Source organism: Ochlerotatus camptorhynchus, unplaced genomic scaffold (assembly GCF_037179485.1).
Source record: "Ochlerotatus camptorhynchus isolate MF236.1 unplaced genomic scaffold, CSIRO-AGI_Acam_v1.1 ptg000263l, whole genome shotgun sequence".
Lineage (NCBI taxonomy): Eukaryota > Metazoa > Arthropoda > Insecta > Diptera > Culicidae > Ochlerotatus > Ochlerotatus camptorhynchus.
The window spans coordinates 7,316-79,404 of record NW_027040753.1 but is presented as its reverse complement, the minus strand read 5'-3'; the positions used below and the strand labels follow the sequence as shown (position 1 = coordinate 79,404).

The window sequence follows — 72,089 nt, the reverse complement described above, 5'->3', positions numbered from 1 at the left end:
TTGAAACAGTATGTTTTGTGGGGTAAGCATTTGAAAAATATACCCGTCTCATCCATATTAAGCACATCTTATGGACTGTAGTCAGCCATCAACAGTGGCAACGTATCGGATGTGAATCGCCCAGCGTCATCAACATTTACAGCTCCACTTTCTCCACTAGCAATTTTGAACGACAACAACCTCTTAACAAATTTTTGAAGCCATCCGTCGCTCGTTTAAAAATAATCGTGCTTCATTTTCTTAGCCAGTTCATTTCAAGAGCCACATGTGAAAAGGGCATCAAGCTTTTTGCAAACAAACCTTTGTAGGCCCTCTTCTCGCCAACCGAGGATCCCCCACGCAAACTAATAACATTATCGAATAGGGGAAGCTTTCCCCTTTCCGATAATGATATTAGTTTGCGTGGAGGATCCTCGGTTGGCGAGAAGAGGGCCTACAAAGGTTTGTTTGCAAAAAGCTTGATGCTTATAAAGGGTGATACGGTCAAAATTTGGTCAAGGGAAAACGCGTGTAAATCGGTGAAATCGTTTATTTAAAAAATCAAATTAAATTTCTTTTTCAAGTTCAATTAGTATACAATTCAGGAAAAATATTCAGTTAGGCTTCCGCTTTTCCAAATCCGAATTGCCGGGCCTTACGCTTGACCCCTGCCATCAGATTTTGTACAGCCACCTTGTCCACCTTCTTCGCCGCAGAAAGCCAGTTTGCCTTGAACTGCTGCTCGCCCTTAGCAGTTTTTTGGTCTTCTTTAGGTTCCGCTTGACAATAGCCCAGTATTTCTCAATTGGGCGGAGCTCTGGCGTGTTGGGAGGGTTCTTGTCCTTGGGAACCACCTGCACGTTGTTGGCGGCGTACCACTCCATGGCCTTTTTACCGTAATGGCAAGATGCCAAATCCGGCCAAAACAGTACGGAACAACCGTGTTTCTTCAGGAAAGGCAGCAGACGTTTATTCAAACACTATTTCACGTACATTTCTTGGTTGACAGTCCCGGAAGCTATGAAAATGCTGCTTTTCAAGCCACAGGTACAGATGGCTTGCCAAACCAGATATTTCTTTGCGAACTTTGACAGTTTCATGTGCTTGAAAACATCTGCTACCTTCCCCTTCCTTTTGCCGTATAAAACTCATGTCCCGGAAGCTGCTTGTAGTCGGCTTTGACGTAGGTTTCGTCGTCCATTACCACGCAGTCAAACTTCGTCAGCATCGTCGTGTACAGCCTCCGGGATCGCGCTTTGGCCGTCGTATTTTGTTTATCATCGCGATTTGGAGTCACTACCTTCTTGTAAGTCGATAGTCCGGCTCGTTTTTTGGCTCGATGCACGGTTGTAGACGATACACCCAGTTTATTTGCGGCATCTCGGAGAGAGAGGTTAGGGTTTCGCTTGAAACTACCGGCAACTCTCTTTGTCGTCTCAGCGGCTTCCGGTTTTCGATTTCCCCCCGATCCAGACTTCCTGGCTGTCGACAAACGTTCCCCAAACACTTTAATTACATTTGTAACGGTTGATTTGGCAACTTTTAGCGTTTTTGCCAACTTTGCGTGCGAGTAGCTCGGATTTTCGCGATGCGCGAGCAAAATTTTGATACGCTGCTCTTCTTGCTTGGACGGCATTTTGACAACTGAAGAGTGAATTCCAAAATCAAAATAGGAGCAACATTCTACACACACACACCTTCAAAATGAGGGGTGTTCAGGTTTTTTAAATGCAAAATTGAAAGAAATACGTCAAGTTGATATTGACCAACTTTTGACCGTATCACCCTTTAATCACTATATCTGGAATTTTGAACGAAATTTTTTGCTGGCAAAATAACATCAGAGCTTTTCCTAATAGAACACACTGAACAGAGAGTTTTTTTTTGTGTTGCAGTGAAAACAAGATAGACTTTGTAGAACTTCCAATCAACATCCTTACCTTTTGCCGAATCTGTTCTTTATTTTTTATGATGGATGACAAAGTATTGTGTGGCAGTTTGAATTTTTCGGATAGTGTTTTATTTTTAACACCATTTTCGAATTTTTCGATTATGTCCAGTTTATTCTGTAATTTTAATGCTTTTTATAGTTTTTGAACTCAGTTTTGACCGTGAACTGAAAGCGAAAGCCATGCACTTTTACTTGACACGAACTTTAATAATACTGAAGAATGTCGCAATAGAGAATGGCAAATACGGATGGTGTGTCGTTATGAAGAAAGGTCGTTATAGCGAATTGTCGCAATACAGAAGAGGATTTGTATGATAATTTGAAGGGACCTATGGCAATGTCGTTATAGAGAGATTTGTCACTATACAGATGGTCGTTATAAGGAGTTTATTAGCTAATTGCATGCTCTCAACATAGTGTCCTAGATGCACTTCCACAGTTATTAATTGAGAGCTTTCGATCCATACACCATTTTCGCATTAAAGATAGCACTCGAAAAAAAAATGCAACATATATATAACCATAGAGATAACTCTAAGACTAGAAGGTCCCGAAGAAACGTGCTCAACTTTTTGGCTCAGCTCTGGTAGTCTCTTCGGTCCCAAGCTAATCGATTCACCCCTCGAAACATAGGAAAATCCACTAACCCCTCATTTTATGTGTCAAACTATCATAGCGAATCAAAACAAACATTGCTTAGTACTAGAATTTCGACTAGAATGGGGTACGTTAATCGTTTGCTTGGGGTCAATAGGCTAGTCAAGTAGTGAGCCAATTTAAAATCGTTAGTTTCGTATTGATTGTTGGTATAACTTTGTATTGCATAGGTGAAAATTGTATTGCATGTGCAAAATCTCGTCACAATCGTTTTTTTTTTCGAGTACAGTCTTTGAAATTGGCTCACTACTTGACTTGCCTATTGGTCCCAAGTACATCTATAAGCGTACCAAATTCTAGTCGAAATTCTAGTACTACACTATGTTTGTTTTGATTCGCTTTGAAAGTTTGACAGATACAATGAGGGGTTCGTGGATTTTCCTATGTTTCGAGGGGTGCATCGATTAGCTTGGGACCGAAGAGAGTACCAGAGCTGAGCCAAAAAGTTGAGCACATTTCTTCGTGGCCTTCTGGTCTTAGAGTTACCTCTATGGTATAATTGTGTGGCAAGTACAAGTCGAGAAATGTTCTATTCCGAAAAATTCCATGGGGTGCATCCCCCCCCCCCATTTGTTGTTGTTTCTGCCAAATAATAAACTTATGAGAAGTTTACGATTGATTTGAACGAGTGTTTGTGTTTCGAAGACTGCTATTGATTTGCACAAACATTGTATTGCTAGACTGGTTCAGTGATCTGAAAAAACTATTGTTTACATTTAATTATTTGATTTTTATCTTATAATCGTTTTTTTTTTCTGTAGAAAGTAGAATAAAAGACAATTTACACCGTCTTCAACCAGAGGTTGTACAGACTGAATACTTAACACTAGACAACGGACAACACACAACACCCAGTATACCAGTAGGGAAATTTCCGGGTTGCGAAAAGTTCCACCGGCTGGAGCGGAAATCGAACACTTACTTCGTGGCACTCACAATACGCCTCAACGACGGGTGCCGCCGCTAAAGGAACACATTATTGTCTCGTGAGCTGAGAGCACATTTTTATAACGTATTTAATGCAAAATGCCTTTCTTTTTTGACGATCTCGCTACGCGTAAAATGTTTAATTATACCTTACGTAACTGAAAGGGACATTTTTTCTTTTTTAATAACATCGTTTTCAAAAATCTAATCTATCTAACACCAACACAGCCAGTTCTTGAAAGCATCCTGGAAAATGATATATATATACCTACATCATTTTTCTTGTCTATATCAATTCACATCGAAGATGCGTCACACATATCAAAACGGCCAGGCCTATTGTGCAACATTTAAGGGGCAAGATGATTCAGAAAACATCGGGCCTGTTTAAATCGAAGATTTAAACACGATGCTTCAGAATCCAATAAATGGATGAAACGTGGACATCTCGTACCGTACGTTCCGATTTTGTTAATTATATGATTGGTTGGTCGTTTGAAGCATCAAAGCAAGAAAGGTTAAGTGATGCTCCATTTTCTTCTGACAGTTGGGACATGAGCACTAACTCTTGTCCTAGCCTTTTATGACTTATGGCTATAGCGCCATTACTCGCTTTCTGAAAAGAGAAGAGGGAAAGGAAATGGAGAAGGACAAAGGGAAAAGGATTATGTGAAATCTATGAACATAAACAATATTTTTGATTTGAATTAAACAATATAGAAATGCATAACAGCGGTGGTCCCTACCCGAGTCTTGTCAGTATTATCAAGTCATAAAAAGTGACAAGGAATAAAATGTTATCCTTTTATAATTGGAAAATCCTGATTCCCTAGTTTGAATTTGTCACGGCTAGGGTTCGGTGGTAGATCTTATACTAGTAACGCACCACAAAAAGGTGATCTCCCAACGTTACTGGTTTGAAAAGATAAAAATTTACCAAATGGAACGAACTCACCAAGTCTAGCTGCTTGACATGTGTTGATGTAGAAGTCCAAATTGTAGATGAAGCTTGACGAAGATCAACATGAATTTATTAAATTTCATATATAAAAATGAAATTTATGCATTGATATTAAAGGGATCATAGAGTTATGGAGAGTTGACTGTAGCAGAGCAACCGAAAGAAGTTTAATATCATCATCATCAATAGAGTTTAGATCCTGCTTCATGACAAAGACCGATCAAACGGATGACGGAGTTTAACGTCAAAGTCCATCTTCCATCCAAACAACGGGGGAACAAAAGGGACCTCTCATACCACGGCGCATTGCGAAGAGCCTTTCTATCACTACCGCGAATCATCATTTCGGTGCTCACACTCTAATTCAATTGGCGTTGACGGCACCTTCGAAAAACCGTGTCTTCCAACAATTTTAAATAGAGCGATTACATTCGCAATAACATCGTTTTCAAAAATGGGTAGAAATAGGATTTTGGTCTAATTTCCGTGCTTCAAGTGCCTCAAGACACTCAAACGGCTTCAAATCAGGTTCAGCCTCCCAAAATTTGAACTCAATTGGTAAGAAACTGACTTGGCACAAACCATTTGATGTTTATGTGGAAATTACTATGGGAAAATAAAACGTTTTGTTCAAAGTCTTCTAGCCTTTTCCATATTATTCTGATGAAAAGTTCAATAGCTATTAATATTGGAAATTTTCTTAGGTACAACTTTGCCGAACATCGTTTTTCAGCCAAACGTAAAATAAAATAGTTAATAATTATTTAAGAGATTGATAATTTTATGGCATGATCAAGCAGCTGTTTTGTGGGCATTGTGCCCAATTGTATTGGGCATTGTGACATATTAACCATGATTTTTGTGCTCTATTCCACGTGCCAGAAACATCACTTGCTGAGCAGTTGATAAAGCATTATCATGAGGCACCAGCGACTTGAATAAATAATAAGTTTTGTTACTTACATTTTCTCGAATCTGTGGTCTTCAGTAAAGTTGAACTTGAGAAAATTTTCTACACGCAAAGCTTAGGTGAGTGCACCAGTTATGGCCATACGTTCCTATTATGGTGTGTTATAATTATGGCCTATGGAATTCCCATAGGCCATAATTGGAACACACCATAATAGGAACGTATAACCATAACTGGTACATCTACCCTATCATTTTTTAAAGCAGAGCGATATGGCGAATTGTTGGATAGATATGAACAAAACCTATAGTAATTTCCATACAACCTTCAAATGGTTTGTGCCAAGTTAGTTTCTTAGCAAATGTGTTCAAATTTTTGGAGGGTAATCAGGACCCGATTGGCAATCGTTTATGCACTGTAGAGCGAAAATTTAAAATTCTGCATCAGTCTAATGAGAAATCTGAAATCAATTTCATAGTGAACGGTTTTTAGCAAAATATGCGGCATATAAATGATCTTTGCTATGGATATAATAACTTAAACTACACTAACATATCGCAAACATACGATTAACCAGCAGTTCTCAGAAATCGATCCATCTAAAGTGTGCTCGTAATTTAAAAATAGCTGCACGGGTGATTTACTGATACACTGTATAATGTATATGGATTTTATTTTCAAATTGGAATAAACTCACCAGATCAATTCATGATCGATGTCCAATGGTGTGGATTTATACATTTTGATTTCAAATTGCAAACCCTTCGAATTCATTTGATCCAGAAATGGTTAAAATAATCACAATCAATACTTACTGTTTCCAGCTTCCCGGAACTGAACGGCTCTAAGCACAGCCTCATGGATGACGGGCGCGTTCCCTTGCATTATCACACTTTTTAATAAGTGAAAAGGCACTGGACGAATAACAGTTTGTTGAGAAATACCCAATAATTAATCCCAAATTTTTACCTGTTCCCTAACGGATTGTTGTGGTGTGTAATGAATTGGTTTTTAGGATAGATCTTTGAGGTGTTTCGCAGTGAGATCCTTATTCTAGTAATCACTTCGAAACTTCAAGTGCACAAATATCTGCTTCCAGAACACGTACCACAATGAAACTGTTACTCCACGTTTGCTGCACTGCAGCATACATAAAGTAGCAATCTCAGGTGAAATGAGGCACTAATTTCTGAGATTGGTATAATTGTACAGTCGAAGTGGTAGTTAGTTATGTATAGCCATCGTGACGGTCATTTGTGGACTCTACAAGGAATTGCCTTAAGGATCTGTGAAATGTTTTTTTGTCATTACATACATACACTTAGTGTATCTAAAAGATGGTACACATACCTACATATACAAACAATCAATAGCAGTACAGTTATATCATAGAGGTAACTCTAAGACTAGAAGGTCCCGAAGAAACGTGCTCAACTTTTTGGCTCAGCTCTGGTACTCTGTTCGGTCTTAAGCTAATCGATATACCCCTCGAAACATAGGAAAATCCACGAACCCCTCATTTTATCTGTCATACTTTCATAGCGAATCAAAACAAACATACTGTAGTACTAGAATTTCGACTAGAATGAGGTACGTTAATCGATTTGCTTGGGACCAATAGGCTAGTCAAGTAGTGAGCCAATTTAAAATCGTTAGTTTCGAATTGATTGTTGGTTATATCTTGATTTTGGCAACATGTAATTTGTATAAAGAAAGAGAGAAGGTTTAATATTTTCCATTTAAATCTACTACTTTAATTGCTTATATTTGACAGATACGCTTATTTCGTCTACAATGTGCATACTTTTTTAGTGTCTTGTACTAATACTCGAATATTACTACAAGACACTGAAGAAGTTTACACATAGTTAAACAAATACGCGTATCTGTCGAGGGTAAGCAATCAACGTAGTGGAAGTGAATGGAAATTACTAATCCTTCTCTCTTTGCTTATACAGGTATTCCACCACTATTTCATAGTGTTTATTATAAGCAAATCTTTAATGTTTTTTTTCCTGCTAGTCTTCCTTCGATATTCCAAATACTTACAAAAATAAGTATATGTGAATTAACTTTTTTTCCTTATGAACCTACCCGGAAGCTTGACAAACAAGGATTGTTAATAAAAAAAATATCTGTGGGACGAAAGTGTACCTCTAGTCTAGCTTATGGCTACCATCCATTGTTGAAAATAAATTTTCAACCAATTGCTGTTGATGAATTGATGCAGTGATGAAATCGATCCGTTTTGCCATATTGATAATACTGATGCTAATTTTGACAATTCTTTGTGCTAGTTTCTGCTTCTCTCGGGCCCATTAGCCCCTAACTACGGCCTTGTCAGCGAGACCTTTTGACCTCTCAAATCTCAAAGAAATCCTTTGATAGGGAATGCTAATAGAGTGCGAACATGGGCGGCAGCACCTTCTGCACCCAAATGGCTTAAATTAATTGACCGATAAACACATGTTGTACAAAATGCCAGGGCTCAGCCGGTATTTATTCTTTGTTTTGTCCGAGCTAAAATTCGTTTCAATCGTGAGATTGTCAGATACCTATCTTGTCTGAAATGTTCGGGTTTTATGCCACTACCACCCAAAACGAGAGTACCTCGATGCGATGATGACGACCAAAACAATCAAGACAATGACGATGGACGGGATCATGATTATAGCCCTTTGCAGCATCCATATCCTATGGGCACATGGAATGTGGAAGGCGGGCGTATGCATTTGTTCAGTTTCATGGCTATGAACAGGCGTCGCGACGACAATGCGTGAAGTTAAGTAGAGGTATGTCCGTCCGTGGCGAGCAGTATGGAAAAATATTAGTGTGTAAAAAATGTATGTCGAAATACATGTAGGTCTACTGCTGAAGCGAACTGTTCCGGCTGCACAGCACATCATTGACCGAAATCAGGAGAGAAGGCGTGCTGCAAATGATTAATCAAAAATTACATGCATTTATAATACCAATCTCTATTTTTCGATCGGGTGCTGATTGATTATTCGCTGTGTTAGCATTGAATTACAGTGTGTAATGTGGTCGTGAAAAACGTAAATAACATGATTTAGATGGAAGTTAACGCCATGCGGAGACCATGTCTCCTGTGTTCGTGGGAGGTGTGAAGTATATGCGAGTGGAAAGCAAGTTGTCTCTCGCTCGATTAGTTATGATCGTTTTAAGTTTCTGTGAGTTAAGATCCATAAATGACACAATAAAAGTAGAGCAAGAGTTGGTGCACTTAGGCTAATGCCTAGTTGAACGTTTTGTTTAATTGTTGTTATTTATAAATGCCAGCGATCCAAAAGATCACGGTCAATCTAAGTGGATATTAAATAAAACCAAAGATGGCTCTCATAGATATGCTAGCGTCGCTGAAAATGTTTGAACCTCGAAATAAAAGCCTTGATGCCATATGGATTGTCTTCAGAACACATTCAAGAATAAAAAGCCGTTTGACTGTTATCTACGCCCACGACCACGACATGCAATCCTTAAAAGGGCAATCGATTCTAGGATCTCTTCGAACAGTTTGGCTTGCCACGGCGATGTTCCTTACTGAGACAAAAAAAAAAGAAGACACCACAATGCGACATGCTCCACTTCTTGGTTGGAAATTTGTTTATCATAAAAAAAATTCTCTCGCATAAACTTTTCGATTGCTTTATGCTACAGTGTCACGCAACCGTAGCTATGTGATTAATTATTTTATCTGAGAACGCGACTGTGAATGGTGAAAGCTCCCGACTCCTGACTGACATGGACGTAACTGAGACGAACCCATGTGTTTGCAGTTTATGCATGTTCTCAGGTTGTCTATCGCTACTCAGGAAGAAAAGCTCAAATTCCGACACATTAGACGAGTGAAATGGCCAAGCTCGGTCGTTCCGGTTGCCAAGGAGTTGTTGGTTCCGACGATTGTCGAACTCATGAATAGTTGTTCGTCTTCTAGTCGGAGATGGTTCCATCGGGATGGTATAAAAGGAACCATAGATCCTCGGATGGGCCTTCAGTCGTCGGGAATCGCGCGGAACGTTCTAGTCGAGACAAACCGGAAGTCGAAAAGTGTTACAAAGTGGAGTGTAAGAAGAAAAGGAAATCAAAAAGCAGCATGAAAACTGGATATGGATTACCTACTGGGGATTCACTAGGATATCTTGGATACACTGCTAAGCCGTATTCATCATTACCATACAGTGGATATAGCAGCAAAGGATACTCTTCGCTAATAAGTGGATTGAAGCCATCGAAATATGGTGCCGAGAAGGATACTACGTCCGGGAGAATGAAGAAAATAAAACCAAGGCAAGAAATATGGGCAATGAAATTTCTTTAAATGGGAAACATGTGATCCGCGACAGAGTTCCTTCCTATAAGAGATATAAATCAATAGTACTTCAAGCTACAATACTTCTTAAAAGAGTGAGTCTGTTGTGGATTATTCGATTGCTGGCTAGCTTTGGTGTAAACGATGGGAAATGTAGCAATTAAAGTGCCCTTAATGATATCGTAAAAGTTAAAAATCTTCGTAAAGCTAAAACAATTATTATATTTTTAACTTCTAGTTACAATACATATGGTGTATGGCATCAGATAGCGTAGTCAGTAAAGGCATGGTGTTACCAACCGGGGGTGGTGTTTAAGATTCATAGGGTGGTCTAGAAAAAAAATCAGGTTGGAAATTTCCCGACTTCCGTTGGCATAGAGTGCAAATTCATGCATTAGTTAGCATTGAAAGCTCGCAATTAATTAATGTTGAAGTGTTTTAAAGAGCACTCAGTTGAGAGCAGACAGTATGAGCTCGCGTAACAGCGTCCACGTCAGGGAGAAGATGTCTGCGTAATCAAGGATTATGGAAATGAAATAATTATTTTCAATTTAGATAATGGACATACAGGAACAATATTTGAGGGAATGTTTTTGGTATGTCTGTTTGAGTGTAAAAATATCTATCTTGCAGTTTGTAACGCTTCAAAATTATTTGTTATCAGAGCAAGTAAATCTTTTTTCAAACTTATAATTCCAGTGATGTTTCAATAATTCAATGAAAGTTAGCATAGCTTAGACTGGCTGCTACAACGGGATTAATCCAAACCAGTGAAATTACACAATGAATCAACTGAATTACTGAATGGGAGTGGTCGTCCATTCTCACGTACGATTTTCAGTGATTTCATATACATATAAAAAATCTGGATCCCTGGTAATCCGACCGTTCTAAATCTGAACACTTTTTAATTTGAACCCCGCTAATCTACACGCCGTGCAAACTAAAAATTGCTCAAACGTCATTCAGCATATGGAATGGAGAAAAGCGAAAATGGATTATTGTAAAATGGAACGCACAATCATAACAAAACGGCAAGTAGGGCTACTAGAAACATGCATTTCTGATGTTGATAAGGTTACCCCGTTAATATACATGAAGTGTCGTTTATATCACGGTACTCTTAGAAACATATTTAAGAGACACCCAATCAAACCCTGAAATAAAAGTATCCCTTCACTATTGAGTGAGTTTTTCTTACCCTGCCAATTGATCGTTAAAAATTGAATTTAGTTTTTTCTCCGATACAACAATTTAACAACAAAATTTTAATGTACCGTAAAACGGGGTATCTTTGATAATGCAGGTAACTTTGATAGTATAATGTAAAGATTAAATTTACTCGTTGCGCTTTTTCCAAATTAGAAACATTGGTTCCATATTGTAGCTTAGGGTATTTCCGTTGATATTGTACATAGTTTTTTATATAGTATTTGTTACATATTTTACAAACATATTAAAAAACAATTTTCGTATTTTTCGCCTTTTTGAAAAAGCAGTCAAACCATCACTTATGAAATGTATTTCCGATATAGCCATGACAAATTCAATGTGGTATTCTTATTGCTTATGATGTTTTCCGATTACATACTCATTAAAAGTTTCATATTCATAAAGAACTAAATTGTTTGAGTTTCAATCATTTTTTTCTACATTCATCGAGCATTATCAAAGTAACCCCAAATAAAAAAAACTGAAGTTTGGTCACAAAACTAAAAAATAGTACAAATGCTTTAATTTCCTTTAAACATATTACTGACGAACTGACTCTTGGATCCTCAGTACTTGTTTTGAAAATATAAAATTTGAAAAACATTCATTGCTGTAAATATTATTTAGAATATACTTTAAAAAACTATCAATGTTACCCCGTTTTACGGTACTTAAAATTCACCAGTAAAAATCATTGTAATTTTGTTGGTTTATTATGGTTATTTTCATTCGGGCGGTGTTTTCGAAGAAGTAGCTACTACAAGAGGGGCGACTCTACCTAAGATGCAGGAAATATTGTGTTTTGCTGTGGCAAGCTGCGCACACGTTGAGTAGATAGAAAGAAGATTGATGACGATTCTGAAGATTTCCTGCAAAAAGATGATGCGCAATACAAGTTTAGATGCGAGAAATGAAAAAAGATTTTTCGAAGATTGTTTCGCTTGTGTGAGATTTTTTGGGCATCTAGAATTGAGATTTATATGTGTCGCCTCCTCGATCTACTTACTTCTTTTGCAAGTGTCTCTTTTGTGATTAATCCCTCTAGAAGTGAGATGCAAATTTAGTTTTTTCACATAAGTGAAGATAGAATAATAGTTTCTATAGCAAAGTTCGCATTTTCGCATTCGCAAGTTGCACAAATTCGTAGGTGGTACAAGTCTTAGAACATTGTTTGAGAGTATTACCACCTCCCCCCGTTGCCGTATTGACTGAGGCCTCTTAGATGGAGGTATGTAGCACTATATCCAACAATCGAGAACTATCCTGGCCACGTGCTTGTAACTGCTGGGGATGGGAAGGATTATTAGTTGGACACTTACTTAAGAGAGGTACAGAAGGTCCCGAAGAAACGTCCTCAACTTTTTGACTCAGCTCTGGTACTATCTTCGGTCCCAAGGTAATCGATGCACCCCTCGAAACATAGGAAAATCCACGAACCCCTCATTTTATCTCTCAAACTTTCAAATCGAATCAAATCAAACATGGTGTAGTTCAACTATAATGGGGTACGGAGTGGTTACATCGTTTTTTTTTAAGCTTTATTAGCGAGAGTTTTAGCTCGTTGGCTAGTTCAGCTCGTAAATAGTTTTGGTTTCCTTTGCGCACTTATTCCTTGATTCATAAAAAAATAAGTAAGCAGAAGACTCCAAGACGATACAATGTCACAGCCATCTGCGTAGCTAAGGGATGTGTCAAAGGGGCCAGGCCCCCTTCAGAAATGTCTAGCTCCCCCTCCCCGGAAATTTTGGTTGTTTTTTATACGGTATTTTTTCAAGCAGTTTAGAGGTTACTTTATTATTATTTTTTTGTTTTTTTTTATGAATGTCTACTTTTCTTAATGTTCTAGACTTGAAGAAACGATGTCGAGAATTTACACACTTAAACAGAGACCCTGAGTCTTAGATGGGTATTGCTAAAAATTACTGATTGCTGAAAACTGTTAATGAAATGACCGAATTTAGGTAATTTCATTTTAATTTAACGAAAACGGTAAACATTTTTACCAGCAGGTCTGTAAATCGGCTTCATCACTGACTTCGGTGAAATATTTTACTGAAGTTTCGGTAAACAAAGCGTTCCATTACTGAGTTCGGTAACGGTCTTGGTAAACGTCAAATCCACCATATTGTGATTTTCGATCGACTTTGAAAACGTTTGTGTTTGTGAAAAATAAAAAGGTGAAATTGTGGAGGCTGTTATGCAACACCAAGATGAGTAATTAATTTTCATTACCTAAATAAATACCGATTACAGATGGACGATGTTGTTGCTTGTTCTTTTCTGTCGGTTCAAGTTCTATTCCCGTTGGCGACGATCTGAAAACGGCATTTGGAATCTTCAGCCAATGCTTCCCTGTTTCAGTGTTGTTTTTGTTCATTGGTGGAGCAATTTGCAACACTAACACATTGATCACGACTGCAGCCAAATTTTTGCATGGGTTGCAGTGACCGCCACCTTGAAACAATATAAAAGCAAATTACAGTTGAGTCGGTGACCTTTTTAAAAAATTACAGATCTCTCGGTAATTTTCGATTTGCGAATGGTTCTCAAAATTACAATTCTCCGGTAGAGTCGACTACAAATCAAGCAATGCACATCGGTAAACGTTACCGATCGTTCGGTAATAAATTTGACAGCTGATTTGACTGATCCAGTTTACAGATTTTTCGGTAATGTTCTCCATTACCGAAAACATTACAGACCGTTCAGCTGTTGAGAATTCGGTGAATGAATTACCGAAGTCGGTGATTTTTTCTAAGTGTGTATGTTATATCGACATTTAATCGATATTATAATAAGACGTCTTCGGGCTCTACCAATTGGCCAAAAGTCCAGGAATTTTCTTTGACCATCGTAAAATTTGAAGAACTTCTAAGAAGAAATCGTAAAAATTAACGAAACTTATTAGAAATTCTGGGAACTCCATAGAGCTGTAGAAAAATACGTAGAAACTCAGGGAGCTTCGGAAAAGTTTAGAAAACTGCGGAGAAGTGGGAACTCTATTTATGTTTTGGGATCTTCGTAGAAGTTAAGTATTATATAATTTCAGGGAACCTTATTATTGTTCGGGCATCTTCACATAATTTCAGGATATTTTTTTGATGCCTCAGCTTAATATATATAGCAGAAAACAAACGAAAACGTAGAAGTACACCAAACTTTATAGAAGAATTTCGTAGCATTTTGTGAAGCTGCATAAAACTTCAAATAAGTGCAGGGGATTTTGTAGAAGATCTAAAAAAAAATCAGCAAACTTCTAAGATCTCTAGGGATCTTCGCTTCATTCTAGGGAACTTCGTTGCAGTTTGTCTGATGTCTTACTTCAAAAGAGCTTAATGAACTTCTTTGAAGTTTTGGGAAATTCGTTAAATTTCAAGGAACTTTCCAGATGTTCACGAATATTTCTAGATGATGGAGTCTTCCCAGAAGTAATCGTAGAATTAAGAGAATTGGAAAAAATATGGAATTTGGAATAAATTCAGGGAACTTCGTAGAAATTGTGTAAATTTTGTAAAACTTGAGAGTTTTGTAGATGTGTTCCTTCTACATATGTTACAGGATATTCTTTTAGACATCCTTCCTAAACATCAAGTAATATTCAAAAGATCTCCAGATACACGAAGATATTAGTAAAGTTCTTTGGATATATTTTCGAGACTTTGGTTGATCAAGTTCTGAAGATTTCCAACTGTAAAGTATTCAAAAGTACTCCAGCTAATAGCTGCAGCTAATTAAGTTATTTTGTCGGAAGGGAAGTAAAAGCGTTCGTCCCCGGTTCATGAGTTGATGGGTTAATTGGTAGGGTGGGAGATGTCTCCCTGGCGTCGGTAGCATTGGTACCAAGTAAAAAACTAAATAATAAATTGGCTCCGAATGGGTGCAACCAAAACTAACTCCATTTCAAATAAAAAATTAAAATAACCCAATAAGCTTTTGTAGAAAAAATATCTAGTTTCAAACAGGGGTACAATCATTAAAGTTTGGAGTTCAATCATTTCCTCTCGAAAAATGGTGTCTCAGATTCTAGGTAAGTTTCCCAAGATCTTTAATTACGATTTTATTTTGAAGTCCGGGAGATTCAAAGCTGGTCCATGAGCTGCTAAATATTGGAAAAAAAAATGGTCGACTATTTTTCAGGCATACTTATAGTAAAGTTATTGGAATTCTTAATTATTTTTTTTAAATATTCGTGCACTAGGAAGAATTTGCAATTTTATCTTAGTCTCAAAACTCAATTATGATAATTGATCAAATTTTGCGATCTGTTGTTTACTTTTGAATTCGAAGAATTTATACTTACAATCTGTGTAAGAGATATCTAATTTTAAAGTTACAAAATCTTGAAAATATATGTGTTTGGGATTTCAAAACTATTTTTATTTAAACTTTCAGAAGTTTAAGAATTGGACATTGTTCATATTTTATACTTTTTCCTATGTCTCAAACATAATTATCAAAGCCAGAAAATTTGAAAATTATAAATTAGAAGATCTAGAATTTAGTGTTGTTAACTATGTCTAAGATTTAATTGATGTTTAAATATAGATGCTCTAAAAAACCTAGTTACAAAATTCATGGAATTATCTAAACCTGAGAATTATCTTACATGAGACTTATTAAAACAGCAAAAAGGTTATCTTCCATTTGATTCCACTTAATTAATGTTGGTATCTATGACAGATACGTATTTCGACTACAATGTGCAGTTTGAGATCCATATGATATCCGGGCAGTATTAAATTTAATTTAAAAAAGCTTAAACAAACGATCATGGCCCGTTCAAAATCAGTATGCTAATAAGACTCTCCGAAGCGTTGTTAGGAAATGAATACAATAAAATTGAATTTTTCACCATTAAAATACTACGGACGCCACAATTTTTGTTTTATTAAAGTTTTAAAGCAGTTGATATAACCAAATTATAAAACCTTCTTGACGACCATATTGCTTTAACAACCTCTTGTAAACCGGTATACAGCCATGTAACGGCCAATTGGGCCAGTTTTAATGCAATCACTAAAACTCAATATGCGAACTACCTTAGGAGCATAGGTTTTATGTCAATTTTATCACACTCTATACGTGGTTAAAAAAAAAGAAAGCATAAAACCTCCTCCTGGTCAGAAAGTTATGACTACCATAAAACTATATTACAACCGCATAAATCGCTCCTGAAGAAATTGATACATGATGCGCAAAATATGTTGACAACCTTGAAGGTTTTAAAATTGGGTTCATTTGGATGATAGTTAATATTGAGAAATATTTTATTGTGGTTTTATTCTTTCGATGTTTGATGTGAAATCATGATCAATGTCAGTTTGTAAAAATAGCTGATTTTGTTGTATATTGAAAACAACCCAAGTAACCATAGGCACGTTATTTCGCCTTTTTGGCTATATACGTGCCTCATCAGAACTTGCAAATTTGGAACCAATATATAAAAGCTATGCTTCAAAGCCGTGCATATATTTATGGTGATTATTATTCCAAATTGGAGCATAAATTCAGTGCGCCATATGAATATTAAAATATAGGGATATTTTTAATTTGTCTACATTAGAACCATACATTAAAGAATCATTAAAAGTTTATCTATTTAGTACAAAAAATGTTATTACTGTTGAACAATAACCAGTCATATATTATTTAATTTTACATAGATATATGTAAGTGTTTTATCGCCTATCAATTAACGCGTAATTATTCATATTGTGTGAAATTTTCTCATACTGCGACATTTTTTCGTTATAACTTGCTGCTCCAAAAAATGCCTCAATGTAACATATCCTGCTATATTGATATTCTAAAGCATAACATAAACATAATGGTTGTATCTTAGCATTTCCAAGTCCAACTTGAGAGTGTTAAGTTATATGTTAGCTCTATAGCAAGCTTACTGGTTTTATTAGGTACAGCGAATCAAAACAAAACAAAAGCCTTGGCAACCTGTCAAAAAGTCAACATTCCAAGCGATCCTTCTATTTTCTCTTGTAATAAAGATGTAATAAATGCTCATTGGCTCCACTAAAAGCTTCTACAATACACTGAGGGGAACCAGCCCCAGGCTGAAAGCCTCCCTAATAAAGAAAATTAACTTAACTTTTACAATACAAGGTGTTCAGCCAACTGGTGAACACTCGTGTTTATTTCAGTTACCTTGGGGACGTTATTTGTGATTAGCCCCAGCCCCTTTCAAATTGTATCATTATTTATGAACGGTCCTTATATTTGAAATAACGTTTCACATTCATCTAGTGTAAAGAGACTGAATTGGGTAAAGAGGCGACACCTTATCCATTTGACAGGTCTTCTGCTCGATTGAAATAACTTTTTCTATGACTTTGACAGATAATCGATTGTTCTAATTTCGACATGTCGTCTCTTTATAAATTCAGGCTCTTTAATATGGTGATGGCCAATTTTCATTCGAATAATCGATTAATCGATTAACGAACCGAAAAGTAAAATATTTGTAATCGGTTATATCATGCCGATATAAGCATTAACTTCTCCAGAGGATCATCACCGATCGTTTCAAACATGTGCTGCACTCTCATTGGTGGAAAAATGGCAGCACAGCGAACAAAAAAATAATCGATTAGTTGTTAATCGAGTAATTAAAAAATGGGACATCTCTGATTTTGGTGTGATTGTTTTGATAAAAATGAGCGCAAAATTTCATCTCTACCGAGGGGGCAACAAAACCACAAAATTACCTTGAATACGGTGGGTATTTTTTGGATGAAAGGGACCGTGAAAGAGGACACTAAAATAGGAAGTTTTTCTTCCGACAGTTTCATCAACCGGTGAACACTCGTGTATATTTCAGTTACCGTGGGGACGTAATTTGTGATTAGCACCGGTCCCTTTCAAATTGTATCATTATTTATGTACGGTTCTTATATTTGAAATGACGTTTCACATTCATCTAGTGATGGCCGATTTTTTTTACGAATAATTGATTAATCGATTAACGAGCCGAAAAGTAAAATATTTGTAATCGGTTATATCGTGCCGATATAAGGATTAACATCTCCAGAGGATCCTCACCGATCGTTTCAAACATGTGCTGCACTCTCATTGGTGGAAAAATGGCAGCACAGAGAACAAAAAATAATCGATTAGTTGTTAATCGAGTAATTAAAAATGGGACATCTCTGATTTTGGTGTGTTTGTTTTGATAAAAATGAGCGCAAAATTTCATCTCTACCGAGGGGGCAGCAAAACCACAAAATTACCTTGCATACGGGGGGTATTCATTGGATGAAAGGGACCGTGAAAGAGGACACTAAAATAGAAAGTTTTTCTTCCGACAGTTTCATCTTAGTATTTATCTTTGGTTTCATCTTAGTATTCATCTTTGGTAAAGCCGTGATGCCAATACTGGCCATCTCCAACCGGATTTAGTGAAACTGACTATGTAGTTTTAAGAAGAGTTCGTGGATCTTTCGGAAGTGTATCGGAAAGCCGCTTGTTCAATATTTTTAAGAGCTCCTTCACCGCACTGTGCCTTATGTTAAATGAGGGAGTCCATAACTGTAGATGCTCCAAGAGTTCACAGCAAAAAAATAATTTTGATATCACATCAAAGTGAATGCACTACAATCATGTCGAAAATTTCATGTAATTTTTATGACCACATAAATAAACAAATGCAGTAAAAGCAGCGTAATGTCAGTTCATGCATTGTATTAATGATAATTTTGTCCTTTTTAGCAAGTAATATTACACCATATTTTCGACATGATTGTAGTGCATCCACTTTGACGTGATATCAAAATTATTTTTTTGCTGTGTTTCATATTGGCGATCGTCTCATCTTCATCGTGTTCAAAAGCACTGAAGGCACTCGATTTATTCAATTTCCACGCACTCATTTTCGCCATTTTTTATTTTCATATTTGTAACAATTTTCAAAGTATGTTTTGTTATTGTTGTAGTATTTTTATTAACAGTGAATCTCAGGCCTCTGATAAAGATGAAAGCTGTAATTAGACTTTAATGAAGGAATAATATAGCTTCAAGTTTTACATCGGTCATGAAAAGTATGCCATGAAACATAATTGCATGTTTTGTTCTGGTTTTATTTTTGAGTTATAAGTAGTGATACAGAACCACCTTACAGCTACCGTTAAAACTATGAACTCTGAGTTTTAATTTAGTAGTCATAAGACAGTTTTATAGACGACTTGATGACCTGATTTTATGACAACCACACAAAACCGTAATACAACCACAGGCTACAATGGATGCTATGATAAAACAATGATAAAATAAGAATTCATCTTCCAAGCATTTGGATTGTTACTTGGGTAGTAAGCTTCGCCATAATAGGTCGTATTATTGGGTGAAGTGAAAATGTATCCAACAGGAAAATAAAATAACAAATAGGCTAGACGCCTTTTGATTGAGTTGCAGTTCCAGAGTTTCTATTTAACCGTAGTTTAACAAAACAAAAAACTACAAGGGACAGCCCTATTGGGTTGTACGCAAAGGTGACGTAGTACTACGTGGTCTTATATAATAAATGTTATTTGTTAACTTCAGCAGGAGCTTCGGTCAGCTACTGTGTGGACGAAAGCACCAATAAGGGCATATCACGCGCTCAAATAATTGAAAATGCGATAAATATATAATCGAATAGCTGGAAAAATCTTTACGATTAATGGTTAATCGAATAATTGGACTTTTAGGCATCCCTAGAAAATAGTGTAATTGGAAAATGTCGAACAGCAAGTGTAACCCAAGAACCAAAAGCGGTGCGATGCTAGTTTTCATAGCTATGACAACGACTGAATTAAAGGGCTTAGAAGCAGAGGGGTGAAAGTGAATTCTCTTCATCGATTTCCTCTGTTGATGACCATGGCTTCACTAACCTATTTTGCACTATTTCTGCTATGCGCTTCTATCATCCAGAACAACAAACGTATCAATGAATATGTTTGCCGTCGAGTTAACGAAACAGAAAATCGAAGAAGAGAATCGATCAAAATTACTTGCACCCCTGCTTCCAAGTTTGGTTACAAGATTACAACTCTGGAGAGCATTTTGTGTGGTCGTTGGGGGCGTGTGGTTCTGAATATGGCTATTACTGTGCACTTGTTTCATCTACTAACGACTCTCTGATGACTGTGTTGTGGAAGGAGCATATGTATGTACGTAATTGGTGGATTTGTTAGTTATTTCGACGCTTTTGGACAATGCTTAATATTTACCACTTTTCAATAGTTTTTGTTGGAAATCAACGGTCGGTGCATTTTTATTGATGCGTAGAAATATTTCTGATCGATTTGTGATAAAACTATTGAAATTGGTCCAGGGGCAGCTGAGTTATTAACGTTCAAAATCTTTCATAATTTCGTTACATGTTCCATTTTCGGTTTTCACAAAGTGTACTACCATATAGAAATCACAGACGTAGTCCTGGGACAAAATGTCGCAGGCACCCTTCTGAGGAGTACACTTTTGAGGAGTATAATTAGAATAGAAAAATACAATATACTATGTTCAAAAGATATTCTCCATTTTTTTAGACAAGGCTTAAGAAAAGTGTGGTGTTAAAACTGTAACAAAAGCAGTAGTTTTCGAAAAAGCTGCAAATTTTGAAGTAAAATGATTAAAAAAACGCCTAAACAGTTAGAAATAAATAACTAATTAAACCATGAATTTAACATTTGACGAATTTTATGTTTGACATACATAAAGGATAGCACGTAAGCAAACATGTCATATAGAGTGCACTGAGACTGAAAAATATGTTACTCAACGGATTGCGCTGAATTTATATTTATTTATGACTTAATCTAGAGGCAAATGTGTTTGTAAATTAATGCAAAAAATTTAAAAACATTGCTCTAAAAGGAAAGCTCATTTTGATCGAGATTAAGGAAGAGTCAATAAATTCATATTCCATCAATTCCACAAAATGATATGATAACAGCAGAATAAATCGTAGACCAGGAAAACAAATTAAATAAAAATAATAAGGGTAGAAAAGAACACAATTTTTCGGTATCGTGATCAACGTCGAATTAATGTGACTGAATCAACATTTTTCACCACAGACAGAAGCCATAACAATTTCCAATAAGACAAACCGAACGCAATCATCGTCGGTGTATGAAAGCAACACATTTTTATTTCATTCATTGCGTGCTGAATTTGTGTTGCATTTGGAAGGGGGAGACAATTGAGAAACGTACAAAAACAAAAAGCTGCTTACCTATATGAGAAAGGGGAAGCGATCCGTATGCATAAAGGACATGTCTGTCAGGCGCACATGTTTCACCCCCACACACATGCGTTGTTAAGGGTAACTGAACTATGACGATCATTGTTGACGGTGGACAAACAGTTTCAATTTTTAGTTCTTCGCATATGATACGTATCTAGAATTAGTAGTTATTTTGATTGCATAAAAATAAGTTTTAAAAATTGTTAATAATCATAAAATGAGTGCAGAATCGTCGAAGAAAGTCGATACATTGTAAAGCAAATGGTCACTTTGATTTAGAGCAAATCCCTTACCAGTAAATTGTATCATTTCTTCACAGGAAACTATCATCATCCGACAAAATCGATACTCCATTGTACAAGAAGAAAACGTTCGATTTCACCGATTATGCATATCGTGAGGCTGTAAATCGACTCAAGTTCCTTCTCACGGAAGCATATGAGCCAACTAAGGTTGCCACGTCGATCTACTACCGCGGAGTGGATGATGTTAAATCGGAAGCATCGGACAATCAGTCGGTCGTGGAGAGGCCATCGATCACAGAAGTTTCGAAATATTTCAACCATGGTGCTCTATCACGGTACCAATCGGGGGCCAGTGGCGGCGGTCGTCGATATAGTTTTCTGAATAAAGACTTCGGTACGAGTCCGGCATTGAAACCAGCAGTGTCCACAGCTAATCTTCAACCAGCACCATCAGGTATAGTGGTTAAAGTGTAAGGAAATAAACATTGTACAAAAATATTTCTGAATTAGTGTGCAGTTTTTCTCAGAATCTGGAAGTCACTCATCCACCTCCAGAGTTGCTTGGATTCATTGAGAAGCAGGAAAACTATATCGAACAGTTGGAAAAGGAGTCTCAGTATTGCAGGGTAAATAATTCGCTAATGGACATGAATTTCAACACAATCTAGCATTTAATATCTTATCAGGAAGAACTGGCCACCCTGTTGAAAAAGGTTAAGGATGTGGTTTCAGAAAATGAAGCTCTCACGGATCGAGCTCGATCAAAATCGATCTACCAAATTGACTCGTCGGAAAGCGAAGATTTGGATTTAGATCGGATGCGGGAAAAAACGAAGCTTTCAGGGCCGAACATTGTGTTCGAGTCGCGAATCAGTGAGCTGGAAGCTCAGTTGGCGCAATCGCAGATCGACCTGAAGAAGCTGTTTAACGAAAACGAAGAAAACAAACGCAAACTGTTGCACGGATCGAGTGATGCTAGTTGTTCCGATGTGTACCGGAAGCAAGTGGAAAATTTGCAAGGGTGACAATTTTTGAAGGCAGGTAATTGAGTGTCGAATTTTAATTGCCGTATAATTTCGTGCAGGGATAAACACAATCTGGAAGAATCGGTCCGGAAGCTCCAGCTAGCCATTGATCAGCTGAAGGACTCCGAAGCGACGAACTTCTCCAAATCTCAGCGAAGTCGTGATATGATTGAACATGTAGCTTTTGAGCGAAACCAGGCAGAGATTGAGATTCGGCGGTTAAAGGTAAATGAGTAAATATTTATTATACATTACTTATAAGAGGTTGTCCTAATACCACATGGACACTTTAGTGGCGGGCTAAAATATAAACCGCACATAAATAATTCACACCTTGCACTTGAAATGATCATAATTTCCAATAAACCTGCTTGCTCAGGAGCAACAAACTATTTAAATTGAGTAATAGACTAGTGCAAAGTAGCAATTGAGATTTAAAAAGTTGCAATAGAAAATTTTGTTTTCGCCAGTAAAACCGCAAAAAAGCAACATTAAATTGAAAAGTTGCAACAGTGAGGTAGTTGCTCAGAATATTCCGAAAAATTCTCTTGGAATTCTTCTCAGTACAGTCAACTCTCCCTTATTCGATTTTCAAGAGATTATCTAAATACTTACAGAACATCGGAAAAAAACATTACAATTCTAGCGTTCGGAATAATAAGGACCTAACTTTGATTACAGATTCTCTAAATCGATTTTATCTTCGCATTACCACAGTTCAGTGAACCAATTTTCCAAAATTCTTAAAATACAATATAGTATAAGGATGTACTAGCTAGTAAAAGCAACATTAAACGCAACGAGAAACGTTAATCCAGAAGAGTTATTAACAAACAAGAAACTCGATGAAAAGAATCGATCTTTTTTTCTTTCTTCCTTTATTTAGGAGATTTCTAGCCGTAGGCTAGTTCATCTCCGTAAAGGGTGGGAAGCCTTTGAAAGAGGTCCCTCAGCCACATTGCTTAAGTATCATGCTACTTTAACCTTTGATAATCTACTTAGCTAAAACATTTAAACAGCTAGTAGAATAACACAGTAAACAGCATACGAAAAAGACAGACTAAAAGAAGGATACAAAAAAAAGAAGAACAAAATATAAAATGAACAAAACAAAACCAATAACAAAACATAGGTCCACTGTAGGAGGTCCTTGGGAGCCCCGTCCAGTGGGGGGATGTCCGGACGGCCGAAAGAATCAATGGTGCTAAATCCTGCAGTATAGCTTCGCCGCCTTCAAAAAGCGCAGTACAGCTGCTTGAGTTGAGGGAACGTCTGCTAGCATGTCCCGTACGCTGGCAGGCAGACCGTGGAGGCAACGAAGGCGCTCGAATTGTGGACATACGCATAACACGTGCTCCACCGTCGAAGGAATATGGCAGAACTCACAGGTCTTCCTGAAGGGTCCTCCACTGAAATCTTGTGAGATTAGGGAGTGTCCTGTCCGAAGTCTGGAAAAAATCCTCTGATCTCGCAGGTTTGCAAGGTCCGTCCACTTTCCGATGTTACCTTTAATTTTTCTAATAAACGGAAGTCTGGCACTGGACCATTCCGTTGCCAACGCTGTCCGCACTGTGCAAGTGATCCATCTCTTTACGTCCTGCAACGGTACCTTGTGCGAGTACCGAGGACCCGATGGGCCTGACCCGGCTAGGTTGTCCGCCTCGATGTTCCCTGGGATCCCGCAGTGTCAGGGAATCCATGCGTATGTAGTGTTTGGTGGCGCAACCTTCAAGATGCCCTGGATCCAGGGCTGGACTGGGTCCTCCGACGAAAGGGCCTGAATAACACTGTGGGAGTCCGACAGGATCAGGATTGGGCGATCCGCAGGAACCGTGACGGCATGAAGAATAGCCGCTGCTTCTGCCGAGAACACCGAACATTGTTTTGGCAGACTTCTACTCGTTGGGGAAATGTCACCAGCGATTCCCATTCCAACTCCAGCTCTAGATCTTGACCCGTCCGTGTAACGATGCATGTAGTTTGGGTACAATCCGGTCAGCTCTGCTACCGATCTCCTAAGGGCTGCGGAATTGTCCCCGGCTCTGAACTTCTCCTTTATCCGGCTGTCGATGTTTGGTGCGGGAGATTGCCAACTCTTATCTCCGTACCAGTGAATCTTGGCCACTGGGGGGAGCTCTGCGTTGGCGATTGTACGGAGAACTCTGTCCCCCTCGCTGAGGAGGCAGATTCTGTCGTTTCCGGCGGTATTTGCTGAAAATGCAGCGGCTTTGTTGGCAATGGCTGCGTAGATGCGGTACCGGAAAGGGAGAGTGTCGGCTTCGACACAGCTGACATCGGCTGGCGTCGAGGGTAGGAGACCGGATATGATGCGCGTGTAGCTATTGTACACCGGAGCGAGTATTTGTAGTGCCTTTTCGGTAGCGATGCAGGTCAGCTCCAGCCCATACATCAGCCGGCTGTCTACGATGGCCCGGGCAACACGGAAACGTAACTTCTCTGTTGTTGGACCGGTGGGGACGGGAGATTGAATCGATCATCGCAGGTAGGCCCTTATGATTCTGAATACTAGAATTTGTTTTCTTCTTTATTTTAGTGAATTTTAGCCATTGGCTAGTTCTTCACTTTGCAGGAAAAAGGTATAAGGCTTGCCTTGTGAAATAATACAGTTGGAATTTGCAGAGCTTTGGTTGGACGACATTTAAAATTTGGGAAACACAGAAGAACAAACTAGACCATTGACATTGAGTTAACTTATTGTCTAATCCGAACAAGGCAGAGCTCCGCCGGGGAAGGCGGTGCCCCCTCCGATAGAGATGCCCCGACGGCCAAAAGGAAGGAATCGAACATTGAAAAACAAACCAGCGTCCTTCAGGAAGGAGATCATGGTAGCCAGGATCGAAGGTTCGTCGCACAGTATGTCGCCGATATTCCCCCGAAAGGACGTAGTGTTACCGCACGAGCTCGTACTGATTTTCCTTAGAAGCGGTCCTTGGTTTGCCAACCATTCTTCTTGCCACCTAGCCTGCATGGAAGTTTCGACCCATCGTTTGATGTCCGGAAGGGGAACTTCATCGGTGTACCTGGCACCAGATGGTCCCGCCCCGGCCAGTCTGTCAGCGTCGGAGTTGCCAGTGATGCCATAATGACCCGGAACCCAAGTCAATACTGTGTTGGGGGGGGGGGGGCACGTCTGATGATCCCCAGAATCCACGAGTGAGTGGGCATGTTGGACCGGAGAGCGGAAATTACGCTGTGTGAATCAGTGAGTATTAGGACTGGTCGGTCGGATGGTGTGATTGCTGCTTCAAAATCGCCGCTGCGTCTGCAGAAAAAAAACGGAGTATTGTGGCGGTAGGCTCAAGCTCGTTGGCGAGATCTTTTCCGCAATGCTATCCCAACTCCGTTGTGCGATTTGGACCCGTCCGTAAAACGGTGCGTATGCCTGGGGTACCCGGAGTTTAGCATCTCCGCGACGGCTATTGGGGAGAGGTCGGTATTGGCTGCTGTACGGAGGATTCTGTTCTCCTCCTCGAGGAGATAGATCCATTCGTTACCCGATGTTTTTACCAAGTAGGCAGCCGCTTTGATGACGACTGCGGTGTGGATTCGAAACCGGAAAGGAAGTACCCCGACTTCAGCACAGGCTGTGATGTAGCCGTTGTAAACCGGTGCAAGGACTTGCAACAGTTTGCGGTGAACCCCAGACCGTAGAGTAGACGGCTGTCAATAACTGCCTTGGCTACATGCAGCCAGATAGCTCGGTTTTTGGTGCGGTGCGGCATGGAGATTGTTTTGATAAGGTTTATGCGGGTCTTGCAACTATCTTTAACGCTCTGGAAGTGATGCGTGAAGGTTAAGTGTCGATCAACTAGAACGCTCAAGATGCGCATAGTTTTTTTTAGGGGGATCGGTTGATCCCCGATCTTGATAGAAGCACCACCGACTCGGTGACCGGAAGCGCAGACGTGACAGCGGATATCCTTTGCTGCTGAGAGTTGGAACCCGGCTGAGGCCGCCCATTTGGCAACTGCCGATACAGCTGCTTGTGCTTGGATGCGGGTCCTTGCGATGGTGCCACAATTAGCACGTAATCCGCGTAGACGAGAATGTTGATGTTGAGTGGTAAACGAGTGAAGATCCGATTCATCGCTATTAGGAAAATCGTCACCGCGATAACCGAGCCTTGCGGCACACCTGTTTCCTCCGGGAAAGAAGAAGACTTGGTGTTCCCCACGGCGACTTTAAACGATCGTCTTGCCAGAAAGCCTCAAATAAAGGAAAGGATATTTCGCTTTAATCCCCAGGTGATGAGCTCTTGAAGCACTAACGGCGTCCATGTTCGAAGGCCTTGGAGTTATCCAAGGAGACGATCTCCGCGTGGGGGCCCTTTTCTTGCGTGTCCTTTAACAGTTTTCCCAGCGAGAAACTAGAATTTCTAAAATTCGTCATATTAGTCAAGAATTCAAAAGGCCGCGCGCTTCATACGAAGTTGAAAGAAGTATTTAATGTTGTATTCGTTAATTTCTTGATTCAAAAATATACACGTCCAAAAATCTTTTTGAAGGATCAAAATCAGCGCAATTTTGAATCACAATGAATAATGTTACAGCTACAGCTTGATCTCAAATGATCGGGGAAAACATAATATTAAATTGATTTAGATGTATGGGTATCATGTGTTTTGATCGAGTAAAAGAGGTATCGAGTTAAGGAAATATCGTGTTAGGGAACTATAGAGTTAAGGAGGTAGCGTCGCTTGTAAAATTGAAGAACTTTAAAAATCTTCAAGTTAGGGAAAATAGCGAGATACAGAACTTCAGTTGTGCTACCTAAGTACTCTCCCCAAATTTCGCTTGGAATTATCCTCAGAACTCCCTTTTAAATATGCCGTTTAATTCCTTGGGATGCTCCATGATTCCTTTTCTTTTCAGTTGGCAACAGAGAACTTCTACATCATCTTCAAATGACTTCAAGCGAGTAAAAAATAGCGGCTGTAGTAAATCATTATATCAGTGACTTTGTCAAATTATCTTAACAAAAAAAATAGTATAGATTCGCATTACAGACCATTACCAAATGTATCCCATGCCAATTTAATGCTCATTGCGTGTTTATGATCATTTCTTCGATTCTATTTTATATTTTATTGCAATACCTATCATGGACCTTTCATAGCATCGTAATGTTTGTTTACTTTGCACGGTAGGTAGCCAGTTTGACAGTTCAATAGGTAGAATTGGCTTTACTCTTGGCGTGACTCATTATACACCGACTCTACACTTTACCAATTACATACTGTTGCTTGCCTAAATTCATCTAAATAAGTTAGTAATTTTGATGTCATAAGCCGCACGATAATTCAAGAGCCACATGTGAAAAGGGCCGAAGGTCGCTCACTCAAACCAACAACATCCTTGGGAAGGGGAAAGATTCCCCTACCCGGTTATATTGATGGGTTGCTTTGGTGTTTGGTGGCGAGAAAACGACATAAGAAGGTTTGTTTAGAAAAGTTTGTATGCCCGTTTCACATGTTGTTCTTGCATTATTCTCATGAGTGCTTGGTCATTTGAAAATGCCAAGAAAGCTCATGATAGGTAGTTTTGTCTTGTGATAGTGAGAGGACCTGTTTTCTCATTGTCACATGACAACCATGATATTTACCAGCTCTGCTCCGAACACTTAATTTTACATGCGATGATTGTTCACGCTCCATCTTTTATATCAAAGATAATATCTGTCACGTGTAAAATTAGTAATTTCTAAGTGGGTGAAATTCTGCTCTCAATTCCCTTGGAATTCTAGTCAGAATTCCTTTGGATAGCTTTTCAAGGACTATTAAATTTTATTTGAATTCTACTTGGAATTGTGAGAGAACCCACATTTGAACTCTCTTGATACATCCTCGTAATTCTCTGGTAATTTTCCTCGGAGCTCATCAAGAATTACAGTCAACTCTCGACAGCTCGATGTCCACTATCTCGATATCGAACCAGAGTAAATATTATAGAACCAGAGTAAACATTAATATCATGGCTACTATGAAAGTGATTTCCTCGAGATTTTTATAACTCGACGGTTCTTTCAATATGGAGTTCTAGGGAGTTCACTTCATTATCCTGAAATTCTAGTCAGAACTCCCTTTCAATTCTTCGTTAAGGTTTCAACTGAAATCAAGAAGTCCTCTTTGGGATTCTATTCACTAAGGCAGGTCAACCGGGTTTTCAACCATACTATTTTTTATCAAAATATAAGTGATGCAAAAGCAGATACATAGCCAGAAGGTACTTTGAAGGGTCAAAATTGGCTTCAGTGTTGGAAAAATATCAAAACATCCAATCTCACCAATGCCCAAGAGCACACAGCTGTGGTTGATACTGCAAGCTGTGATGTCGAATAATCAGCTGGCTTCTGTTTTTTTGAGAATTACCTTTGAAATCTTGTTAGCTATCTCCAACATTATTCAGGACTGCGGAGTCAAATTGGAGTAGGAGTCACTTTTGAAAAAAATATAGTCTAAGACAGAGGTAAATACACTGCAAAAACTTTGTAAATTAATTCTTAGCTTAAATTTAAACATACAGCAACAAATCTTTAATTTTACAAAAACAATCATTTGAAAATCCATATATTTGCTATATATATGCTGTTTTTACATGGCAGAGTAAGGTTCATTCAATATTTGAGCACTTCCAGAGTTTTTAATTTAGAGCTTTCTAAGTCTGTATAATTTTTGCATTAGTATATTTTGGAGGCGAACCAGCCCAAGGCTGAAAGCCTCCCTAATAAAGATAAATAATAATAATGCATTAGTATAATAGTGTGGCAAGTACAATCAAACTCATTATGTAGGGAAGTCGAGTAAAATTCCTAGACCGGACCGGGAATCGAACCTAGCTGCAAACACCATGTTCTTGTTGTGCCAGTCTTAAAAAATATCATTAGGCGTGACTCCGATTTTTCTTGAACATTACATGTTCCAGAATATAAAAAAATAATCAAGTTCCAGACATTTGGAAATTTTTAAAAATTTCAGAATTTTCAAAGTTTTTTTTAAACCCAGAAATGTATGCTGGAGTTAAGTAAAGTGTGGTGTTTGTGACCTTTGAAAAATTCTCATTATTCTGTAGCTCAGTCAAAATAAAATTACCTAGAATTTTCATAAAACATTTCAAATCTTGGATATCAAAAGACTTGTTATACTGAAAAATAGATAATCTGCTGTGTTTTTGACGCTTAACTTTCAAAAAATTTCCAAACTTCAACATAACTCCAAATTATGCACATTTATCTTGTTACTGAATTAGGTAAAGGGGTATTCGCCTCTCTTGCTATACGTCCATGATTAAGAAAAAATCGATTTTCTTCTTCAGGATGAGTTGGAACGCCAGCACGAGCGAGTACGTGAAGTTCAACTCGAAATGGCCAAACGGCTTTCCGAGGAACGTGCAAACGCCGAACGACGGTACACGTTCCAAGTTGATCAGTTGGGAGGAGACTTGAGTAGCCAGTGGGACCAAGCGACGAAACTACAACTGGAGGTGGAACGCATGAAACGCATCGAATCGGATTACAAACGGGAACTCAACCAGAAGAATTCCCAGATTGATGAGTTGAAGATGGAATTGAAGAACAAAACGGCAATCTTCATGTCCGATCTGAATCAAGCAAGTGCGGAAAAACAATCCATTGAGCAGGAGATTACTTCACTGAGGTGCGATAGATATTGAGCAGTTCCACGTCAAATGATGAATCGGAAAAACTCGACCAAAGATTTGCATAAAACTTTGCATAATTGTTTGTTAAGGGCAATAATTTATATTTTTACAAAAATTCGGCCATTTTGAATGTTTTAATTTTTTTTTTTGCAAAATGGTGTCTTTGTAATTTTAAAATGAATTGCAGCATGAAAACGTCACTTCTGATCGAAATGACGTCTGAGATAAACTGGTAGAGAAAAATTAAGTCTTGCTGGGAAAAATATACATGCATTTTTTATGTTTTTTAAAGCGTTAGAAACTCAAATATACCAAAAAGAATATCGTATTTTTTTTAAATGCTCATGGAAAAATGCAAACTTTTGAGTATTTAAATCCATGGACAGTGCATTTTTCATGAGCTTTGTTTAAAATTAACTTAATTTTTCGCAAAATTACTTTATTTTTCTAAACAACTTTGTCTCAGACGTCATTTCAATCAGAAATGACGTTTTAGTGCTCCAATTGATTGAAAAATGTGAAAGACACCATTTTGAAAAAAATACAAGATCCAAAATGGCCGAATTTTAGCAAAAATATGAATGATTGCCCATAATCATGCAAAGTTTAAAGCAAATCGAAGAAGGTCGAGTCTTAATTTTTTTATTTACCCTATTTGGCCTGGAACTGCTCTATTGCAACAACGAAACGATGATGTTGAATGGTGTTAGGCTACATGTTTTCCTTTATCTCTTCAAGATTGCAATTGGAACGAGCAGAACGTCAATCTAAAGTAGAGGTTTCCCGTTTGAATGCTGAAATCACTTCACTTCGGCAGCGCTTGGATCGAGCTGATGCTGATTTGCTCCATTCCAAACGAGAAAATTTAAAACTTTCAGATGAGGTCGCTTCACTTGGAAAGGAAGTAAGTATCCTAGTTTCGATTTTGTATTCTATAAGTATTTATAAATCCTTTTAAATTTAAGCTAACTTTCGGAGAGTTGAACAAAGAAACCCGCCCGTCCAAGGAACTTGCGAAAATGATTTCCGACATGGAGGCCAAACATGGTAAGTACAAGTAAAGTTTCTAGAAATGTGTATGGCTTATGCAGTAATGCTAAACTAGAACGCTTAGTCCATGGGTAAGCTATTGAAGCCCACCAAATGTACGCGTATAGACGAAAGATCGACGTTTTCATTCACCCACTCGCATAAACGTGTTTAGAGCCTCTTATTCTATTTGTTTTCATGTGTTTTCCACAAAAACCAAAATACATATACATACATTTTGATGTTGCATTAACTCAGTTTCCACCGAACAATAATTGAACAAGTTCGCATACATCATATAACCCACACCCAGTGAGAAACAATGCGAATGCATATTCAAATTGACTATAGCTATCAGAAGCCAACCTGTTTATGCTAATCTTGTGCAAGCACACGACGAAACAATGAGAAAACTGATAAATCTGGCGTTCTCAATAGTTTATCCATGAGCTTTTTTCAACCTTTCAAACTCGCTGGCCTTTAGTTGTAAATCTTCAAATTTTCATCTAAGATAATGGTGTTACTTACATGTACAGATAATTAAGATATTTAACCTTCCGTCAGTTAACGTCTCTATCTCTCCATTTGTCTCAGACGTCATACACCCTTCAAGAGGGTAACAATATGACAATAAGATTTATTTCACCCGTTCCGTCACCATACTTACTAGCATGAATACAATACCCGTGTTTGCCGGATTCTTATGCATTGTTTTCGTTTGCCCTAAAGCTGTTCAAACACCAAAACAACAACCATTGCCGCCGCATTCTACTGTCTCATGTCTCTACTGTCTGTTGTCCACTTTTCTTCTTCCTACTTGTAGCCGCCACCGTGTCAGAGCTCGAGGGCATGGTTCAAGATCAAAAACAGCTCATGGACAAACTAACTGCAGAATGCAGAAGCTTAACGCATAAGTTAGAGGACACGACACTGCAACATAAGTACATATCCTTTGATTTTCCATTCCACTATTGTTTATCGTTCGATTGTTTGGTTTTAGTAGGTTTTAATTATATCTTGCAGTTTGTTTGATGAATTTGTGTTACCGTACAATCTTTAGTTATATGAATTGTATTTATTATGTATACTTACTTAAATACTGTTGTATAGAATATGGTAGCTGTTGGTACAACCAATTGCATATAATATGGTCAATTAGTAAAATTTAAGTGGTAAAGCGAATAATTTGCGATAACATGATGGTAAGAGTTGTAAGCATGACGTACATTGAGCAGAAAATGTTTTGGATTTAAAGGCTAAGATTTTGGGTTTATGAGGATTCCTGCGAGGATAGCGCTTAGTATGGAATTTTGGATAATAGGTTACTTATAATTGAGGGGATCAGAAGGAAAGGGGTGCATGTGACAAGCAGAAACGGACGCTTTTTTCATATAATATTAGTCATACACACTTACCCCACAACATCTCCTCCCCCACTTGATGTGTGAACGCAATTTATGGACAGATCCTAGATTGCATGCTTATTGATCTTTTCTGATCGATAGAATGAAAATGGGCGATTACGACGAAGTAGCGCTCTACCCTAGTAAAATAAATATTGAAATAAAATTAAAAACAAAAACTACAATATAAACATGTTTTGAAAACAACAGTGGTGAGTGGTTCCATGTGCGTGTTACCAAAAACAAAAAATAGCATGGCAAACAAGACACACGCTTATGGAAAACACGTTAAAAGGGTGGTTAAGAATTGTCACCCTTAAAACGAGGCCTACAAACCCAAGGCTGCCTGTGACTTTTCTCGTCTTTCGTTTTCAATGAAAGTACTTCGATTTTCGAGTTGCTCTTTCAATTTGTTTAATATGCGTTGTGTCCTATTTTCGTTACATTTTTTTTTTTTTGATAGATGTACGGCTTTATCTGTACGAAAATAAATCCAACATATAACGTGTAATCTTCGAGTGTTTCATGTGAGAAATGCTTTAAATATAAATTTTCATTTTCCGTCATATACGTCATGATTCCATGGTTGAAGTGCTTCATGAAAGACGAAAAGATCAAATATGAGCGCTCTTGCACTCGTCTGCTTCACCGAGGCATGAAAGAAAGACGAATAAAGCGACTGGAGAAATAGAGACAAACGATTGAAAATTTGAAAATGCTCGACTTCAACAGAAAACAGAAAGTTAGCAGTTTCTTCGCTGCATCGGTTTTGTCGATTGAATGGCGTTTTGAGTCCTACCCACGGCAGTTTTTCAGCAGGTTTTCTACCAATCGCTCTGATTTTCTACGAGAGACTTCTTCTCCATTGACACTGCTCACATAGTCACATGCAAAAAATCAGACCGACTGGTTCAAAACCCGCCGAGAAAAAGCGGTGGGTTGAGTACAGTGGGTAACGCGCTTTTCGGGGAATTTAAAAAAAATATAGCCTAAAAACGGCTTTTCTAATCGAATTGACGGCTGGTCGAATTGGACAGTAAATGAAAACGCTGTTTAATAGCCTCAATCAGAGCTGGTAAATATCACGGCCGTCATGTGAGAATGAGAGAACAGGTCCTCTCACTATCACGAGACGAAACTACCTATCATTAGCATTCTTGTCATTTTCCAATGATCAAGCACTCATGAGAATAATTCTATTGCGGTTTTAACATCTACATTTCTAACTGATTTAGATTAATTCAAGCAAGTAACCGTATGTGATCGGTAGAGTGAATATATTATTACGATTTTCTCGGTACAAGTAACTTTAAAAGCAATAAATGAGCTAGTAATTACGATGATCACAACACTGTCACGTTCTGTCATGACGAAAAATTCGATGAGATTTTGAAGAAAATCTCTATCATCGTTTTCTCATCCGATGATAGTGACAGAAGTATCTCTGTAAATATCGCGTGAGATCTTTCATTGAAAATAAGATTTGCCAGCCCTAACCTCAATAGCAAAATATTGTGTATTTTTACAATTTTCGAACTTATGCTTATTTCAGAGCTTATCAAAAATGCTACCTTTTCTGATATTGGACACAATGAACAATTTAATTGTCCAAAGTGTCCAAAACCTTAAAACATCAACTATTAGTCAAAATTATAAGCGGCGCTGGTGGTAAAGTAGCGTGATTGCCTCTCTTCCCAAAGGGCCTGGGTTCAATCCCGGTCGGCACCGTCGGGATTACCTGAGGCATAAAATCTCTGAATATTGTCTCAGTCGTGGTTGATGTTGTGGTCAGGCTTGATGGAGCCTCGCTCGCGAGTTTGAAATGAACCGAGCGTAGGATTTTTCTGAGGCGTAGAAAGCCTTCTGCCAAATCATTCCACTGAGCTTCAGAGCTTGTGAGGGAAGGGGGATAAAATGAGAGTGAGATTTGCTGCCATTCATGCCAATGTTTACTATCACACGCTCTTACTCTCACTCTGGGTGAACTCTGAGCTTCTTGCGTCGAACAAAAAAGTCATGCAGAGTCTCGAAAAGCGCACCTCACGTCAAATCATCCTCTCGCTGAAGTCCACTCTCCCTCTCTCTCGAGGAGTTTTTGTTTACTTCTTTCATATTCCTTCCGCCACTCACTCGAGGTGAGGGCTGGCTAAACTCGCAGGACAAGAGTGTTTTAGAACCTCCAGTGAGTTTAAGGAGTTTCAGCAAGCCTGGTTGTGGTTCGAATGATTTGAACTCCATGACGATTTGGTAAACCTAAAACACGAACGTTATCATTTAATGGTGATTTTAGAGTCTATGAATCTTTTTGGATTTGCTCCGTTGCCTGAGGACCTAACCAGCTCTGGTTGATCTATCTAGTACATCACATAATTGAACGATTTAGATTAATTCTAATATTTCTTGTTTAGTCTAGGTTTTATGAACATTATTGGGCATGTACCATAGAGGAGTAAGTTCTCAGGGTTGATTTAGCGATATAGTCAAGGATTAGCACATACACATCAAATTTAGATCGCTGAAACTAAGCAGAATTTTGCTGATTTTGATGAAAGATCAGCAAACTTTTCAGCTAAATAATGCTGCTGAATTTTCCAGCAATTCCAACTTCTGTCAAATTGACAACATTTTACTCATAATTAGCTAACATTTCAGTAAAATTTCACTGATTTTTCAGCAATAAAAAATTTTGACAGCTCACAGCATTTTGCTAAATAAACTCAGTAAATCAAATATATTTTCACTTGGGGTTGGCAGCTTCTGTTAAAGATTTTGGATACAAATACACAAATTTTGTCTTTATTTATTATTCTAAAGTCTTTTCCACGCATAGTTTATTAAAATTTAATATAAGCAGTGCTCTTAGCAACATAATTTTATATATTTGTAGTTTTGTTTATCTCCTCCTCCTCGGTGGTTTATACGAATCGTTCGAAAAATTCTAATTTCGCTTCATACTTCGATTTATATGCTCAAAAGAAACTGTTTGAGCCATTTCGGGAAGTAGAAGTTTTATTTTATGTTAAGAGAAACGGGAATTCAGGATAGATAGAAATCTAATTTCAAACAATGCAATATTAGACACTTACTTAGAAACTCGTCACCTCCACACTCTCCTATCGTGACTATGAATGTTTTATGAATGCCCCTAATATAATATAATAATAAGTAGTATAAACACAGACAAACAGACGTAGCCCTTCATTGTGTATCTTCGTTAGCGTATTTAACGGTTGATTTGAATATTATCAGTTCCGCGAACTACTCGCCGCTGCGCTGGCATCGGATCACTTTGACGTTTTTATACATTCTATAGAACTTTTATGCAATATTGTTTGCGAGTTAGCGAGCAGGCTTGTTTTCCGTGAGAAGCCAGAGAGATGTCGTTACTGAGGTCCTATGTTTTAAGGCACTATGTTTTCAAGAAAAACCTTTTCAAAGAGCTACGTCTGTTTATCTGCGGTATAAAGGTCAACTCCGTACGGAAGAAATCCTTGCTGTGCATGTTAACTCTTCCAAAGAATTTCTTGAAATCATCGAAGTCCATGATCGACGATCGTGTGTCATATTGATCTTTTGTTCACAGCATGTCAGCCGCCATAAATCTATGGTCGGACTCAAAATGATTAAGCACGATCTCATTTGGACCTACGTTCATATTGCTACGGAGTAGAACAAGATGCTAAGAAGTTTTTGTTCTACATACAGCATTTATCATGGTTCTCGAGATGCCCATACGTGTAATGGCTTTATAGAAGTAGCAAACGATGATTGCAGCAATGTCAACACACTTATTATTGGTATCAATTAATGACGCAAGCCTATACAAACTATCCAGGAACTTTTATTTATTTATTTCGTCAACCAACGTAGACTAGTACAAAAGCAGATGATAGCATCAAAAACATGGCTGCCAGTCAGGCCCCTGATACATACATACATCGGTACATAGGGGAAATGGATGTAATGTCGGCCTAAATGCCCCTACATAAATTCAGCAATCGACTAAATTTTCAATAGCGATCAAAAATATCCAAAGTACCGTCCCAATGACGCCTTCATCTAGATAAAATTGATAAATAGCAGATTTTTAGCGATGGACGCAATCTTAGATCCATAGGCCAACATAAGAGCCATTTGCCCTAACATATAAGAGTCCCACTCAATATTATTCGTTTACAAATAGTCTTAACTGATTTAATTGAAGGTAATTTCTGTAGTATTCACTAAAAGATATTGATTCTGTTGAAATGTGAACAATGCACTAAGTTCTTTTAACGTATATTCCTTCCAATGAATAGAAATGATTTGAAACATTATTCGTGATTTTCTCGCATGCAACTTTTAGAACATGGGGCAGATACCTATGATGGATTTTTAATATTTGATTTAATGGTAGTAGTAGTTTTGAGAAGTCTTCAAAGGTTTGTGCCGCGTGTGCGTATTACGGATATAAAGTACTGAGTTTTACATCTTCTTTCCTTTATTTATCGTCGGTCTCTGTTCCGCAATCTAGTGCCAATCACGCACGGACATCGATGCCATCCATTGACGGCAATCGAATGTGCAAGAAGGCAGCTTCCACACCTGCGTAGGATATCGCACCCATTCAACAACATACATGGGCCGGGACTAACGGGCTTTACTTCCCTTCCGAAGGAAGACGTGACCAGAGATTTTTATGCCTCAGAAAAATCCCACCGACCTCGACTGGGATTGAACCCAGACCCATTGGGGTCAGAAAGCAGTCACGCTTACCACTACACCACCGGCGTCGGCTCGAGTTTTACATGTCTCGATTACTTTTTTGAAGGTAAGTATCAGCTTTTGTAAACAACGCATTTGATCGTCGATTTGGCGTAGCTGGTAGCTCACCCACGTAAATGGAAAATGTCCCCTATCTGATGGCAGTGTTAGAATGTGTGGGCGAGCTACCAGTTACGCCATACCGACGATCAAATGCATTGTTTTCAAAAGCTGGTACGTCCCTTCGAAAAAGTAATCGAGAATTGATGAAAAAAACAACTTTTAAGCTTATTTGGAAGAAGCTTTGAATTAGTAGTAAGTTTTCTGGATGAAAAAGGATGCTTTGTTGGTTATGTATATTTGAGGTGGACAAAAAGGTGAACCAAAAGGTGGTCGTCTAAGCTTTTTCACATTTAAATGACTGAGAAGCAACTGTAAACTGTAAGCGGGAATTTCTATCTGTAGCTGTAACCAGTTTCTTTTGATTTGCTAATCTGGTTAAGATGTTATACTTAATTTTCTTAAAGATAAATCTTCCAGCTCAAGCCTTTATAGGGGTAAATTTTACTACAGGTCGGACTCGATTATCCGGAGTATCGATTTTTTTTTCACTCCGGATAATCAAATCGTCCGGATAATCGAATCACAACAAAAAATTCAAATCTGCCCCTCCTCTTAGCTACATCCAATATTGTTAAAATAATCATATTGTATATTATAATACTAAATTATTTCAAATGTCTGCATAAAAACTAAAAAACGCAAAAAAATACTCCGGATAATCGAGTCTAAAATTCCGGATAATCGAACCCCGGATAATCGAGTCCGACCTGTATATCTACTTCTATGCATGTTATCGCACATTATTCGTCCGTACCATTCCTCTAGGTCTTAGATCACTCTTCCTAACGCTTGGTTTTTGGTTTTCATCCTTGCACGTCTCTCACTTTCTCCCTCCAAACTGCTATCCACCACGAATCCAGCAGACGCATCCTCAAAAAGCATGTTCGGTTCTCACTCGCTGATCCTACCGAGCCTCAGTCCGGTTTCCGAGGATCACCCCACTCCTTCGTTGAGCCAGCATCAACGAACCGTTCAGGACGTGAAACAGACCTCGGACCGAGCAACAGTGCATTCCGGCGGCAGTTACCTTTCAGCAAGTACTCGCCCCTGCTCGCGTCCCTTTGTGACAGCCATCATCGGCTCCGATGGCAAAGGGACGAACGTGTTGGACGAAGAGCACGCGGCCTGTACAAAACGGCACCCTATTAAGATTGATGTGAACGTGCGGATCAGCCCGAAACCGAAAACCAAAACCAGCGACAAGGAGGAGTGTGAAGACTAGACTAGAGGAACATCCATCGAAATTCCGTCCTTGCTCCACGCATTAATAATATGAATTATTTAGAACTTTAGAGTCTCTCAGGTATCCCTGCAAGTTTACTAAACCGACAGCACAATACATAATCTATGTTGTGTTTGATGAATAGTTCACGTAGTATAGTAGTATAGTTGTGTGCTTGGTAGACTTTACAGAACTATTGCAAAGTATTGAATTTTCCGGAAATTTTTGAAATATTAGAAACGAAAAGAAGGAGCTGAGACAAACGAACAGTGAATTGATGGAACGTTTAAAGCAAGTCTGGGCAAACTACAAGGAAATCAGTCCAGCTTTCCAAAAACGGAAGTATAGCTCCGATCAGCTGGACGCAGACTCAAATCTTTCATCGGCATCGAATCACGACCCAGAGGTATGTACCGATATTAACTAATCTAATCTGTTTCCTTTGTTTTCTCTCTCTCTCTTCTGGCAAACTCATCAGGCAGGAAATAGATGTCCTTCAGAATAATTTCGAATTCCTCTCACAACGCATAGAAACTAGTGGCACCGCCGCCGCAACCACCGGTCAAGATAATCAATACGCTTTACCCTCTGCTACCGTTAACGACAATCGCTATCCAGCCGAATATGCTTCCTCTAGACCTACCCATATCAATTATAGCAGCTACCCTACGGCTGCTACTACAAATCCCACTGCGGCTACTGGAGTTGCTCAAAGTTACTCAAGTCCGTCCCCGAATCAGTCCGTTGCGCGAGATGATGTGAATTATGAAGGTATCGTTCTGCCACAAACTACCCACCAATCACACCTTCATCAACACTAATTAGGCTTCTTGAGAACCTTAGTAAATGCTTAGTTCCAAATTGCAAGTCGATGTTTTATTCACATTGCATATCAGTCGGTGTCAGGGAAATACTGTGCGCTTCATTCAGCATTCATTTATGTTGCGAACAACACTTACTCACATCTCATCAGCATCAGCACCAGGCCTGGTAGTTTCCGCTGTTGGTCGGCGAGAAAATTCTCACCATTATTTGATTTCGCTTAGAAGGGCTACGCAGCGCGCTTTGTGGGAAAATATGTTTCAATTATAAATATTGAAGTCTGCTTTACCGTTTCCTCGCCAATGTTTTCTAACTGGAACATTCGGATGATTGCTGCTTTCAAGAATTTTATGTTCGCGAGAATTTGATTATTTTATTGAAATGTACATACAACTGTTCAAAAATATATCCTAATCAATAGCATAAATTGATACATTGCTGAAGACGACAGCCACGTTCCTGAACTTTCCATTTTTAAATCAACAATCGGGTTAGGAGAGTAGAGCATTTCGCTTGAGTTTTCAATGTATGTGCTCTGAAGACGTTTTTCTATGTTTACTTTCGGTTTATCTTCAATTTTAATTTATTATTTTGGAGCAAAGACATTCATGGAGATATTGTTTAATGAATCTGCAACCTTTAGAAGTGCTTTGTACACGTAGGCTATACATGCACTTCCACTTCCAATTTTCAATTACACAAATCTCTAAAATGAATGCCCCATTTCACCTGAAATTGCAGTACAGCGAACGTGAAGTAACAGTTTCAATGTGGTACGTTTCGGGAAAGCTGATATTTGTGCACTTAAAGTTTCGAAGTGGTTACGAGAATAAGGATCTCACAGCGAAATTGAATTGATCATATAGTCGAGCAGTTTTGGGGTGATCTTCGGCCGCGATATCGGATGAGACGATATTTTTGCGGCGGTATGAGAGAGACACTAGTACTAGTTGTGTCCAGTCAGTGCTGCAAAATCTTGATAATACAGGGCAATATTCAAAATTCTCCTTTGGTCACTCATTTGATCTAACAGTCATTGTCAAGGCAAACCATGTAAATTTTCAGTGACAATGCTGTCAGTGACGAATATGTGCAGATTTTTGTATTAGCTAAATTTGTAACGAAATTAAATGACTTCAGCAAAACAATTATATGGAGCCGTTACAATGAACAAGCATCTCCGCCCTGAACTTCTTGGATAACAATAATGTGACACAGAATGCACGAAATTACACTTTTTGTTAGCAGGTGAATCTTAGTCATTGACGAAAAAATTAATGTGATTTTGACAAAGGTTTTTTTTGAAGATCAAGTCTATCAGTGACTATGTGAAAAATAATTTGTCAATATCGCACGAAAGTTTGTCAATGACAATGACAAATCTCAGCACTGGTTGTCTCTCTCATACGGCCGCAAAAAATTTCGTCTCGTCGGTCGTACCTTTAACGGTTTCTGCGTCACGGGGTACTCCAGTATCAAGCTCCTATTTGAATAACACGGTGTAGAAAAAGCAACAAATTCCTCACGCACATAAAGCGAATCCCACACGTTATAATATTGACGGATAGAGACAAGGTTGACTACAGTTTTTCAAATATCTTTGGCAAAATACACCCAAAAAACTAGAAGAAAACTGGATCCTGAGAACTAGAAATTTGATTTTCTTCTAAACATGCTAAATTTCTGAACTTTTCAAGATTTTTATTTTCAATTTGTTTTTTTTTTGACACAATCTACCAGCATGTATCCACGTTTTGAACTGTAATTTTAAAACATTGAAAATAGCTTTGAAAAAATAAAAAAAAAATTTTTTTGAAATGTGTGAAAAATTTCCTATAAGAACTTATCAAGAGATTATGATTTGAGTAGCTCAAAATGATTTGGTGAGCGACTATGTTGCGTGACGTTACAACGTTTTGCCCTTCTCAGCTACACTACTCAACAACGGGAGCGGGACATTTCGCCGAAGGATGTTTCGTCGAAGGTCATTTCGCCGAATGGGTAATTTCGCCGAAGAGCAAACCATTTTCTACGGTTTTGAACTTTTCTCAAAGCTCAGTAAATAATCAATGTTTTACATTTGTAGAAATGTTTCCTTCTTTTAAACATGACCAATTCTTTCAAGTTGTGCTGATTTCGGAAATTTTTGAATAATGAATATTTTTGATTTATAGGAATGCTTCCTTCTTTTAAACATGATCAGTGCACTTGAGTTGAACTGATTTCATTATTTTCTAAACAATCAATAACTTATAGGAATGCTTCCTTCTTTTAAACATGAAAAGTTCTTTCGAGTTGCTTTACATGGGAATATCTATTATTTAAATGCGTTCCAAATTCATTTTAATTGTATATTGTTTCATGATTTAAATTCGGTGAAATGGCCCATTTGGCGAAACATCCTTCGGCGAAATGACACAGCTCCCTCAACAACTACTAGCCAAAATATTTTGGGCTACTCCAATCAGAAACTCTCGATTAATTCTTATAAGAAATTTAACGGGCTTTTCAAATCTGCATGATTATTTTGGGGTTACTTTTTTCAAATAGGAGAAATGGATGTAATGTCGGCCGAAATGCCCCTAATTTGGGCCCATACATAAATTCAGAAATCGACTAAATTTTCAATAGCGTCCAAAAATATCATTACTGCCGTCCCAATGACGCTTTCATCTAAATAAAATTGATAAAAAGCAGATTTTTAGCGATGGGCCCAATCTTACATCCATAGGCCAACATTAGAGCCATTTCCCCTACAATGCAAAAACTGAAGAAGAAAAATAGGCAAAAACCGTTGTAACATCACGTAGAATGTGTCATTTGGTAAGACTCCACTGTTAAAAAAAACTTTACGGTGCCGTAAGTCTTCAAATCAATACTGATACTTGTATTTAGCATTACTAAATATCATTGATATTTTTAAATGAAAAAGGTGGACCTAAATGACACACGTTAAAGGGTCCATAAACATATACAAAAAAAACTGGAAGAGTTTACTTATGAAGGAATTTAGACGTAGGATTATGTCTTTCGGCAACATATTGCGGGTGCAATTTCAAAAAACCAAAATCGACTACATTACGAAAAGTGGCCAGGTTTTGATCATTTATAACTCTGTCAATAGCGGATGGATTTTAAATCGAAACAAACCAATCGATTGGAAATTTTTCTACAAATCTGCTAAAATTAACACTTTAATAATTTTCTATATGCCACTATTGAAAATTATACAAATGTCCAACTGTTACAATGGTGATCAAACTTATCACCGATGGCCTGCAAAAAGCTCTTTCTCTAACACAGATTTCAAAATCGAATTCCATCCGGTCTCACTGAACAGTGATTATTCAATCACCGTGTGTGGTGGTCTGGTTGGTCGTCACAATCAGCAGCAGCAGCAGTGCTTTCAGCGCGTAGTGTTGAACATGAGCGTCCATTCACCATAGAAGGAGGAATAAGCCACACCGCTACTGATCGGAATCAGTAGCTCTTCGTTAATTGCGGTGGACCATCTATGCCAAGCGCGTCACCCTCGTCCCCAACAACATACAGGTCACCAGCCTCATCCGTGCTGACCACCCTAATAGCTCAGCAATTAATCAACCATCACGACAAAACGGTCCTTTTCAGGACCACCTTCAATTTGTAAAAGAGTATTTTCTGGACATTTGTCAAGGTCATCAGTCGGTTCCCATATTCCAAGGTCATCAGTCAGTTCCCATATGTTTAAATCTAACATATCACGTATTTTTAAGGAACCAGGGAGGTGCAATTTCAAAAACCAAAGTCGGTCGCGGCATGAAAGTGGTCTGATTTTGAACCAGAGATGATGGATTTAAATTCTTAATACGTCAATCTATGGGAAATTTTTCTACGAATCTGTTAAAATTAAGACTTGATTATTTTTCAAATTGTCACTATTGAAAATTGCACGAATGTGCAACTGTTGCTATGATAATTAAAATTATCACCGATTGCCTGTGATTTCAATATCGAATTCCATCCGGTTTCACCGAACGGTAATTATTCAATCACCACGTGTGGTGAGTGATGGTGTTCTCACCGGTGGAAACTAACGATTTTAAATTGGCTCACTACTTGACTAGCCTATTGGTCCCAAGCAAATCGATTAACGTACCCCATTCCAGTCAAAATTCTAGTACTACACAATTTTTTCCTTTGGTTTGTTTTTTTCCGTCGATCTTGTTTTCCGTGCTGAGCACCAATGCTACCGACGTGCCAGGAAGGCAGCTCCCACACCTGGACCCTACCTATCGACCGATCAACTCATGAACCGGGGACCAACGGCTTTACTTCCCATCCGAAGGAAGGCGTGATCAGAGATGTTATGCCTCAGAACATCCCGGCGGCGCCGACTGGGATTGAACCCAGGCCTGCTGGGGTGAGAGGTAATCACGCTTACCACTACACCACCGGCGCCGTTTAGTACTACACAATGTTTGTTTTGATTCGCTATGAAAGTTTGACAGATAAAATGAGGGGTTCATGGATTTTCCTATGTTTCGAGGGGTGCATTGATTAGCTTGGGACCGAAGATAGTACCAGAGCTGAGCCAAAAAGTTGAGCACATTTTTTCGGGATCTACTAGTCTTAGAGTTACCTTTGTGGTGTTCTCCAGTACACAACGAAAGGCTCGTCGTGAGTTGCTGTGGACCATCTATGCCAAGCGCGTCACCCTCATTCCCAACAACATACAGCTCGCAAGTCTCATCCGTGTTGAACACCCTAATAGCAACAATCAATACGAAACTAACGATTTTAAATTGGCCCACCACTTTAGTAGCCTATTGGTCCCAAGCAAACGATTAACGTAATCTATTCTAGTCGAAATTCTAGTACTACGCAATGTTTGTTTTGATTCGCTATGAAAGTTTGACAGATAAAATGAGGGGTTATTGGTTTTTCCTATGTTTCGAGGGGTGAATCATTTAGCTTGGGACCGAAGAGAGTACCAGAGCTGTGCCAAAAAGTTGAGCACGTTATTTCGGGACCTTCTAGTCTTAGAGTTAACTCTATGCTAATAGTCATCACGACAAAAGGGTTCTTTTCAGGACCACCATAAATTATTGTTGTTTAAGAGTTAATTTTCATTGAACGTTCGCTCGCCGTGCTGCCAGCCACATCACCCCCAAAGCTCTTTGTACCCATTACCTATTGAATAAACCAAAAAGTCCGTGCGTTTTGTGCACGGAAATGCGTAATTTCGTCATCAGAAAACGAAACCGTGATGGGAAAAAGAGGTTTCCCTAACACAGTCGCCGAATAATGATACCGAGCACGTAATCCTACGTCAAATCTACGGTCGTGTCTTGCATACAAGCTCTTACTGTTTTTAAGAAAAGAATGCATTTTAAAATAAACAATTTCCCTCGATATTTTATTTCACTCATTGAACTTACAAAATCCGAACCAGATTTATATTCAGTATTAAATAAATTTTGAAATTCAGAGCTTTTATACATGAACAATGTTTTCTTTTTTTATAAATTCTGGTCTTAAAAATAATTAGGCTTTTAGACATTTTAATAAATCTGGAACGAATATAAATATGGGCAGTGCAAATTTACAAAGAATACAAAAGTGAGAAAGTGAAACCTGCTTCCAAGGCAGCTCTGAGGACTTCCATGTGAAACCTAAGGAGAATATCAAGGAAGTTCTGAGTAGAATTCCATGGGAATTATGAATAGAATTCAAAGGGAACTTTAATGAAAATTCATAGGAATTACCGAGGTTTTTTTTTCCTCTGTTCGGGACCTAACACTACTGCGACCAGTAAATTGATCTATTGTAGTATATCCCGTGTCCTTAGTTTAGTGCATGTCGTATTACTCCATCACTTTTGAGAAATTATGAAGTATTATTCGATTTTTTTACAGTTCGCCACTCTTGCATTTATCGCAAGGATTCGACTATAATTCAAAGGTCCCGCTATTTATACCCTTCGGAGTGTTGAAACACCCTCCAAAGGCGCGCCCCTTTGTCAGTCAAAATTGGATTTCTTAACAACAAAAACAAGCTATGAAACCGATAATGACCATGCATCAGAACCCTAGTCTTAACCACTTCAAACTAGGGAACAACGAATAGAAGATTAGGAATCGCATAGATGAAGACAACTAACTCAGGTTATCGCAAATTGTTTCAAAGATGAACAAAAAATCAATATCTTAGAGTTTCGAAAATACGTTGGAGACCAATATCTTAACTTTTTGCTGATCATTTCTAAGTTCCAGACACTTGATTTGTTTTGACCATCCAGAACCTTAAAAATATGCCCCGTATACTGATCCAAGATCTTACGCTTTTAAGATCAGCATGTGTAACTTATTTCAAGTCACGACAGTTTCAGAACCTTGAAATTTTGTTAAAATTCTGGATTTTTTATGTGTCCGTTGAAATGTGTGTGTTAAAATATTAAAAATGTGTGCATCGACAATCATATGCAGAGGGAGGGGTCTAACATCCATCAATAACTTTTCATGTAGTTTTTCGCCAACTCCAAACAAGCTTCTTATAAAAGTTGTACAGAAGCTTTGTTTAGATGCTTTATTTTATTCGTTAAGCCATCCCTACGCTCCTTTACTCCTCCTTTACACGAAAGAGTATTAAACCTGAGTAACTACGCGATAATCGTGCTGGATGATATTATTATAGGATAGCTTCAATAACATAATGAAAATATAATTTTAGAAAATGTTATGCATCGGGATCTGCATAAGTATCATGTAATACCATAGAGGTAACTCTAAGACCACAAGGTCCCGAAGAAACGAGCTCAACTTTTTGGCTCAGCTCTGGTACTATCTTCGGTCCCAAGCTAATCGATTCACCCCTCGAAACATAGGAAAAATCACTAACCCCTCTTTTTATCTGTCAAACTTTCATAGCAAATCAAAACAAACATTGTGTAGTAGTAGAATTTCGACTAGAATGGGGTACGTTTATCGTTTGCTTGGGACCAATAGGCTAGTCAAGTAGTGAGCCAATTTAAAATCATTAGTTTCGTATTGATTGTTGGTAATACTGTTTTGTCCATATAGATGAACATGACATATATTATCCATTTATTCATTAAGGATAATCAACCCTATTCAGCTCTGAATCATACTATGATAGTTCTAATGCTATTACAATTCCACAATACTTTTTCTTAGCTCCCAAGATCGTATCACGACCAGGTAGCACAGCCGCCCACTATCCACCAATCAGAGCAGTCCAACAGCCTGATGATGCCATTGGTCGATCATCAGCCGCCGCACAACCATCTGCTGTTGGCAAAACATCCCGACCCGAATCACAGATATCCGATAGACAGTATGCCACCAGTCGGCAGCAACCAAATGCCGAGTTGTCTCGTACAAGCTCCATCATTGACAACAATGAACCCAAAGGAAACAAGTACACCGATGAGAAACGAAGCGAGTCTCGTCTTTCCCGAGCATCGATCCCCAATGAGGACACTGCAGCCAAGCTGCAAGGAAAGGAGTCGGAGCCTGGACGTACTGACGCTGAACGACTATCCCGGACAAGCGACAGTACAACCACTAAACCAGACGGCACCGGCAGTAGTGGCAGATTATCACGCGAATCCATTGTCGGCAGCGAACGGGCATCCAGGCAATCGATTCGACAACCTACTGCATACATCGAGCAGACACAACCCAACCAGTTTGTATCGGAACCAGAGCACGCCGAATCCGTGGAACAGTACCTACCAACAGCAGTCGATCAATACCCATCACAATCCGGAGATATGGATCAATCCTACCAGCAGCCCTATGATGAGACCACCGGATACGATGCATCCCAGTATGACCCCACCCAGCAGTATGACCAAAGCCAATATGATGAATATGGAAATCAACAGTACGTGCAAGAATCATATGACCAACAAGGCTACGACCAACAACAGCAGTACCAGGATTATCAGCAACCATATGATGCACAGCAGTACACCACTGAGCAAGTATATGATGAATCAAGCTACCCCACCGAGCAGTCCGTACAGTCTCCAACCCAGCGACCTGCACCAGCGCCAGCAACCACACCAGCGCCAACAGCCACACCAGTCCAGCTGCAGGAACAAACAGAAAGCAGCCGAAATGTGGGCTACACGCGCTCGAGAAATCCCCCGGGACCCTCTGGAAATGCTCCGGCATCAAATGGAACCAAACAACCCCAGTACAAGCAACCTACAGGGGCCTCAAACAAGTAGAGACCATTGCTACAATAGCTTACCACGACAGTTGCCAGAAAGTTGCCATTTTCAACCAATCGAGTCCTATCCGAGTCTCAGCATAAGTAGCCCTAGTTTGTTCGGTACTAGTCCCGAAACTAGTCTAACGCCATCGCCAACTACAACTGTGCTCAAGAACTACAATACCGCTAGTCCTAATCCTCAGTAAGAGTGTAGCAGCAGCAATATCCGGACGCTCTATTTAACTCTATAATTCCATTGTTTCAAGCAAACGTAACGAGAAATAAACTACTTATTCCATATTACGCATTACAAGCACGAGAGGAAATACATATTTATGACACTTCTCTTCGACATGGTTTTTTTCCCGCGATCATTGATTTGAAGAAGACGTATTATTAAATAACTACATACAGTTAGGAATCCTTATTGTCGGTATCCCTTATGGCCGGGCTATCCGCGAATAAGGATACCCACAGCTTATGGGATTTGCACTAATAGGGGCTGTAGCGGATTACCTCATTTGTTTCAATATATAGAGCTATACTCACCCCTATTCTGTATTTCGTTTCGAACGAAATTCTCATACAAAAAAATATTTTTTTGTATGAGAATTTCGTTCGAAACGAAATACAGAATAGGGGTGACTGTCTTGGACAAAGTTGTTGTACTGGGATAGACCAACAAGCTTGTGTCATTGGATTCAGGTTAAATTGGGAACTATGCCACTAGAGGCGCTTCAATTTTATGTTACTTATGACGGGTGCTATAATATATGGATCTTAAGTCCAACAAGCATATTTCGTGATCATGGTCATAAAAAAGGTTACTGTCTTCAGCAAAGTTGTTCAGTGGATCATGTCCTTTTGTATGGTATTCATATTAGTTCAGAACTCTCTCACTACACAGCGCTAGTGTGCATGTGAACTTTCTATATAAACTGTATCTCGAGAACCTGTCCATATAGAAAGTTGCTGTCTTTAGGAAAGTTGTTCAGGTTGTTGGGATCCAAAATGGTGGCAATCGGCTTTCCAAGGGACATTTAGTGGCTATGGACAGCCTCGTATCAGTTCAGCACAGTTAACGTGAACCGTTTACGGCGTAGGTTTGGCGATAATCCACTAGGAAAATTAATTTTGGAGCTCAAATTCTTGCCTTGCATTAATTTTCCTGAATAAGGCTTACCAAGCCTATTGCGTATTATTTGTACGATGTGTATAGCGTATCATTAAGCAAGATGGCAACGTATCGTGGAGAATTCCTCAAAACGATTAAACGCTTTAGTTTGTTTTGTTTTTTCTTTCGTAAACTGTAAATCTATTCCACAATGTATATCTTCTTTCGATGACAAACAACCAGTGCTAGTGAAAGCCTTCATTCTCGGCTGTTTCCAAAATAAAACTGTAGCTTCTCTTGACATAGTTCAGCTTGAAATTTTTGATGATGCCTTGATCAAGGGATTGAATCAAAGACGTGATATTTGGTGGCATTTAATTAGATAATACTGAACACTTTAATTTTTTTTAACAACGATAAAATGAGATCGGTCTCTGGCGTTTACACGTCGTTCCCTTCCGGAAATACCCATATTGTGGTATTTGACAGTTTTTCTTGATGCCTCTGTAACTCCCAATCCTGGAAACCCGGAACGTGCCGTAGAAAGCCCCATGGAAGCCCCCAATCCCTCCGTCCTGCCATCAGCAGCCTTCGTTCATCATAGTCGTTCCGGACCTGCTGTCGGATGTGGAGAGGGGGTCTTCCAACCCACTCACTATGGCGAGTATCTAATGAGACTTGATGATTGTCAGTTATTGCCTGATGTATCTGTGATTTCCAGGGAGAGCAGTCGTTCGATTCCTTGCCGCAAGCAGGACGTCGTGATCTTCTACCAAAACGCCGGTGGAATGAATTCTGATGTCGAAGAGTACCACCTAGCTGTATCGGATCGTTGCTACGATATTATTGTCCTGTGCGAAACGTGGCTCGATTATCGAACGCTTTCCAGTCAAGTCTTCGGTCCTGACTACGAGGTCTTTCGTTGCGATCGGAATCCTAACAACAGCCGTAAATCTACTGGTGGAGGTGTCCTTGTAGCTGTCCGTAGCGGGTTGGAGGCAAAGGCCATCGAGAACGATTCATGGAACTATGTGGAGCAGGTTTGGACAGCCATCAATCTGGGTGATCGCACACCATTTCTATGCGCTCTGTACATTCCACCTGTTCGAGTTCGCGACAATGAACTCATCGATACTCACTGTCGTTCAGTTTTCACAGTTGTCGAAAGTGCCACTCCAGTTGATGAGATATTCATTTTTGGTGACTTCAATCTGCCAGGTGTTTCGTGGAGTCCATCTCATAGCGGATTCCTGTACCCAGATCCTGATAGCTCTACATTTCACGCAGGAGCTATTAGCCTTCTCGACAACTACAGCACAGCGACGCTTTCTCAAATTAACCATGTAGTTAACGAAAATAGTCGTAGTTTGGACCTCTGCTTCGTGAGCACACAGGACAGGGCTCCATCAATTTCTTCGGCTCCTTGTGCATTAACTAAGCTAGTTCCACATCACCCTCCTCTAATTGTCACTGTTCTAGTCTAGTCTACACATACACAGCCAGTACTTGAAAGAATCCTGGAAAATGATACATCTATCATTTTTCTTGTCATTATTAATGCCTGCTGCACATCAAGGATGTGAAACAAACAATAAAGCGGCCAGGCCTACTGTGTAGCGTTTAGTTAATTTTTGTGGAAGTGAATGTTTACCATGTCTACTTAATAAGTATAGACAGTGGTTAACATTTAATCCACAGGTAATCAAAGAGCGGGGACATACCGTACCAACCGCTCCGTATGCAGGATTTGAAAATAGGCTATATAAATCGTTGGGAGTGACAGAGCTAAGAAAGTTAATGTACACTCCTTGGTTGTCCGATCTCCTGGGATGGAACACAGGTATTTACCCCTTGTGTTCGAGCGTACAGTCCTCCCTCCGTACAAGCGTGGACGGCACCGCCCACCCACTGCCATCCCTCAATCGATCCAGCCGACCTCAGTCGAAGGACAACAGAGAGCGGTGTGCGGACGTAACCTATACGGAGGGAATGCTGTATTCACCTAGGTTATAGCGCCCTTGCTCGCTACCATTTTCTTCTAGCGGTTGGGACCTGAGCACTAACTCTTGTCCTAGCCCTATATGGCATATGGTTATAGCGCCATTACTCGCTTTCTGAAAAGAGAAGAAGGGAAGGGAAGGAGAGGAAAAGGACTTGGAAAAAGGAAATGCGGAATTCCTTTCCTCATTAGTATTTGTATCGTCAACTTTTATGAAAACTATATAAATCATTTTTCCTTGGTCAGAGGTATTATTACGACATTTGAATAAGATTGTCTTATCATTTGTTATTCAAAATTTAATGTTATAATGATCAACATAGCCTTGGATTATCCAATATAAATCGGTAACACTGTCCTGCAACCGATGATTTTTCTAATCCGAAAACTAAAAGTTACGAAAAAGGACTGATGCCTTCATTAAGTTCCACTTTCACGCGACGTTCAATGGTTAAACAAGTAAACAAGTTATTAAAATGAAATCACGTTCCCGAAAGCAGTCAACAATGTATCTTAAACCGGATCAAGCGTGCGCCCTATTTTTCTAAACATTCCGACGCGTTCCGCCCAATATCTATCAATTACGTTTTTCTACAATAGTAGCCTGGGATAAATCCTAATTCGACCGACACGTGTTTGTTGAAAAATTATATTCTGCCTAATATCAGTAGTCAGTAGTCATTAGGAAACCTGTTACTATATTACCACATATGTATCCTTCTTTCATGAATTTGTTTTACGAACATGATCTAACACAACCTTTTTCTATGACAAAACTATATTCTGATAAAATTGGATCATTGCCTAGACCAACCATTGAAACTAAAGAACAAAACAATTGGCCACGTGTCTGGAATAATATTAACTTAAAGAACCTGAACTAAAATGAAAAATCTATTCTTTATTTACTTTATAATAGGAAAATTGATCACAGAGCTCATTTGTATCGCATAGGTATTGCTGACATCCTTAATTGCTTATCATGCGGATTCCTCGAAGATCTTGAGCATATATTTTGTCTCACCCTCCTCTAATTGTCACTGTTGAGGATAAACTCGTGCGTGATTTCGACGACTATTCTGCTACGGTTTCTTATGACTTCCGTAAAGCTGACCACCGTAGCATCATAGATGTATTGTCTAGCATGGTATGGGAGAACATCCTTGATCCAGATGACGTTGAGGCTGCAGCGCAAACCTTTTCACATGTCTTGGTATATGTCATTGATATAGACACGTCCCGAAAAGAACTCACCACAAAGTGTCTCACCCTCCCTGGCAGACGAGAGAGCTACGTAGGTTGAAGTCAATCAAGAGAGCAGCATTGAGAAGATTTACGAAGTATCGCACGCTTTCTCTGAAACTACATTATGTGAGGCTGAATCACATGTACCAGCGAGTCAGTCGTGAATGCTTTTCAAGTTTCCAACGAGGCATCCAGCGCAAACTTAAGCTACATCCGAAATCCTTTTGGAACTACGTGAACGAGCAACGTAGGGAATCCGGCCTCTCATCGTCTATGGAATGCAATGGAGAAGTTGCTGCCACCTTTTTCCGAAAAGTTTGCCAGTGTATTCACTAATGAGATACTAACTGATGACCATATTAACCTGGCTGCCAGAACGTTCCAGTAAATTATCAAACGCTGGATGCAATTGATGTTAATGCAGACCTGATGGAGTTCCATCTGTATTTTTGAAGAGACATATTGCTAGCTTGTTAATTCCGCTTCTTCGCCTGTTCCGAATGTCTCGCTCCAGTGGCATATTTCCATCTTGCTGGAAATTTGCGCACATGTTTCCCGTCCACAAAAAAGGAAGGAAACGAGCTGTGGATAACTATCGAGGAATTACATCGTTAAGTGCCGTTTCGAAGCTATTCGAGCTAGTGATTATGGAACCGTTGCTGTCCCATTGCAAGCAGTATTTGAGTGCTGATCAACATGGGTTTACTGTCGGCCGCTCTACAACCACCAATCTGCTGTGTCTCACATCGTAAATAACCGAAAGCATGTCGGATCGGGTTCAAACGGACGTTATTTATTCAGACCTATCCGCAGCATTCGACAAGTTGAACCATGCTATTGCGATTGCTAAACTCGGCAGGCTCGGTGTATGCGGTAATCTTCTGAGTTGGTTTCGATCATATCTTACCGGTCGGCAACTAAAGGTTGCCATAGGAGATTGCAGATCAGCCACATCAGGTATACCTCAGGGAAGCCACATGGGACCGTTAATTTTTATACTGTACTTCAACGACGAGCATCTGGTCATCGAAGCTCCTCGGTTATCATATGCAGATGACCTCAAAATCTTCCTACGAATCTGCTCCATTGCGTCAACTGAATGTATTCGCTAGTTGGTGCAGGTTAAACAGAATGGTAGTGAACCGAGCCAAATGCTCCGCTATTACGTTCTCACGAAAACAACAACCGATAATATTTAGCTATGACCTGCTTGGCTCGACAATCGAACGCGTGAATCAGGTGAAAGACTTGGGTGTGATCTTCGATTCGCAGCTTTCATTCAAGCAACACATCGCATATGTTGTTTATAAGGCGTCAAGAACTTTAGGGTTCATTTTTAGGATAGCTAAAGACTTCACTGATATCTACTGTCTAAAATCTCTCTATTGTTCGCTTGTTCGATCGACGCTTGAGTATTGTTCAGCTGTTTGGAACCCAAACTACAACAACAGTGCCGAGAGAATGGAATCTGTTCAACGTCGCTTTCTTCGTTTTGCGTTGCGTAGATTGCCTTGGAATGATCCGTTTCGATTACCCAGTTACGAAAGCCGTTGTCAACTTATCGACCTAGAACTTCTCCGGACTAGAAGAGACACAAGCAGAGCCCTAACCGTGGCCGATATCCTGCAAGGAAGGACAGATTGTGAGACTATCCTGAGGCAAATTGACCTGAATGTTCAACCCCGACCGCTTCGTAATAACCTTATGCTCCCCCCTATTCTGCGAGTCACGTGACTCTCTCTCACCGGTGAGGTGACAATAGTCACCTCGTGTGAGGTGACTCTCCATTTGATTTGCATGGAGAGTCACCTCACACGAGGTGACAATTGTCACCTCACCGGTGAGAGAGAGTCACGTGACTCGCAGAATAAGGGGGGCTAAGACTGCCTCTACGTCGCACAAATTATGGAGCGTACGGTGCGATTTGCGGACTGCAGAGAACATTCAACAGAGTTGCATCTGTTTTCGACTTTCATCTCTCCCGTGATGCGCTTCGTCGAAAGTTTTCTTCTGTTTATCACCGGCAGCAGTAACTGACTATAAGATATTAAGAACAACATGTGAAAAGGGCATATAAGCTTTTTGTAAACAAACCTTCTTATGTCCTATTTTCACCACCCCCATGACATTCACGTAAACCATCAACATCACTGGATAGGAGAAACTTTTCCCTTCCCGACGATGCTGTTGTTTTGCGTGAGCGACACTTGGTTGGCGAGCAAAGGGCCTACAAAGGTTTGTTTACAAAAAGCTTGTATGCCCTTTTTACATGTAGCTCTTGATATATGTTTTTTAATGTTTTTTTATGTTATGACCATGCTTGAATGTATTTTTTTACCATAGTTGATAAGGTTAAAATCATTGAGGCTTCATCCAGCCTGTTGATGTAAAACAACAATAAAATACTAGAACCGATTGTGGCCATCTTGGATTACAAAATGGCGTCTGGCATCGATTTACAGCCTCTACACGTCGTCCCCTATCCGGAAATTATCATATTGTAGGGAATTTGACAGTTTTTCTATGTTTTCTATGTTGAGAAATTCGAGAATTGAAAAAAAACTCAAAGGATGATTCCAAGAAATAATGAAAAAAAAAACAATCAACGGTGATGTCAACAGAACTTCTACACGGTCGTTAAAAAATCTCACTTAGAGAGATATTAACTTCTCTGATGAAAGAGACATTTCTAATAACGTAGGTTACTCAGCGCTGAGGTTTTCCCAATTTGTTTTAAACTGTCAACATTCGGAGGTGATTTTTTTTAAAAGAACTACTACACATTTTGAAAATCTCGGGTTTTTCAGATTCCGAACTTGGAAATTTTAATTTTTTAATTTTTAGTTTAATTTCGGATGATTAAAAACTTGATGCAGTTTGTGCTGAAGTATAGTAAATTTTATTGAATGGATTATTTTTTCTTGGAAAAGCTATGTTTAATATATATATATATATATATATATATATATATATAAGTACCTTTTGTTTCTGGTGAGATGAGTCGACTTGCTAGCTCCAATACCGTAACTACTGGACACGCCTTGCTGAATACGAAGGTAAGCCGGAATTATTCGACATGCCTTCAGCAATAAGCAGTTAGTGACGTTGATGCTTTGAGACCGAAGTAAATTCCAGATTTCACTCAAATTCAGGCTACAATTTCTCTCGTCGTGAAAATAAAGTTCACTTTAACATAACACATGCGTTGATAGTAGATATGATCAGCATACGCGTAGATTGGTTACTTAAACAAACTTTAATGTGTTTTCTTTATTCTGGCCTACTTTTGAAAGATACAAAAAAAAATGTTCCACTTCATGCCCTTTGAATTTGAACATCAAAATCCCATACACACGATGCAACTAATATTAGCGCCTTAAAAATCACTTCTTTTTTAATAGAAATCCCGTCGACATCCCCATTGCAATAGTAGCAGAAACGCATCGCAGGTATAGAGCTTTAAGGTGAATCGCTGCGGAAACCTTATTTTTGAATAATCTTACTATCACCTTAAAATTTCAAGATCACAAATTTCAGCTCCCCCAAACATATAGCAAAGAAACTGGAACTTCACGTTTGCTGCGGTGCAGTAAACAGGGAGTTAAAATTTCAAGAGCTATATCGCAACAGAGTCAGAGATTTGTGCTTAATAAACTTGAAGTGATAGGGCACATCAGCTATCATGACGGCCATCTTTGAACTCTTCCAAGAACTCGTGTTTTCCTCGAGCGGCTGTGGCTGTGACTGACAGACTCTATAGGACGGTATTCAATCAGCTTTAGCGAATAGGGTATTTTCCCATATCTTTATTTCTGTCTTTGTCCATGGGACATGACAAAATCTATCGATATAATAGAACAAAATGAATAAAACAAATTACGAATTCAGACTTTAACATTAACGTCCGAACATAGAATAGAGGTAAAACGGCAAAGTAAAATGAAAATAAATTGGAAATTCATAAACGAAAAAAAAAAAGCCAAAGGTACTATTATCTTAGCGGAACTTGATCTGTGATTCGCGGTCACGATGCAACTTCGAGTAGAGGTGAATACGCAGCTGAGGCAATGTCTCCAGAATGGTGTTGCACATCTGGCATGAGATACCGTGACGTGGTAGATTGACATCCCTGTAGCGATTGAAAGGAAAAAAAAATAATTAGAAAGCTGTCCAACGACACACCTTTTGATCAAACACATACGTGAGAGCCAACTTGTGCAGCTCGCGGCAGTGTTTCTTCAGGAAGTCCAACTGCTTGGCACTGACCGGCAGCAGGTTGAGCGGAGGCAGAAGCGGGAAAATCGCATTGTCGTAGATGTTGAAGTCTTGCTTGCGTTTCTTCGATGACGAAGACAACGACTCGACCGGATTTGCGTCTTCTTCGATCCTCCAGCTGTAGTCATTCGGTGCATGGCGTATGTCCATGAATTTACGCTCGTGTTCCAGAATTCTAAAATGAGAAACAATTATCGATTATTAGTGAGAGTACTATCGGAGGTGATATTACTGCAGGGAAAATTACTTAATGATATACTGCTTCACTTTTGCTTTCAAGTTCTCGATCGAAATGTCACCAAACTTAGGCACGGTTTGGTCCTGATCGGTGTGCAGGATGGTATCCATGGTGTACCGCAGAGCGTTGATCTGAAGAGGAATGTTTGTTTGAAAATCTTTCATATCAATGAGTGATAAAATGTCCATCTTACCTCAACTATATCGTCATCAGATAGAACGATATCTAACGTCATTGCCAAGTCGTGTTCTGGGTAAAGTGATTCTCCGGTGGTCTTATCGAAACCTAAGCCCGTAAGAAGGGAAACAACGCGGGTTCCTTCCTCATCCTTCTTCACCTGACAGGTGGGACAGAAAATCAGTGCCATCAAGACGCCAAAGCCGGGAATGTTAGGCATCAGAGAAGCTTGTCGAACGACCAAACGATTGCCTTGTTCGTGAACATACGCACCAACGAGCAACTTTTCGTGAGTATCCTGAGGATTGGAATCCAACAGGATGGAATTCACCGAATCATTTTCGATTGTAACGGGCTTCATAACTGAGGATCGGACCGTCGCTGAAGCGGTTGTCTCCAAAGGACTGTGTGGGCCCGAGAGCAAAACCTTGCATCGCAGTTTCTCTTCAGGAGGAGAAACATCTTCCAACTCATCTTCTACGTACATGGTTTGATTCATTTTTGACGAATTGTACACTTCATGACGGATGTCTTCGTCGAAGGACATTTCCCGTTGCTTACGCTCACGTTGGTCGTGATCCAACTTGGAAATGTAGCTTTCTTCAGCGTACTGAGCGAACTTCAATCGGATGAGTTCGGAATTTATAGGAAAATCGTCTCCCTTCTTCAGGATAACACTGGCCACATTATTTACTACCGAATAGATTTCCGCAACGAAAATCTTCCCGAGAGTCATCTCCTTGAAACGATTGATAGACTGTGCGGTCCAAATGCCTTGTGGTGAAATAATGGCCGAGGGCTGAACCTCTGTCAAAGAGGCCTCAAATACTCGCTGAGGAATGTCTTTCATGTACTCTAGAGGGCCGTCTAATTTCCTGAAAGCTGATTTACCCAAAATCGCCGAATGACCGTAATCCATAAAGAACACGGTATACATTACTTGATCAGTACGCATGTTCCTGTAGCTCTTCAAAATAGCTCGAGCATATCGGTCGCTACCCTCTTCAAGGGGAGCAGCTACGACTTGACCGACGCTGAATTGATAACCGGATTCAAAGCGCTCCAGCTGGTACATTCTCGAGTTCAGCTTCGAATGGATGTCCACAAATATGTCCTTGTTTTTCGTATCTTCCGGGCGCAGATAAAACTTATTGCAATGTACCACGTTCGTCACCTGACATACCATAGCGGCCTGATGGATGGCCGGAAGCACCGAGAGGTGAGCATTGCGGATCACCTTGCGCCGTGGAACCCATCCGTTGGCGTCCTCCCAGTGTCCCAGTTTCATTTCCGTTGCAAAATCAATGGCATCTCGCTGGCGCATGGTTTTGATTTCCATGATCCGGTTGCGGGCACCCAGTTTGCGCAGTTTTATGGCACGATACACGTCGGCATGTACCTTTCCGGGCATGAACGAACCCCGCTGATCGTGTTCATCATTGCTGCCGAGGAACGTGACGAAAATGCGGTTGGTAGTTCGATCGTACATGACCTGAAACAGAAGGAAAGGAGAAAATGAGTTATATATATATATATATTATCAAATTATGTTTTTGAAATCATATTGATAACAAATTTTGATATTCGTTTTTTTTTTGTCATTGAGGTTAAATTGATTAAAACAATGTATGCACATTTATCACTGAAATCAACTTTTTCAATCTTTATTTGGTATTAAGTCAAAATAAAGTATTTATATAATGAATTCCAGAATTTTAGAGATAATGTAGTGACTTCTGATAACATATTTATCAGGATACAAAGCAGGAATCACACTGCTTTGTTCATGTACAATACAAGGAGAATTATGAGTTATATCACAACATTTTTTAATAGTAAAGATTAAACTGTGAATAGAATGCCTCCGATTACTAAATTTGACATCGAAAATTTAATATCCCGGTTACTACAATTTTTAAAATAATAACAAATTTTGTTATGTTTTTTGTTTTTTTTTTTTTCTGCCATAATAATAACAATATATTGATTACTTATTTTGTTTAAATTAACGAAAATAACAACATCAAAACCCATACATAACACCGGGGTGCATTTTACCCCACCCTTTTTTAATTAGTTCGTTTATGCTCAGTCTTGTGTGACACTTTGCGGAGCCAAAAATCCGTAATTTTTAAATTAACATTTGTAACAGCAGTAAACCTAGAGTTGGTTGGAAATGCAATCTAACATGAAGCTTTTTATTAGCTAGAAAACGAGCTTAGAAGAGGGTAGGTGGACACCCTCTTCTAAAATCATTCTCTAGCTAATAAATTATTACACTAAAGCTTCATGACACTTTGATTGTAACAACTCAAGGCGGGAATAGCGGTCAACAATGCTGATGATGGTACAGCACGCAACACAAACACCCTACTGCTTTCTCTCTGAGATGACCACGTTGGTCATGACGAGAGGAGCAATACAATAGTTGGGTAAAGAAGAATTGCATTATAACACACCATCGACTGGAAATGTTCTCGGCGAACGTGGGGCTTTAGGTAGTGATTTAGGTTGCCTGTAGATTTGAAGACATACTTCAAATCTCCGCGTACATCATACGGGTTAGGCAAAAGGTGTGCGTTTGACTTTGTACTGTCGCATTAATGGCCCTTCGATCATTTTCAACTTCTATTCAATTTTCATACTGCCGTACTCGAACGGAACTATCCACCGACCCTCTTCTAAAGATCATTCTCTAGCTAATAATTATCAAAGAATCTTATTATTTATAATTATTCCTTGCGTGAGTCGCATCGCGTCGCGTCGCGTGTCGCGTCTACCCTGGCCGCGGCCTAAGGGAGCAGATGAGTTTGCTGGTCGAAAGATCATATTTGATTACCTTTATATGGGTCCCCTCACATTGCTCAATCCCAGGCAATGAGAATAGGTGCACAACAAGGCGAGATTAATGATAGAAGAATTTCACATGATGATTTTTTTCCTATCTGAACGTCACAGTTCTTTTTTTTTTAAACTTTATTAAGGAGACTTTCAGGTCACAGTTCTCTTCTAAGTTGGTAAAACGATTGGACAAGTAATTCTCTTGGGCGGTGGTTACAATCCATTACTCCAAATGTTTCTTCGAGAGCGGAGGTCTAGATGTAAGCCGAGGATTCATTCGCGTGATGTCAAGACTTATGTCCAACCACTACTCGCTAGGCGCACATCTCTATAGAATAAACCTCGTTGACAGCAATATATGTAGGTGCAGAACCGGTTATGATAACATCGATCACGCAGTTTGGCATTGCCCGGGTAATGACGCCTCCAGAGCACGACTATTGGATACCCTAGTGGTCCGAGGTAGGGTTAGGCAAAAAGGTGTACGTTTGACTTCGTACTGTCGCATTAATGGCCCTTCACTAATTTTCAACTTCTATTCAATTTTAATAAGGTAGAGAACTACTTCGGCCTAATCGCTTATTTTGGGCCTATCGAGCAGAAAACATTAAATAAATCCATGATTTCAGAGTTAACAAGTCAATTATGCATTTGGAACGATACTTTAGTTAATACCCAACGAAGTCAATGAGAACGCGTGGTATGAAGATTTGCACCTATTATTCCCAAAAACAAAAGAAGCGCTCCGACCGAATCAATTTTTATCATCATCCGATAGGCCGAAGTGAATTCAGTGGCGTTTCAATGCGTTAGGCCGAGTTTAGAATCCGTAGGCCGAGTTTGGCGTCAAGAAGCAGTGTTAGACTTTTGACAATATCTCAACGATTGGTTTCTCTTTATCAAATCTTACGGTACGTACGGAAAGGTAAATAAATTTAGAAGCCATCAGTAATAATAACATTCCGTTTGGTGCTAAACTGCGCTAGATTAAGAAAGACTAAGTGTGGGTTGTGCTTAATAGGCCGGAAATGGGGTAGTTAACCCTACTACCGTACTCTAATGCAACTATCCACCTACCCTCTTCTAAAGATCATACTCTAGCTAATAAATTATCACACTAAAGCTTCATGTTAGCATTTCCAACCAAAGCGGCCACGGATGTCATCTACGTTTTTGAAGTGACAGAGACGCTTCTGTTTGGTTTCGGAGGTTAAATCATCACCAACATTGGAAACAAAACGGCTCTTTTCAGGGCCACCAAGCTTATTACAGAAAAGAGTAGGAATTGAATTCATCTGCCTGTTTGTCCATATTCAGAACCACCGACAACACAAAATGCTCATGTAATCAAACTGGAAGCAGGGATACAAATTATTTTGATCAACCTTGATCAACTTTGAATCGCCACGGCCGGATATTTTCGATGGAAGAAGCAACAATCTAGCATCTAATTCGACGAAGACGTCAGGAAACATTTCTGGATCAACAATAGAATAGAGCCCATCAGCATTTGTAAACAAACCGTTCTAAAGCCTCACAAATCGAAGGCCGCTCACACAAACCAACACCAACATCTTGTAGGAAGAAGTTTCCCCTATCCGATGATGGTGTTGGTTTGTGTGGGTGGCCTTCGCTTTGTGAGTAAAGGGCTTTGGAACGGTTTGTTTACAAATGCTGATGGGCTCTTTCCTATTGTTGATCCAGATTTGTGAAGCCGAGTTATTTACGAAAGAGAGTGTCGATGAAGAGAATCGATCAATGTAGATAGGACCTATTGAAAAGTGACGCGAGATTTGTTTTCCGTACTGAGCTCCAGGCTTGCTTCCACTCACTTGCTATAAAAACATGATTTTCTGAATTTTGAAATCATTAGATGTTATAATCATATTTTGTACTTGTTAGATACAAGAAGAGGTTGAAAGGCAACTGTTTGACACATGAAATCTGTCAAATTCGCTTTCAGATAGTCACAATCAGCGATTTTACGACTCGCGAGCGCTCACTCTGAGTGAACGCTCACAAATAATAAAATCGCTTATTGTAACACTCTCAAAGCGAAATTGACAGGTTTTATGAATCAAACACTTGCCTTTCATCCGCTTCTTCTAACAAGTACAAAATATCATTATAACGTCGAATGATTTCAAAATTCAGAAAATCATTTTTTTATAGCAAGTGAGTGGAAGCAACCCTGCTGAGCTCCAATGCTACCGACGCCAGGGAGGCACCTCCCAGAGATGTTATGCCTTAGAACATGCCGATGGCGCCGACTGAGATTGGACCCAGGCCTGCTGGGGTGAGAGGTAATCACGCGAACCACAGACCAGACGCCGATATCTATCACGGCGAATGAGAACGACCCAAATTTGAGTTTAGTTATCTCAGAAATAAGAAATAAAGTGCAGGAACTCAGCGATGAGTTAATTTGCCTCATGTTTTCCCAGGGTTTTCCAGGATTTTCCAGGGAGAAAATCCCGAATTTGAGAAAAGTAAAGATTGGATTCACTCAGTCTATTGGCACTACTCCGAGACTGAATAAAATTTTCGTCAATCTCCTCATTTTCTGGCAGATTTTTTAGGTTTTCCATACGAAATCATGAGACAAATTTACTCATCGCTGAGTTCTTACACTTTTGGCGATTATGAGTGAACTAAACTCAAATTTGGGTCGTTCTCATTCGCCGTGTACGCAAAAAGAAAATAGCCAGTGTCGCTACTTGATAGCAAACTACTCATAATGGGAGGAGTCTTTGTAGTTTTTATACCACTTGGTTGCACATCATTCTGCTTTAACCTAAAAAATATAAAGCAGCGCTGCTGTCTGGTATCAGCTCATTTTCGCTTCGGACTGCGTGGTCAGCAATAGCAGCAGTAGGTCGTGGCTGGTCGTGGCAAAGAAGGTGCCAATCGTCATCGCAAATTCTTCGAGGTAACCACCATCCGTCGTCTGGCTCGCCGTGGCAGTGCCTGACGTATCTCCGGTCTGATCTACGAGGTGTGCTGAAGGTGTTCGTGGAAAATTAGGTCCGTGATGCTGTCACCTACTCTAAACACGCCAAACGTAAGTGGCCATGGATCCTCTTCAATAAAACGGCCCTTTTCAGGGCCATCAAGCTTACATCAGTAAAGAGTTGGAATAGAATTTATCTGTGCTTGTTTGTCCATATTCAGAACCACAAGCTCCCAACGACCACACAAACTTGGTAGCAGGGGTGCAAGTGATTTTGATTGATTCTCGTAATCAACTTTCTTTTTGAAAAAGATTACTACAAATTTGGATCGCCTACAATTCAAAAACGGAAAGAGTTGAGATAATAGATATTTCAGGCATAACATTTGATAACGGCACAAAAGCATTTGTAAACAAACCTTCTAAGGCCCTTTACACGCGAACCAAAGCACGCCCACGCAAACCAACAACATCATCGCATAGGGACAACTATTACCTTTCCGAAAGTGGTATTGGTTTGCGTGGGCGTACTTTAGTTCGCGTGTTAAGGGCCTTAGAATGTTTGTTTACAAATGCTTTTGTGCCGTTATCAAATGTTATGCCTAATTTGATCAATTAAAAGAACTTAATGCTCTTCACATTTATTCCGTCCACTAGCGGTCCTACGTCAAGCTTCCGTTCGTGCCCCTAGGCACAGACCCTTCTACTTTTTTTTTACATTTAAAGTAAACCTTTTGAAAAGTGACGCGAGATATAATTAACGTAGATTCGCACGAATCTAGACTGGGTGCTCAATTCGAGCATTGCTTGTAAAAAACTCTTCTGAACCATCAAATCATTAGAATTATTGAATCCATTTTGCTTTGACGATAATGAAATATGTATCAACTTTCAAAGCATTGAAAATGGGGGGAGAGGTGCCTAGTGCAGCTCCACTAAAGCCCATTCCTTACTCTCTCCTCTACCTGGATCCCCCCGGGACCACACTGAAGCGACTACCTTCGAGGGGACTGTGCTCATGCACTTCTCATCTCTCAGTGCTAGCTGGCGTTGCTAGATCGCTGCTCCTCTCTACATCCCAAATGACTTTCTCTGGACACATTTCATCGACGACATTCTGCACGTTAAGGACAGGCATCTCCCTGTCTCGCATCTTAGTTATCGTTATCGAAAATAATATTGTCCATGATTTCACCAGCACTCCAAACGCTGTGTCATATGACTTCCGTAGAGCTGACCATCGCAATATCGTCCATGTGCTGTCTAACCTAGAATGGGAGCATATTCTAGATCCTGTAGACGTCAACATTGCTGCACAAACCTTTTCTCACGTCTTGGCATATGTCATTGCCAGACACGTTTCCAAAAAGAACATCCATATCGACTCTCGCATCCCGTAGATGACGAAAGATCTTCGCTCGTTGAAAAGAACTAAGAAGGCTGCTCTCAGAAGATTTACTAAACTCCGCACACTGCCGCTGAAATGCTACTACATATGTCAGACTCAACCACGAGTATAAGCGGTTAAGTCGTCTTTGTTTTCAACGCTATCAAAAGAGGATTCAACGGCGGCTAAAATCACACCCGAAATCCTTCTGGAACTTCGTAAATGAGCTTAAGTCGGCTTACCCTCTTCCATGATTGTTAATTGTGAAACTGCTGGCAATCAACAAGACATTTGTAACATGTTCTCAGCCAAATTCGCTAGTGTGTTTGAAGACGAGCAACTCTTCGCTAATATCATTACTTCCACGGCCAGTAATGTTCCTTTGGTCAACCAAACGCTCAGCATGGTCGAAGCCACTACAGATACGATTTCTAGAGCAGCATCTAAACTTAAGACTTCAGCTAAGGCTGGACCCGATGGTGTTCCGTCGATTATTCTTAAAAAGAACATCACTTGTCTTTTAGATCCACTGCGCCGCATATTCCAGCGGCATCTTTCCGTCTTGCTGGAAGACTGCGGATATGTTTCCTGTTCATAAAAAGGGAAGCAAACGCGACGTAAACAACTACCGGGGAATCACGTCCCTGAGTGCTGTATCAAAACTTTTTGAATTGGTTGTCATAGAGTTCCTAAATGCGCAAGCAATATCTAAGTACAGATCAACACGGATTCATAACTGGGCGTTCCACAACTACGAACCTGCTGTGCATAACGTCTTACATCACAGACAGTTTGATTGCTGGGACCCAAACGGACGTTATCTACACAGATCTTACGGCAGCCTTCGATAAGCTGAACCACGTATGTAATTGCGATCGCTAAGCTTGATAGGCTAGGGATCGGTGGAAATCTTTTGAGATGGTTTCGTTCATACCTCACGGAGCGCCAATTGACAGTAACTTTGGGTACTTGTCGCTCAGCAAGCTTCTGCGCAAAGTCCGGTATACCTCAGGGTAGCCATCTGGGACCATTGGTATTTCTCCTTTACTTCGACGACGTTCACCAGACGTTCACAGAGCCACGATTATCGTTTGCAGACGATCTGAAAGTTTTTCTGCGCATCCGCTCACTCGCCGACTGCCGTTCTCTCAAAAATCAGATTGAGATCTTTGCTGACTGGTGTAGTCTAAACCGACTGGTGGTCAACCCAGCTAAGTGTACGGTTATTACTGTCTCACGCTAGAAACAACCGACTGTTTTCAACTACAATCTACTAGGCACGACTATCGAACGGGTGCATTGCGTGAAAGATTTAGGCGTTTTTCTAGACTCGAAGCTGACATACTCATACCATGGGGCTTATTACGGATGTCACTTCACGGTGAAAACTTGTCACTTGTCGTCACGGTGAAGTGATTCCCATTTGATTTGTACGGTAATCACGGCTCTTATTCTGCGTATCACTTGCTTATCACCGTGTAGTAACACCCGTAATAAGGCCCCATATATCGTATGTCGTCGACAAAGCGTCCAGAACGCTTGGCTTTGTCTTCAAGATTACTAAGAACTTCACAGACATTTACTGATTGAAATCGCTCTATTGCTCTCTCGTACGATCTACGTTGGAATACTGCTCTGCAGTCTGGAGCCCGAACTACAATAATGGGGCCGAACGAATTGAATCTGTGCAACGACGTTTTCTTCGCTTCGCGATCCGTAAACTGCCTTGGAGATACCCACTTCGTCTTCCAAGCTACGAGAATCGCTGCCAATTGATCAAAGCCGAGCCCTTACGTATACGAAGAGATGTTTTCAGAGCCATAACCGTCGCCGATACTCTGCAAGGAAGAATCGACTGCGAAGCGATTCTGCAACAAGTGAACATTAATGTTCAACCTCGATCACTACGCAACAGTCTTACGCTGAGACTTCCACTTCTTCGCACTAATTATAGCTTAGGGAGCGCTATTTACGGCTTGCAGCGAGTGTTCAACCGAGTAGCGTCGATGTTCGATTTCCACTTGTCATGGAATATGCTTCGCCGAAGATTCTCTGCCTTTTTTGCTGATCGAAGGCGCTTGACACCCAATAGCTAAGCGTAAAATTTAAGACTTATACATTTTTAGTAACTTGACAATGTTTTCCTAGTTATATAATATGTACTTTTTTTTACAACACATCATTGGGACTATTTCTAGTCTGTTGATGCAAACATAACAAATGAACAAATAAACAAATGAACCTGCGAAACAAGATTCTCTTACAACTGAGCTCAACGGTCAGGACAAATTCTACAATTGATACCACATTTTAACCTTCTATTAGGATTGAGTACGACCCGAGCCCTGGAGCTTCCTAGTTTGAAAAGGGCTTATCAGCTTTTGTAAACAAAACATGTTTGTTCTGACCTCAGTAAGACGCAGTTTCCAAGGGGGGATAGTTAAAACCGAGAATGAGTGAGTGAGAAACCACTTACCTTCATATTCTGAAACTTGGTGGAGTCTCCCTCGCAGAGAATCTTCTTAATCTGCATCGTGTACAGTGGGCCGATGTATTTTTCGTGATCGAAACCGGTGAAGAATACGGTGTTACAAGGATCTCGTCCACCCAGCTCGGTGAACGACTGACGTTCCATCAATTCCTTTCCGCCAACCGACATCGGAACGTAGTAGTTTGGATAGAACGCCCCGGCCATAATCACCTTCAGAATAACCGTCTTCTCACGTGAAGACCAAACAACCCGACCCGGTCCGGATATTTCCTTCATGCCAATTTTGTTGAGACGATCCTTTAGTTCACGAATCAGTTCCGCCATATCCATGAGACACTTCAAATCCAGGGACATGCGGCGAGTCCAGTTGGCCATATCACTTTCATTGCCAGCCTGCTCTTTACGACTTTTCCAAGCAATAAATGCATTCAGAATCGCAATTCCGTCACTGCCGGATCCATCGGCCCAGTACATCTTTTGTGAGTATCCCCGCACGGAGCTCTGATTCAGGAAAATGTTCTTCTCATTCATCCCCGCCGCGATAATAATCGATTCCTCCAGTACACTGAAGATGTATCCCAGGATGATCATTTTGGAAATGCGCAGATCCAGTGGGAGTCTTGCCATGATCCGTCCCATGTACGTCAAGTCCCCATCGAGTTGTTCATACTTGCCTTTAACCGTCTTCACTAGCGCTCCAAGTTCCTTCAACTGCAGAACCGTGTTTCGAATGTCACTCAGATCTGGCGGGTTCATAGCCAGCGCAAGAATTGAATGAGGTGGACCCATTTCCAACAGTTTAGCTTTCAAAACTACATTCTCCAACGGACAACGGAGAATTTCTGGCGAGGTCGAAAAGGCCATCTGATTTTCGTAGAAGCGACGATCGACCAGCCGATAGACACGACCATTCATCAGACGTCCAGCACGACCGGCTCGTTGTATACAGTTGGCCTGAGAAGCCCAATCCGTTCGTAAAGAAGAAAAGTTGGTTACAGTATCAGTGAACAGGACACGCTGTAGGCAGAAATCGATAATGTACACGACGTCCGGAACAGTAATGGAACTCTCAGCAATGTTGGTCGAAAGAATCACTTTGCGCTGTCCTGGGGCTGGTTTACGGAACACCTTCACCTGAAATTGAATAAATAATGTAATATTTTCGACGAACAAACTGATTAATAGAATGTACCTGGTCATCAGCCGGGAGCATTGAATGTAGACGATGGATGTCCAGGTTGGGTTTTTCGTTGTTATCTGGAATTCGGGACAACATCTCACGCAGAGTGCGATCCATCCGGTCGATCTCATTAATACCCGGCAGGAACATCAGAACAGATGGTTTGTACAGCAGGTTTGCTTCGTCACGAGCATCGTTCTCGACAATCCTATCGCACACGAGAACCAGCTTCGCGCCAACAGTGTACATGTGTGTCGAAATTCCAGGATTCTCGTAATCAATCGCGAAGTCCATTCTCAGTTTGTCCAAATCGTCGTAGTAGTAATCATACACGTTGTACAGTCGTGGTCTGTCGACTGAGATGATCGGTGCCGTTAGATAGCCGATTTTCTTTGGAGTTTTGAAATATTCCGAGAACGCCTTGGAGTCGATCGTAGCCGACATAAGGATAACTTTAGTTTTGGTAGAATTCGTAGCCAGGAATCGGCGAACAACGATCAACAAAAAATCCATGTCCACTTCACGTTCGTGGATTTCGTCCAAAATCACATGAGTGTAATTGGCCATAGACTTGGAATTAATCATTGACTGCAACAGCACACCCGTAGTTACGTACAACAATCGAGTATCGGGACTAACACACTCCTTCAATCCAACCTTGAACCCCACCAAAGATCCCAGTTCACACTTTTTTTCTTCAGCCACCCGCCGGGCAATGGACATAGCAGCAATCTTGCGTGGTTGAGTCACAATAATGTTGCAGTATTCCTTTCGATGAAAGGCTTCCTCCAATAAGAACTGAGGTACTTGTGTCGTCTTACCGCAACCGGTAGGACCTTCCAGTACGATAACTGGATTTTCCCGAATGCGAGTCAAAATCTCATCCTTCGAATAGCGAATAGGCAACTTGTTCTGCTTCAGGGTGAAATTGTACTTCTGGAACAAAGGAAGCATCATCTCTTTGGCCTTCAGCGCTTTAGTGTGCTCTTCATCTTCGTCGGCCATCGAAGACTCATCATCAACGTCTTCCAGATTTGACGTGCGCGACGTAGACGGTCCTGCCGCTTCGTCCAGGAAGGCCTATCGAACGGAAGCAGAACAACATAGGTTAATATTCAGTTGGGCTACATTTAATAGTGCTCTGATGATAGGTTCTACCAGCATTGTATCGCAGACTACATAAATTACGATTACAATTCATTTACTTCTGATCTGATTAACTCTATCGAATTTTCTAACATTTTCCATATAATAATTATGAAGCTTTGAAAATGCTCATGAGGGGTTGTTCATTAACTACGTACAGTTTTTTTTTTTGGATTCTTGACCCCCCTCTCCCTGCGTAGACAATTGTCCATAAATTTTTTTTAATTTGTATGGACCGTGGATGATTGCCAACCCCCTCCCCCCTAAACTGTCTATGTAGTTTATGAACAGCCCCTGAGCAGGATTGCAATATTATTGCTGATTGCATCTGAAACTGAATTTCCTAAAAAAAAAAAAAAAATGCAAAAAGTTAGTACACGTTTCCGTTCAATCGCTTTGGTGTCTTCGGAACACTTGTTGCTTTCATCATAAGGAATAAGTGCACCGAAGACACCCAGACGGAAAACAAGATTTTTTTCATAATTAAAAACGCGCTTATTTGTCCAGTTTGGCAATTATAATATAATGGAGTCCAACATAGTGTTGGCAAAATCGAACCCTTCCTGTCTTAACATCGCTGTGCTTGTTCCCACAAAAACGCCAAATACGCTTACATTGATCAGCTGGCTTTCTTCCTCCTTGATATATTTCCCGGCGTATTCCTTGCCCATTTTCTCCCTCTCCGGCATTTTGTTGAACATGGTTTTGTCCTCCACCACGGTCGCATTGCAGTAACCGCCGGAAATCACGACCCGGTTGAACGGTTTGCTGAAATCGAAGAACTCGTCGATGTCGTCCATTTTTCTTTTCAATGGAAACGCACTACCACTAGCAGCTGCAGCAAGGTTCCAGGTACTTCTTTTGTCTGCTGGAAAATGTGGATTTTGGGTTTAAACCTTTAGGAACTGGATTTAGCAGTCCACACACTTCGCACGCACCAAGAACCACGTAGTTTTACAGTAAAAATGGACAATCTTCGATTCGACTTCACCTATTATTTTTGTTTAACAAGAGATATAATATTATGACACAGCTACACAGCCGAACGATACAAGCATCAAACGATCAAACACGAATGAAGAGTGTAGGCTTGAGCGATCATAGATCGATCTTTGGAAGACAGAGCCAACATCGATCCGTCAAGGTCGACCTTTCTTTGAATATCGCCCTATCCTAGAAGAGTGCACTCTTAAAATAAATCCAATAAATCCAATAAATCACAGCAGCGGAAAACATCCATGTGAATTTCACATAACTGATCCCATAATTGGAAATTGCACCACTAAATCACATGAACGTTATGCGTCCAATCTCTATTTGATTTCTCGTATAGAATTTATTACGCTAATTGGCAAATCAAAGTTGGCACTCGTGGAGAATAGAAGAACTATGAAAGTGATGATGGTTTCAAAATTTTCCACGGGGAAGTATACGAGTGCAATCTTAAAATGCTTTTATTTTGAAAATGGAGCATTTTATTTAAATCTTGAAAGGGAGAGCCTGTTGTCAAACAGCATGTCATTATATCGCTTCTTTTGTATAATGAAAGACCATAGGCCAAAATGATTAGGGATGAACACATCGGGTTAACATTTGCTTACAAGTAAACGATGTTGAGCTGTCAATGACTCGCGCTTGTTGCAATTGTTGCTACAGATTTCTTCAGTCCGTGCTAGAAGCCTAAGTCACAGTCATTCGCGACCGAGAAGACAGACATCGTTGTTGGACGCCAAACAGAACCCGGCCATACTCGGTATGCTGGTATACATTCACTCCTCCGTAGCGGAACTGGAAGGATCCACCCAAGCTGCCGGATATCAGTTTTGTTTGCTCCAGCTTCTTCTTATTATTCTGCAGAACCAGACAGTGCGAGTACTGGTCGTGTTTGCCAAACCAACCGGTGGAATACTAATCTGAAAGCCGATTTCTTAGGCACGTTGCATTTGTCGCAGTAGATCGTCACTTGCTGCTGCACTTTCATGGAGCGGATTACAATCGCCGTGGCAGTAGTTTCGTCGTACAGATCGATCACTGGATCGATATCAACCCGATAGGTATGGCCGGCATGCTTCGCGTAGTGACGCTCGCTCATGTCACGGGGAATCCTTTCCGAACAGGCGGCGCATTGAAACTTCTGTACGAATCGATCGGGACATAGGATTTGATGTCACGCTTTTGTCTCTTGCTGCCTCGACTGCTCAGCCTCTACTTATTCATCATTCAAAACATTTTCCGGTACGGGTGCGGGTAGTGGATGTCCCTGTCGAATTGGTTGATTAGACGAGATCATCGTCATCGACAAGTACCAGTTATCAAACTTTCCAGCTATCATGCAGATGAAGTTTTCAACGGAGTAATCTCTTCCACCTATGCAGCACAAGCTCGGTTAACAAGCTGTGGCAAGTTTTTACGTCGATGCAAATGGGAAATTGGAATTCAATCTGAAATTGAAAACCAACCCTAATAAAATTGTTATGGTTATTTTCCTTAACGACGTGTTCGGGGTATCATCCAAACCATTTGTTGAATAGTTTTATTATTTGGGTTTTCGTTCATGTATGGTAGTTTTTTATTAGGGAAACAGTAAAAAAAAGTTGTTGAATATTACAGCAGATAAGCTGCACATAACATATACACATTAATCCAGTCAGTAATGTTTTACTGGGTTTTTGAATTGCGGACTGTTCGAAAAAAGTTTAAAACTCTGCAGGAAATTCAAAAATATGAAACTTTTTCTGAACTTGTACAGATAAAGTTCTGTTAATCTCATTTCTTTTTTTTCCTTTGATTTGTTTTTCGTCGATCTGGTTTTCCGTACTGAGCACCAATGCTACCGATGCCAGCACTGATAAAAATCCCCTTATACATTTTGGCAAATTTCCATTGCTGATTATTCATAAAATGTATAAGGCTACCACCAACCAATTTGTTCCGAACGGCCGGAAGACCAATCTGAGGCATGGGATGCTCACTATGCCCCACTTGTTCACTATGCCCCTCTTACCCCTACACTAATAAAATTCTAAACTTAATGTTTATTTTGTCTGTGCACATAATTTTTATAAGATATTCAAAACATTATGTTTATACGTGTTAACATAATTTTCATAATAAACCCCTTACCTACTATAAGCTAGCCCATATCACGTATATGCGTGACAAATTTTATTTATATGTATGCTGCCATAAAAATTATGGTTCGAATCTCATAGATGAAGGTTATGTGTTTTCACACATAATGTTTAAGTGCTTCAATTCAGTGCACACTATTACACAAATTGTGCTAAATCATCTCAATCTTCCAACAAAACTTGAGCATTCTCAAAGGTAAATAATAATTTATCTCATTTATCTTTAACTATTTACCATAAAAC

The 72,089-nt window shown here is 39.7% G+C and overlaps 2 protein-coding genes across 4 annotated transcripts; one reads left to right on the top strand and one right to left on the bottom strand.

Moving 5' to 3' along the window:
* Nucleotides 1-21,381: 21,381 nt before the first annotated feature.
* On the top strand, nt 21,382-47,989 carry LOC135705244 (uncharacterized). The gene is made up of 11 exons (XM_065226853.1): nt 21,382-21,416; nt 21,484-21,863; nt 21,920-22,035; nt 22,096-22,430; nt 22,494-22,659; nt 29,766-30,106; nt 30,849-31,014; nt 31,076-31,157; nt 31,963-32,080; nt 38,868-39,036; nt 46,628-47,989. The coding sequence occupies exons 1-11, from the start codon at nt 21,382-21,384 to the stop codon at nt 47,876-47,878; spliced, it is 3,159 nt and encodes a 1,052-aa protein (XP_065082925.1). The 3' UTR covers nt 47,879-47,989.
* Nucleotides 47,990-55,011: 7,022 nt separating this feature from the next.
* Nucleotides 55,012-69,762, bottom strand: LOC135705245 (probable ATP-dependent RNA helicase spindle-E). 3 transcript variants are annotated; one of them, XM_065226855.1, is made up of 8 exons: nt 69,643-69,762; nt 69,330-69,583; nt 67,582-68,649; nt 66,375-67,523; nt 56,737-58,212; nt 56,553-56,674; nt 56,232-56,480; nt 55,012-56,159 (listed from the first exon to the last, which is right to left on the bottom strand). In XM_065226855.1, exons 2-8 carry the CDS (start codon nt 69,513-69,515, stop codon nt 56,027-56,029), a joined length of 4,383 nt encoding a protein of 1,460 aa, XP_065082927.1. In that variant the 5' UTR covers nt 69,516-69,583; nt 69,643-69,762; the 3' UTR covers nt 55,012-56,026. The 3 variants fall into 3 exon arrangements, with proteins under 3 accessions (XP_065082927.1, XP_065082928.1, XP_065082926.1); XM_065226856.1 differs by having other exon boundaries at nt 69,330-69,580; XM_065226854.1 differs by having other exon boundaries at nt 69,330-69,580; nt 69,654-69,762.
* Nucleotides 69,763-72,089: the final 2,327 nt, after the last annotated feature.

Excerpts from the sequence above, each read along its gene's own strand:
- LOC135705244 (XM_065226853.1), top strand. The coding sequence starts at position 21,382 with ATGAGTGCAGAATCGTCGAAGAAAGTCGATACATT. Across the intron at positions 21,864-21,919 it reads TCTTCAACCAGCACCATCAG|TGTGCAGTTTTTCTCAGAAT; the intron begins GTATAGTGGTTA and ends TTTCTGAATTAG. Across the intron at positions 22,660-29,765 it reads TTGAGATTCGGCGGTTAAAG|GATGAGTTGGAACGCCAGCA; the intron begins GTAAATGAGTAA and ends TTTCTTCTTCAG.
- LOC135705245 (XM_065226855.1), bottom strand. The coding sequence starts at position 69,515 with ATGGACGACATCGACGAGTTCTTCGATTTCAGCAAACCGTTCAACCGG. Across the intron at positions 67,524-67,581 it reads TGCTCCCGGCTGATGACCAG|GTGAAGGTGTTCCGTAAACC; the intron begins GTACATTCTATT and ends ATTCAATTTCAG. Across the intron at positions 56,481-56,552 it reads GTGAAGCAGTATATCATTAA|AATTCTGGAACACGAGCGTA; the intron begins GTAATTTTCCCT and ends TTCTCATTTTAG.